Here is a 72,089-nt window from a genome sequence, read left to right as displayed (position 1 = left end):
AGTAATACTAGCACGGAAGAGAGAAATTAAACAAGACGCGTGGGTAGCTTTATCGGATAATGCTATCCTGAAAGATAGTTCCAAATTTTGGGAGATCATTAATTCTCCGTTGCTATCCGGTTCCCAGAACTCAGTACTAGAAGTGAATATCTCTGAAGAAGATTGGTTAGGTCATTTTGAAAGAATACATGGAAGTAATCTCGAGATAGAAGTCTTTGTGACTCCAAATATTAGTTCTCCTTTCCCCCTTATTATTTTTACTATTGAAGAGGTTGAGAAATCTATCGAGGGGACGGCTGGGCGTAAGGCTCCTGGCCCTGATGGGGTGCCCTCGGATATGTACAAGGCTAATCCCAAATACTGGGCTAAAGTTTTGTTAAATGTTTTTAATTCAGTGGCCACAGCAGCCCCACCGAAGACCTGGTCTCAATCAATCATAATCCCTGTGTTTAAGAAGGGCCAAAGGGGTGACCCTAGTTGTTATAGGCCTATATCCCTACTAGACTCCTCGTTTAAAATCTTAGGTAAGGTCATTCTGGCTAGGATAAGGGAAAGGCATAATTTCTAATGCACAGTATGGTTTTAGATCAGGGAGGGGTACAGAGGACCAATGCCTTAATTTACATTTAATTATTGCTAAGTATACCAAAGCCTCAGGGGGTTCGATTTTTTTAGGTTTTATGGACCTGTCCACGGCTTTTGACCTGGTAAACAGGTCTAAGCTCTGGTCAAAACTCCTGGAACTTGGCATGGATAGGCCTCTTGTGTACTTTTTGGCTGAACTACATAAAGACTTGAAAGCCTCAATAAGGATGTCGCAGGAGGGGAAATGTACTGCCAGTTTTAAATCTGGTAGAGGGGTACGTCAGGGCTGTATTCTTGCCCCTATGTTATTTACGTTGTATTTAAATTCCCTAGAAGATAGCCTGCTAGTTGCATCTCCAGACATTCCCCGGATAGATGGTATTCCCATACCCGTACTTCTTTATGCAGATGATACCGTTTTGTTGGCCCGGACGCCTCTGGGGCTCCAAAGATTATTGAATGCCTTTGGGATCTTTATGAAATCCTTGGACCTTGTGGTCAACAACAGTAAATCGCATGTTATGGCATTGGGGAAGGGAAAAAACCATTTTAAAACTTGTTATTGCAACGGAGCTGTTATCTCCAGAGTGAATGTTTTCACCTATTTGGGAGTCGTTTTTGACGATAAGGGCACCTGGGTACCCCAGGTATCCTCTAAGGCGAAAGCGGTACGTAGCTCCTCGGCTGCCATATTGGGTTTTGCAAAAAGATTGGGAGGGAAACCCTGTGAGGCTATTTTAAAAATATATCAAGCTAAAACTGTATCAATAGCTAGGTATGGGGCTGCTATTAACCCTGGGCGTAGTTCGCGTAGTCGCGCTTCGCGAAGCTTCGCGAAGCTTCGCGAAGATGTCATTGCACTACGCGACCTTCGCGAAGCTTCGCGAGCTTGCGTAGTTGCTTGTGGCAACCTGTTCGCGATGGCTTTTTCTTGTTCGCGAGCGCGGTAAGCATGTTCGGGGAGCTGTTTGCATGCTCGGGGGATATATCTCGCGATGTTACCCATGCGATCGCCAATGGGCGCGGCCATCTTGTTTTTCTATAGTCCCGCCCGCTCGCGATGCCTTATTTCCTGTTCCGGGTCGCGGATAGCGTGTTCGCGATGTGCATTGACGTGTTCGGGAGCGCATTTTACTTGTTCGCGATAAATAGTACATGTTCGCGAGAAATATCGCGCAAACTTACCCAGGCGGTCACGAATGGGCGCAGCCATCTTGTTTTTCACTCTATGCCATGTTTCTGGGCCTACTTTTGTATCCTCCCTTTATCTTAGCAATCCTTTGTCTTTAAAGCCTTTTTCGTGACTTTTTTTAGTTATTATCTATCTCTCTGTTTGCCTCAGTTTATATTTTGCATTTTATTTCTACTTTTACTGTGTTTTTGTTACTTTTATAAAGTTCTTTCTATCTTCTTCCCCCTAACTTTTTTTCCCCTTCCGACTTTTCTTTTCCGCCTCCCACCCACCCCAGAACCATGGCCAAGGGCACACCAAGTCCCAAGGGCAAGGGACCTGCAGGCGCAGAGAGGCGCCGCCTGCCTTGCGGCTGAATGCGTCCTGCAGGGGTGCAGGCCCGGCAACTGTTTGGGGAGGAGGAGGTGGCGGCTCTCGTTTTCTTCATCCAGCGCCTCCTCCCCTTGACCTTGGCAGCAGGCGGCAGGCCCGGCTCCGGGTACGCTACCCAGGAGCGGCACCGTCGGTGGGCGAAGGTGCGCCGGGCCGTGTTCCGGTGCACTGGGATCCGGCGCACCCACAACCAGCTAGCCCACCGGTGATCCGACATCCTGGACCGGGAGCAGGACCTGTTGGACCTGCTAGGTGTCGAGGTTGTCGGGCTTGGTGAGTAACTGATTGTGTATATTAAATTAGATGAACAACAAGATTACTGCTGCGTGCCAAGCGTTGCTGGTAAATTACGTTCCAAAAAGCAAAATGTTCTTTGATTTAAGGACCCAGGTGCACGGTGGTACTCTTACTTGTTTGCAACTTAGTTTGCGCTAGCTTGTGCTGATGCTGATTATGTAAGAGTTTACTTTACAGAAATGAAGTTAGGTAATGCGATTTGCTAGAGAGACTCTAGTCCTTCCATTGTCCTACTGTGAAATAGTGGTGGATGGATATTGGATACTAGGTTTAGTTTGTTAGTAGTAGTTACTAATTGTTTTATGCGGTCTGCGTGACGCATCCTCTGTCACTGAGTGCTGCTTACCCCAGTCCTCCGTCGAACCTTTTGTACTTTGTTTAGTGAGTGGTAGGCTTAGCATGGTCAGTCAGTAGCAGAACTAGATCAGAATTATGCAACCAACCCATAATTTGTTGTATGTATGCACTAATGTATGCAACTATGCATGTGTCCTCCATCTCATCTATGCATTTGATGGCTGAAAAAAATTGAAGTGCAGACTTAGTGAACAATTGGCCCGTCTGGAATAGGTGGTGTAGGTCAGGTGGTACTTACTAGGCTTTGTTAGTATTTGGAATCAGAATGATCATGGAACACTCGAGTGTTCATAAATAAGTAGACGATCCGTAAATGCACTAGGAAGCAGCCAGTAGTCGATCCATCTGATTAGATAGGTCAATTTTATTGCACTTGTTGTTTCCTAAAATGTTCTTTGACTTATTGTTTTTCCAAATGATTTATTATTTTTCTCACAGCACTCCTTAATGTTGGTCTCTTTCTTTATTATATTTTACATGATCATCAGCACCACCCAGGGGCAAGAAGATGGGGTCGGAGTCGGCGGGGGATCCCCAGGACCTCTCCTCTACTGAGGCTCCTGCAGCTGGCCCCAGTAAGTCCTCCATTGGTTAGATTGACATTTATATTTCCCTAAATGTTATGTTACTGCATCTTTTTTTCCCAAACTCTAAATTATGGTTCTACTTTCTGAATCTCTTTTTTACAAAAGCTTACTTCTTTGACCTTGACTATCTGTTTACTAATTCTGTTTATCCCTGTCTCGAAGTTGCTTCTAACTCCCTCTGATATGACTCTCTGTACTACTAATACTACTACTACTATTACTATTATTACTCCGTGTGTAGCGAAGCTTGCACAGTTGCCCACTCTTTAATAGAAGGTTTTCTTTGCAACAATAAAACTCTGATTGACCAATAGCTCTAGCCACTGGGTCCTGTCCTTTGGGTTGTCCTCTTCAAGTCTTCTCAATGTTGAGGCTTTGACAATTACCACAAACAAAATGCCCAATCAGATATTTGACTAGTATTTTTGATCGGATAGTACATGATACTACTATTGTCTAGGATTCTGCAGAGCCACATACAGAACTATGCACAACAAAATAGGATGTTGCTGATGGGAGGTTGGATCTTACTGATCACACCTCAGTCCGAAGAACCCAGGATCCCCTAACCGACTAGCTATAGTGTCTCACATTAGGGTCCCACTCCCGACCCCCCCCACGAAGACGATACACAATGTTGATGATGACTGAGACAGAGACAACACAGAACATAATAACAAACCCCATTTTGCTCACACACTTGTGTAAGTCCACTCCACCACACCAAATACCACAGAGTCTATGTGTAAGTTCAAAAGGTTTATTTGAAACAAGTATCAAACTCTGTACATCGTTAATATGAAATTTAATTTACGACAGCCATAGTCAATAAGCCAGCAAAAAGCCTAACATTAAAACAGTAAACATTTACAAGTGCATGATTGACAACAAGAACAAGAGCCAAGATCTTTTGAATTCTGGAAGACCCCTCACCGTAGAACGTAGAAATACTGGTTACATCATCTTGCATCCAATATGCTCTGTAAATCTCTGGTTTGTAGAAGGGAATCTTCCGCCTATGATATATGAGAAAAACGCTGCGAGTTAGCCGTTAGATAGTATACTGGTGAATGCTAGCATTTTGCAGTCATGCCAAAAAGTGTAACATGTATGTGTGATGGCTAAGCAATATAAACTAAACAAAGTCAATAAGTTGTGTTTTTTTCGACCTCTTCACTTGTACGCAACAGTCAAGCGGCCTTAAAGGCATCTACTGCACATGTCAATAAGCTGGCAGGTATAATATGCACCAAAAGAGTAGTAGTCGACATGATGAATCTAAAAGGGTTACTCATGGCTCAGGCTAACTTTCAAAAGAGTAGAGTAGGACTAGATGACCCTAGGAAGTGGAACCATATCCTACTAGTGTCTGTCTACTGATTGTACTTACTGTCTAGTGCTGATGTATGTTGCATCGCATTAACTTTTTTTTCAATGTTCCAAGTGAACACTTAAAATAGGGGGAGGGTTACAGGCATCTAAAAAATTTGTGATGTTTTTTTCTAGGCACACTACCATCCACCAGTGCCGTCGGGGCCAGCGATGGGGCCATTCCGGAGGGGGCAGGCGAACTGGCGGCACCTGCAGGAGACACAGGGCCCAGGGGGGATCCAGCAGCAGTGGCCGGCGGCGGTAAGTTATATTCATTACTTCTTGACATTACAGCTAGATGGAACTGTGTTCACTATTTCACTGTTCTGTGCGACTTATTATACAACGGTTGAAGAAGACACCCTTTACGTAGCATTACCAGCGTGAGTAGAGTAACCAATGGCCTCTTCTATTTGACTCCAAAATCAGCTGTGAATGTTTTAAGGAGAAGACAAACTCAGATCAGATGACCTTCATGGATGTGTTGAACATAGAGGGAAAGCACTAAGGGTGGAAGGACGGGCGAGATAAACAATATGACTGACCGGCAGAGAAGGATATGTTGTTGGAAGCATGCATAGGTGGCTGATAGTAATAAGATCAGATGCATGGGTTGTTGAAGGATGGGTGGAAGGTGAAAGAATGCCTGCCTGGGTGGGCGACACAGTATGGGTGGATAGTACTAGATAGCAAGAATCAGCGGTGTTTTTGGTTCAAACTCAAAGCCAAGGCAAGGAAGGAAGGAGCAGAAGCATGGGTGTTTGTTGGTGAAACCAACTAAGGTTTGTTAAGCGATATATACAAAAGGATAGACGTTTACTTTAATGGATGTATGCCTGGATGTACTATCACCAAGAGACAGTATAGGTGGAAAGTGTCACTGGAGATTCTTACTTTGAAGAAAATGTAAAAGAAACTGCGCGACAGTAGCAAAGCCTAGGGGAATCAAGGTAGTATTATGAGCATACAGTACACTTGCAGTAGTTTGCAAGCACATCATATATTATCAAGCGGAACCCCCTTCCTCCCACTCTGGGGACCACTCCCTACCTATTATTATTTATGTATTTTCGATTGGGGCAGCCAGCCTGCAAAGGGTGGCCTATCTGTTGTTTAATGTTTATGTATATTGGTTACACAATCAATGAAAGCAAAGTACCCTCTGCAGTAGCGGTTGGTGGTGGGATTGTTGGCAGGCGGTGACATGGGGAGGGGACGGGTGGGTGGCACTGGCGAGTAAACTGTGTATTACTGTTACGGCCAAATACAGGTAATCAACATAAAAATAAATAAAACTATTTTCAAGGTGCGCACTGCACCGCCGAATGCGATGCAGTGTGTGCTACTGTGTGCAGCAATGTTTTTTTTTTAATGTATTCTTTAATTACCTGTGAATGTCCTTAATCCATCGTTTACTATCCCCACCCTGCACCTTCCCACATCACCGACCGGCAGCACTCCCACCACCGACCGCTACCGACCTGATGTCGTATATCGTATTAGCACTAGCAGCATCTATAATATGAATATAAGCAATGATCGTTGGATCCGATAAATAATCAGCCTTTTTGTAGTACCCATGGCAGGGTGTAAGTGAAATTGTGCATGCCATTTGCCCTCATGTAACAGAGTATGACCAGTGCCAACGGCCGTAAGGCGTCAGACAAAAAGATGAGCTACCCCACCTGCAGACAGTAGTAGTAAATAAAACTAACGTGAGTCTGCATCATGTGGCTCATATCTGTTTCTCTTGGGTGCAAGCTTAGCTGATGGACCTGGCATGCCGCCTACAACAAGGTTATGTAATTGGGCTAAACTACAGATAAGAACAGCACGACTGGTGTACCGGAGTACATACATAGTACGATTATATTTATAAATAATGTCTGAAACTGTCACAAATGTTAGAGTCCAAGGAAGTAGGATTAGAGATACTTACCCCACCACCAAATCCCAAATGTTATGAACTGTGCTTGCTAGTGATACTGTGACACTATGTGTTGAATGATTTTAGTGTTCCTGTTTTGCTAAGAGTATTGGCTCCAACATGTTCTTTTTCTTTCTTGAAATAGATGATACTCCTTCCACTAAACCATCAAGGAAGGAGTTGGCCGCTAGGGCCCGGCGCTGGAAACTGGAGGCCATCTGCGAGCATTATCGCCGGCTGGTGGCTCAGGAGGAGGAGGAGGAGGAGGCGGCTGCAGCTGCAGCCTCCTCCAATGCCCCGGGCCCCAGTCAGGCCCGGCCTCCACTTTCACGGCGCCGTGGTCCGGCATCCGCCTGCCGCCGCGCCTCTATTTCCAGCACTGCTGCCCCCCACCCTGGATGTAACTGTAGGGCATTTCGCCGCCTGCTGCTCCGCCGGATGGCCCGCTTGGAGGAGAACATGGAGGAGCGGGTAAAGATCCTGGTGGACAAACACCTTAAGGCCTGCCGACAATAGAGGACCTCGTTGTTTGCCCCTTTTTTAATTCCTTTTGTTGGTGGGTGGGTTTGTGGGCGTTGGGGATTTCTACTGACATTGGGACTTTGGACTTTCGTTTCGTTTCATTGGGGTTAGGGAGGGGGGTGGGTTAGGTCAGAGCGGGATAGTTTATTTTTGTTAGGAAACATTAAAAATATACTTACTATTTATTTATACGATGTTAATGTTTTGTGGTGGGTTACAGTTTTCCGAATTCAATGTAAGTTACATGGTTGTTTACTTTGTTTCCATGCTGCTGCATGCCCACAGCCAGTGTTTGATTTAAAAGATCTGCCGATTTTGTAACACACAAACCGATAGATGCAGTACCCCTCACTGAGTTATTTTTAATTGTCATAATAGTACTGTCAGTCTCTCCTCCTAGTCCATACCTCCCACCAAACTTATCTTACCTGTGATTGATGATGAAGTTCGGCACACTGATGGCTGCATGGTTGGTTTCCCAAATTGACGGAGTAGATGCCATTATTGTGGTGGTAGTAGTAGACACTGGCAATAGCGTTTGAAAAAAGAAAGAGAAAGTCACTTGACTGAGACTCTGGGAGGAGTAGTGGAACAGAACACAAAGTAAACTACAGCATGGGTGGTCAAGCAGAAGAAGATCCTTGCCCTGCCTTAGTTGAAATTCAATTAGTGTTGCTTTCACCACATCTGCCCCAGCAAGCGTGTGATCAATTGGTGTACATAGTCATCACATCACACCTCAATATAAATCACACAGCCCGGGGGAAGAGGGTTAGGGATTGATGATTGGATGGGAAGTGGGGTTTTGGGAAAGGTTTGAGAAAGAAAAACAGACAATATGCATGGACACAACAAAAGTAAAACACAATCTTGTAAGACGACCATGATCCATTATCAAAGAAATCGAAGTATGAAGTGAGAGAAAGCAAATGCATGCATGCTGAGGAGGATAACTTGATGGTTAATGATAATGAGTTGTACTATAACTACTATGACCCAATGAAACAGTACAGTCAGGGACAAAATTGAAATTTGCCTTGCCTGTCTGACGCCCTCAGAGCTCAGACCGAACCCAATTACATGCTGTACCGGGCTTACTTTTATTTTTCAAGCTAGCTAAGGAAATTAAAAAAAAGTTGGATCAATTAACAAACAAACCACAACACACAGTCGTAATGATTAAAGAGAAAAAAGCAAGCAAATAAATGTAAAGACGAATGATGATACTAAAGTTACTGTATTATCCTGGTCCAAATGTGGAGTTTCATCATTCTCGTCATTCCTCTTGGTCCTCCCTTCCATGGACACTCCGCACATCAATCTTGGGTACCACTGCCTGCCTGATGCGGATTGGTAAGGTACGTGTGAGTCGTTTCTCCCACTGTAGCACAGGGTAAAGGCCGCCCTGTAAGTGTAGATGGAAAAACAAACGGGGTATTGAAAAATTACAGCATTTACAACAATAAACTCAATTACAGTGGAGTGCAAGACAACACTCTGGAGAGAACACTTTCAGACTGAGGCAGCTTGGATAGGCTACATAGTGTCTACTCTACAGCATTAAGGTACAACAACAACGGGACAGGATTCAGGAGCCAGCACAGCCACAGAACAGGAGAACCGCGGCACAGGCCAGGCACCCTACCCCTTACTTATATTTTGACCGAGCCTGAGAAATGTCATATGCACTGCAGCAACCTAGAATTTTCCCAATGAAGTGACTAAATCAATGCGCCACTGTCCGTCATACCACTACACTCTACTCCAGTCCACACCACTACACGGACATCTAGCCTAGGTCTGCTGTGGTTCTTGTTCAAACTTTTTACCTTTTAAGTCAGCCCATGAAACGCAGTTATTCCATCAATTTTCTCCAATCCAACTGACTGTGTGCAAAGATAGTATGCTCAGCATCCTCAATGATGGTGACCGTGTGGTACGTATTCTCCAACACCAGCTCAGTCTGTAGTGACTGATTAAGTTTATAATATATTCCATATTACCAAATTGCAACGGATATTGGCCGGCACCTGCAGTGGTAGGAGTACAATGTGGTCATTATTAAACAACAAGGAAACATTAACTGTCACCACACCTGAGTCACTTTTACTTTGTCGATAAACTAGTATAGTTCTACTTCATGGCATGCACAATTCTTCGTAGTCAGCCAGCATCCAATGCAATGCATGCCACCATCATTCACAATAATCACTCATTACCTGTCTTGGTGTTCTCTTTGGCTGTCTGATCTGATGCCTGCCTAGCCTTCTGCCAGTCAGTGATGAGTTTCTTTCGGATTGGAAACAAAATGGAATATAGGTGGAGTCACGTTTCACTTCTTATGGAGGGACTGTTAGAGGCAACCTGTATTGTACTATTCTCCATCTCCATCCAATGTCTGACTTGCTTGAAATGTACTTAGGGAGAGTAAGGAACATGGAGCAGGACCCTGAGGAGTGGAGTGGACAGTTATGCACAGACGTGCAACTCCAATAGGGAAATAAAAAGAGGAGACTGTTGATGGCTTTGTTGTGAATGTAGATTTCGAACCAGAAAAACAGATACACACAGTCACACACAAATAAAGGAAGGGAGAACAATTTGAAAGCCTAGTTGTCAGGGAAGAGGAGCTCGTCCTCAAACTCTGGTGGTTCGGACAGCAGTACGTCTAACAATCCACTACTTATGTCATCAAAGTCGCTCTCCTCTTCCTCCTGTGATTCACGTATTTTGTACTCTGGTGGTATAAAGTGTTGATTCATTTTGATCATGGTTAACCTCTCAACACTTTTGGGCGAGAGACTGGTCCTTTTGACAGTAACAATGGCACCAGCAGCACTGAAAACACGCTCTGAAGAGACACTTGCAACGGGGCAAGCCACATACTTTATCGCCAGCCTGCTGAGCACTGGCCATTGGCTTATTTTCCCATACCAATACACCAATGGGCTTTGCTCCATGTAGACCTCTGTTGTGTCATCTAGATAGGCCTGAACCATCCGCTCAATGTTCAGGGGTGCTCCGATTTCCTGTGCCTCTTTTGCCTTTGCATCAGTCATGGATGTGCAATACCCTTTCCGTAGAAACCAATCACCTGCCGTTTTTGTAAATGTGCCTGATGATCCTGTTGGTGCTGTTGATGTTATTGCTGCTGGCAGTGTTGACTGCTGGGAGGCAAACGCACTGCTCTTGGCTTCTGAAGTAGAACTTCGTTCTGGGTGCCCTGCAGTACTTTTTCTGCCCTGGAGGGGCGGGCCTTTAATGAAGATCCTTTCGTTTTCAAACTCAGTGGCTTCCTCAGCTATCAAAGTTTTGTACTGGGCAACATTCACTTCTGAAAAAGGAATGACTTCATTACTGCGCAGCAATAATTTGTAACGTGGATCCAAAATTGAGGCAGTAATGTAATGTGGATCTGACAGAATGTTATTTTGAATCCTTGTATTGTGAGCTAAGCGAGCGGATAAGGTGTCTGCCAAATAATGTGCGTCTACTTTGTCATCCACACCTGCGTACATTTCTGCCACCTCCTTCAGCTCTTGCTCTAGCATGCACAACAATGGGATAGCTTGGCCCATAGTACAGTCCTCCCGGCTCACTTCACGGGTGAAGACCTCAAAAGGAAGTAGCATCTCTGTCAGGCTTTTGACAAGGTCCCATTGGGCCATCTCAACTCTCTTGCCTTTCACTGTAGGATCCCCTGACCTTTTCATGACATAAGCATTAAGTGGTATGTACTGCTCAAACAGACGCTCAAGCATGTAATACGTTGAGTTCCAACGTGTTTGCACCTCTTGGATGAGTGCTTTGACTGGCATTTTATGCTCACGTTGAATCACCCTCAGCTCCTTCCAGGCTTTAAAAGAATGGTTGAAATGTGTGCATATTCTTCTGCAGGTGGTCAGTAAGCTGCTGACTTTGCTTTAATTTTTCAGAAAGTCTTGCACAACAATGTTAATGCGGTGTGCCAAACATGGCACCCTGAAATAGCCACCATCTTTCATGGCCCGAACTACATTACTGCCATTGTCCGTGGCAACAAAACCAATGGTAAGACCTCTTGGTCGCAGCCACTCAAACACCTTGCTGTTCAACTCATCCAAAATGTTAGCAGCAGTATGAGATTTCTCCATTGCAAACATGGCTACAGTTACATGTTTGCGAGTGTCTTTAAAAATCTCAGCGGTGTCAACAACGCCGTCAGATATCTTATCTTTAACACCCGAAAAAGAGACCCAGTGTGCAGTGATGCACATGTAATCAGTGGCTTGGCAACTGGTCCACATGTCTGTTGTCAGGTGTATACTCTGAACAGCACTCTGTTTTAAGGCTTTTCCAAGCAATTCCAGCACGTCGTGATGTAGTACTGGAACAGCAACTCTTGCAAAATAGTAGCGGCTGGGAACTTTCCATTTTGGGCAGATGGTGGTCACAAACTCAAGAAAACCCACCCCTTCAAAAAGGAAAAAGGGAGAAGGTCCAGTGCTAACATTTTTGCCAGCTTAGCATTGTACAAACGTGCTATTGGGTGGTTGCGTTCGTACTGCCCCTCCGGCCTACTAAACATGCTAAGAATGGTAGGCTGCATGGTATTCCTTCCTGTGGTCGACGTCACACTTTTTGGGCCAGCAGTACTCCTTGGTGTCTCAGGCTGGCTCTTACTCTTGTGCCAATGAGATGTGGCTGATGATGTGGGCGTTACCACTGCAGTGCTGGGGACAGGGCTACTTTGTGTACCACTAGCACAGAGAATGTCTCCCTCTTCTTCCTGTTCCACCGTGAGCGGACTTTCTACTCGTTTAAGCCCAACAGCAATGGTTCCAGTTTTGATGAGCCTAAGGTGCTCCTCCCACTGGATTGCGTGGTGTTTTTTCAGATGGGTCATTTGGCCTCCGGTACCATAGTTTGTACCAAGCTTTCCACGGCTAACAGAGGTATGACAAACGGAGCATACAGCAATGTTCTCCTCCTTTCCGCTAACCGTAAAGAAGTCCCACAATGGGGAGCTTAACTTTTGTCTCCTGCTGGAGGTGCCACTCCCACTTCCAATGCCGGATGAACTGAAGGGTGTGTGTTGAATTTGACTCTGTGCAGGACCACTACCTACTTCTGCTGAGGTGGTGCTTGTTGTGCTGGATGTAGGACGCTGCCGGCCCTTTGCTAATGTAAATATGGAAGCTGGAGGTCGTGTTGGTGTTACCTGTGTTGGAGGTATGCGTGCTACACCGCCCTCCTGGCTGTAACAGAGGAGACTAGGTCCATTCTGGACGCAGGAGGATCAGTGGCAGTGATTCTCCTAGACCTGAGCGCCGCCTTTGACACGGTGGACCATACCATCCTCCTCCACCGCCTCCTTAAAACGGGCATTCTAGAAACTGCCCTGGCATGGCTAAAATCGTTCCTAGAACACAGGTCCTTCCAAGTGGCCGACAGCCTCGGCCGCTCTAAACCCCTCCCCTTGAACTGTGGAGTCCCTCAGGGCTCCTCCCTGAGTCCCACGCTTTTTAATGTCTACATGGCCCCTTTGGACGACATCGCTTCTCCATCTGGCATAAAGGTGGTCATGTATGCCGACGACACACAGCTAGTCGTCTCCATCAATCAGGCTGATCAATCAATGGAGAAATTAGTCTCCTGCCTGCACGACATATCCATATGGATGAGAGACTCCAAGCTCAAGCTCAACGGAGAGAAATCCGAAATCATGCTTCTAGGCGACCCAAACAAGCTCCCCAAAACCCTGGCATGGCCATCTAGCATGGGCACCCCCCCCACACCAAAACAAGAAATTAAAAGCCTAGGTTTCTGGCTAGACCAGGACCTCAGCTTCAGAGCCCAAGCGAGGAAGACAGCTGGCACCTGCTTCGGACTCATGCGAGCAGCCCGCAAGATCCTTCCGCTCATTCCCCCTCAGTCTAGGAAAATTTTGATCCAGGGCCTCATCTTATCTAGATTGGACTACGGAAATGCCCTATATCTAGGCGCACCTGTAGCTGTCATAAAAAAACTCCAGCACACCCAGAACGCTGCAGCAAGACTACTGATGGGAACAAAATCTAGATGCTCGGCCAAACCCTCCCTTAAGGCGCTTCACTGGCTCCCCATCCAAGAACGCATCTCCTTTAAAGCCATGTGTATCTCCCACAAAATCTTACAAGGCAAAGGCCCACCATTACTGAGATCTCTCATCAAGCCTCACAAATCAACTCGACAGCTCAGGTCAGACACCCTGTTTTTGGCGAACGTCCCCAGAATAAGAAAAGCTCGTACTGGCGGCCGCCGCTTTTCCTTTAATGCCCCTAAGTTATGGAACAGCCTCCCCCTCAATATACGCAAAGAAAACAATCTTTTATCTTTCCGCAGATTGCTGAAAACGTGGTTGTTCCCCCTATAATCCATCCCTAGGAGTACTGTCAGGCTATTTCACTAGCGCTGGGACGCCCGAGGGTAGCTATGCGCTCTAGAAATCCCTAATCAAATCAAATCACATCCCTCGCATCCATTTTGGATAATGTAAAAATGTTGCTCTCCATCTCCTCAGGCCCGGGAGTGATGTTTGTGATGACTGGCTCATCATCATCATCATCATCATCAACCTGCTCTTCTACATCAACATCCATAAGTGTAAGGCTTTCTGGAACCTTCCTTTTCCCATGCCTGCTCTTGTGATGTGTTTCCCTCTCAGACTCAGTTTGTGGCTTCCAAGTGACATCTAGATCATCAGAAGGGGGGCTTGGTGAAGAACTTGATGTACTAACCCTCCTTTTCCTTGCTGGGGATTTAAAAGCCAATGCAACTTGTAAAGGAGTGGCTTCCTCTTCTTCCTCTGCATGAGGCTCAATTTCCTGAACTGCCTCTACTTCGGGAGGAACAACAGCTACTATTGCGGGCGGTGGCTGCGGCTGTTGACCACTTATCTGCTGTGTTGATGATGTTCCCTCCTGCGTTGATTGTGTACTACTTTGAGATAGCGATAAGTTTAGTTCAGGCTCAGCATCACTGCTTTCCACCATAAGGCTGGCTACCTCTTCCACACTCATCTGCTTGGGCATGGGTTGGTGGGTTGGGCCCACTGATGTGGAGGTGCTGCCCCCAGCTTGCCGCCCCGACACCGCTGCTGCAGGCGTCATTTTTGGTGAACCAAAAAAGGTTTTGGGAGGCACACCAGACTTAAGTGACACTTCCTTCTTCTTCTGTTCCTTCTTCTCCATGGCAACTTTCTTGGTACCGGAGGACCTGCTACCTGCTTTCTTTGGGGGCATCTTCAACAGATGTCAAAACAGCACTCAGTTGCACAAGTTGCAGAGATGCCTGGTCAGGTCACTGACACGTCACGTTGTGTACACTACAGCAGCAGGACGTCGGTCTGGCACCACAACAGTGGATGATGATGACACACCTCTATCTTTTGTGCACCTAAAAGCAAAAAAGCCAGAAGAACATCAGCCAAAAGATCCATAATATAATATATAACTTATTAGTGTCTCGTGGGTGGTCATCACAATTATTAATTTTCATGAAGTGAGTGAACAACATCAACAGTATAGCCAGCCATTAAGAGACTGACAAGGCCAGGGATCCTGTTGTATTTGTACTGTGTACACTTAGGAAGAAGAATAGCAAGGAACAAAAACCCGCCGTGATGATTGCTGAGTTGTACCCCTGGGCCTACTGTACGACTAGGCCACAAGTTTGGACGCCTATGGCAAAGGCACAATGCATGCCTTCCTAAAATGGCCACCACACACATGCTCAGCCCACCCACCACAATAACAAACAAAAAGTGATTGCAAAGGACAGGAACAGGAAGTTGTAGTGTCTGTGGAACTTAATCCCTCTCAAAAAAATGTTTTCCAGACAAATAACAGCTTCTCCCTGCTCCAAACCTACAGCTCAATGACAGCCTGAGGAGTTTTTTGTGCAGAAATGCACAAAAAAGCGTTTTCGAGAAGGGTCTATGTTGCTCGCGAGATATTGTTTGCCAGATTGCAAAAGCTGCGTGTTCGGGATCGCGAACTGTACAAAAAGGCTTTCTCGCGTGCGCGAACACGCATATTGTGAGCGCAAAAATGACGAAAACTGTAAGTCCGCGTTGTCGCGCTGTGCAGAGTTACCGAAAGTTCACGAGCTGAATCCCTTGCCTTACATGCTGGCCAAAAAAGCCCAATTTGTGTAGCACACACCCCAAAAATGCTATTCCACCCCAAACACACCTTTTGCAATAAAATCCAAAGCCATCCATGGAGTAAAGGAAAATCACCAGACAACACCAACTGTACATTTAAGTCACGCACCACAGATTGGAGGCTGACTACCTCTGGGCCTACTGGAAGACTACTAGGCCACAAGCTTGGAACCGGATGGCAAAAGCAAGCACACTGCTTGGATGGCTCCACAAAATGGCCGCCACACACCCACAACAACCACAAGAAATGGGAGACAGTCAATGTACGCCTATGGCAAAGGCACAATGCATGCCTTCCTAAAATGGCCGCCACACACATGCTCAGCCCACCCACCACAATAACAAACAAAAAGTGATTGCAAAGGACAGGAACAGGAAGTTGTAGTGTCTGTGGAACTTAATCCCTCTCAAAAAAATGTTTTCCAGACAAATAACAGCTTCTCCCTGCTCCAAACCTACATCTCAATGACAGCCTGAGGAGTTTTTTGTGCAGAAATGCACAAAAAAGCGTTTTCGAGAAGGGTCTATGTTGCTCGCGAGATATTGTTTGCCAGATTGCAAAAGCTGCGTGTTCGGGATCGCGAACTGTACAAAAAGGCTTTCTCGCGTGCGCGAACACGCATATTGCGAGCGCAAAAATGACGAAAACTGTAAGTCCGCGTTGTCGCGCTGTGCAGAGTTACCGAAAGTTCGCGAGCTGAATCCCTTGCCTTACATGCTGGCCAAAAAAGCCCAATTTGTGTAGCACACACCCCAAAAATGCTATTCCACCCCAAACACACCTTTTGCAATAAAATCCAAAGCCATCCATGGAGTAAAGGAAAATCACCAGACAACACCAACTGTACATTTAAGTCACGCACCACAGATTGGAGGCTGACTACCTCTGGGCCTACTGGAAGACTACTAGGCCACAAGCACACACATCCAACAAAGGTAAATCACAGACACACACCAACAGTGAAATACACCACAGCCACGTTTAGCATTTCAATCCTATGCCATCCATGCCCTACATGATGTAGAAATTCTACAGACACCACAAAACATGGACCCATGGGTACCCTACTGGCTGAAATTGCAGAGAAAAACAACTAGGCCCCTATTGAAAGTAGTACAGGCCACCCACCACAACAATAATTTTTAAAAACAATAAAAATCCCAGAAAAATGTAGGTACAAACAAGCCCCAATGAAACAAACACACCAATTCTCCAACTTACTTGTAGTAAATTAAATCTCAAATCAAAAATTCCTCAAATAAATCCAATCCAATGGTATGATGCAGCAGACAGACACAAAAAGTGATCCTGCCAGCTCCAAATCCAAATGAAAGTGAACAACACATGCACAAAGCACGTGGGAGGAGCCTGCTGGACAGGAACAGGAAGTTGTAGACTCAGGGGCACTTCCTTCCTCTTGAAAAAAAAGAGTTAAAAAAATTAAAGGACTCTTTCTTACACAAAAGACTACAGCAAGATCACAATCTGAGGAGTTTTCTGAGCAAAATGATCATTTTAGAGAAGGTTTTATGAAGCTCGTGAGATATTCTTTGCCAGATTGCAGTTTTTCCATGTTCGGGATCGCGATCTTACCAAAACAGCCGCCGGAAGTCAGCTCGCGCGCACCAATGACGCGTTCGGGGTAGCACACTCTCGCGGGCTTGGGCAGCCATAGTACAAATCTCGTGGCGCTCGCGAACAGACAGAAAAGCAAGTTGGCGATCGCAGAATCAAGGTAAGACGTTACCGCGCGCGCGAGAATGAATATTGAGCGCGCGAGGAAGCAAAACTACTACGCTACGCGCTAGATTGCGTAGCAATCTGCAACTTCGCGCTCTACGCGAATCGCGAAGTTACCTAAACTTCGCAAGCTCCGCGAACGGAGCGTAGTTCAACGCCCAGGCTTAGCTGCTATATGGGGGTATATTAACCCAGATCCCATTCAAATAGAAGAGAATACATTTTTTCGTGCCCTTCTTGGCCTTCCTCAATCTACAGCGACATATTCGGTCCACCTTGAACTGGGATCTGGATATATTACAGATATTATAAGAATAGCACCACTTCTATTATGGATTAGAACCTGGTTAAACCCGGATCTTACACTGAACCATAATATCTTGAAAGATTGTTGTAAGCTAGATAACTGGAAAGGTATTCAGTGGCTGTCATACATTAAATTAATCTCTAAGGAGTTAGGACGCCCTGAGCTTTTCACAAACCCCGAAGGTCTAGGTAAAGCAGATATAATGTGGGTCAAGACATATTTCATTAAGCACTGCGAGGTTGAGCGCGAATCATACGAGTATGGTAAATCCACTGTAAGGGCTCACCTCTTGCTTAATTTATCTATGGCTATGCATCCATATTTATCAACTGTTTCAAACTTTTATCATAAATGGCTTTTGACAAAATTTCGTTTCAATCAGATCCACCATGTATTAAGTGTCCCCGAGGGCTGGTGTAGGCCGGAAGATGGGGTCCCCTGCAGATGCGATGATTTTTCTGTCCAAGATACGATGCACTTTATGTTTTTTTGTCCACTGTACCTTGATGCTAGGAAAAAGTTTATCTTGCCTATTATGAAAAAGAATGCTTTCGTCCAAGTTAAACCTGCTTTAATGTTTTTACAACTAATGGAACTACCCTCAACCATGTTTTATGTAGCTAGTTTTTTAGTAGCCTTGATTAGGCTAAGGAGGGATAGATTGGCTGCTTTGGAGTGAATTGATTGGTTTTATAAACCGTACCACCGGGATAATTTAATTATTTTACATCTTTTACTATGTATAAAATGAAATGTTTTAAAATTGTTGTGGAATGTATTGTACACTTTTATGATTTTAATTAATCGAATAAAGTGGTTTTGATTGATGATTCTACCCCCTACACTACACAAACACCACTGCACTACCCTAAACCCTAAAACACTAACGCCAGTACGACCCCCTACACTACACAAACACCACTGCACTACCCGAAACACTAAAACACTACCCTCAGCGCAACCCTCTACATTACACAAACACCACTGCACTACCCTAAACGCTAAAACACTACCCCCAGCATGACCCGCTACACTAACCGAACACCACTGCACTACCCTAAAACATAAATCTACCCCCTGCACAAACCCCTACACTACTCAAACACCACTGCACTACAATAAACCCTGAACCCCTACCCGTAGCATGACCTCCTACACTACACAAACAACAATGCACTGCCATAAACCCCAAAACACTACCCCCAGCAGGACCACCTACACTACTCAAACACCACTGCACTGCACTGCCCTAAACCTGTAAACACTACCCCCAGCACGACCCACTACACTACTCAAACACCACTGCACTACCATAAACCCTAAAACACTACCCCCTGCATGACACCCTACACTACACAAACACCACTGCACTACCCTAAATCCTAAAACACTACCCCCAGCATGACCCCATACACTACCCAAACACCACTACACTACCCTACACCCTAAAACACTACCCAAGCACGATCCCCTACACTACACAAACACCACTGCACTACCCTAAACCCTAAAACACTACCCCCAGCATGACCCCCTACACTACCCAAACACCACTGCACTACTCTCAACCCTAAAACACTACCCCCAACATGACCCCCTTCACAACCGATACACAACTGCACTACCCTAAACCCCAAACCACTAACCCCAGCATGACCCCCTACACTACCCAATCACCACTGCACTACCCTAAACCCTAAAACACTACCCCCAGAATGACCCCCTACACTACACAAACACCACGGCACTACCCTAAACCCTAAAACACTAACCCAGCATGACCCCCTAAACTACCCAAACAACACTGCACTACCGTCTACCCTAAAATATGACCCCCTACACTACCCAAACATCACTACACTACCCTAAACCCTGAAACACTACAGACCCCCTACGCTACACAAACAACACTGCACTACCCTAAACCATAAAACACTACCCCAGCACTAACCCCTGCTCTACTCAAACACCACTGCACTACCCTAAACCCTAAAACACAACCCCCAGCACGACCCCCTACACCACACAAATACCACTGCACTACCCTAAACCCTCAAACACTACCCCCAGCCTGACACCCTACACTACCCAAACACCACTGCACTACCCTAAACCCTAAAACACTACCCCCAGCATGACCCGTACACTACACAAACACCACTGCACTACCCTAAACCCTAAAACACTACCCCCAGCATGACCCGTACACTACACAAACACCATTGCACTACCCTAAACCCTAAAACACTACCCCCTTCACTACACAATCACCACTGCACTACCCTCAACCCTAAAACACTACCCCCAGCACTACACCCTACAGTACCCAAACACCAATGCACTACAATAAACCCTAAAACAGTATACCCATCACTACTCCCTAAAGTACACAAAAACCACTGCACTACCCTAAACCCTAAAACACTACCCCCAGCAGTACCCCCTACACTACAGAAACACCACTGCCCTACCATACAGCACTACCATGAAACCTAAAACACTACACCCAGCATGACCCCCTACACTAACCAAACATGACTGCACTTCACTAAACCCTAAAACACTACCCCCAGCATGACCCCCTGCACTACCCAAACACCACTGCACTACCCTAACCCCTAAAACACTACCCCCAGCATGACCCGCTACACTAACTGAACACCACTGCACTACCCTAAACCATAAATCTACCCCCAGCACAAACCCCTACACTACTCAAACACCACTGCACTACAATAAACCCTGAAACACTACCCGCAGCATGACCTCCTACACTACACAAACACCATTGCACTGTCATAAACCCTATAACACTACCCCCAGCACGACACCCTATTCTACCCATACACCACTGTACTGCACTGCCCTAAACCCAAAAACACTAACCCCAGCAGGACCCCCTACACTACTCAAACACCACTGCACTGCCATAAACCCGTAAACACTACCCCCAGCACGACCCTCTACACTACTCAAACACCACTGCACTACCCTAAACCCTTAAAAACCACCCCCAGCAAGACTCTCTACACTACACAAACACCACTGCACTACCCTAAATCCTAAAACACTACCCCAGCACGACCCCCTACACTACCCAAACACCACTATACTACCATGCACCCTAATACACTACCCCAGCACGATCCCCTACAATACACAAACACCACTGCACTACCCTAAACCCTAAAACACTAACCCCAGCACAACCCCTACACTACCCAAACACCACTGCACTACTCTAAACCCTAAACCACTACCCCAGCACGAACCCCTTCACAACCTAAACACAACTGCACTACCTTAAACCCTAAAACACTACCCCCAGCATGACCCCCAACACTACCCAAACACCACTACACTACCCTAAACCCTAAACACGACCCCATACACTATACAAACACCACTGCACTACCCTAAACCCTAAAACACTACCCCCAGCATGACCCCTAAACTACAAAAACACCACTGTACTACCCTAAACCATAAAACACTACCCCTACTCTACACAAACACCACTACACTATCCTAAACCCTAAAACACGACCCCCTACACTACCCAAACATCACTGCACTACCCTAAACCCTAAAACACTACCCCCAGCACAACGCCCTACACTACCCAAACACCACTGCACTACCCTAAACCCTAAATCTACCCCAGCACAATCCCCTGCACTACACAAACACAACTGTTCCACCCTAAACCCTAAAACACTACCCCAGCATATCCCCCTTCACTACACAAACACCACTGTACTGCACTGCCCTAAACCCGAAACACTACCCCCAGCACGACCCCCTACACTACACAAACACCACTGCACTAACCTAAACCCTAAAACACTACCCCCAGCACAACCCCCTACACTACACAAACACCACTGCACTGCCTTGAACCCTAAAACACTACCCCCAGCATAACCCCCTACACTACACAAACACCAGTGCACTACCCTTGTTGGACTTGGCCCTTCTGGCAAGTTCACCCCTAGAACTTTTTGCATTTATCCTAGCCTTTTTCCTATGTTGTACTAGTGGTTTTAGGCCTCTAGGCACTTTTACACTGTGTCCCAGTGGAAAGTGCGTGTGCTCTGTGTATGTTTTAGTGAGAATGACCTGCCCTCCCATAGGAATGCATGGGGGATCTGAGTGACCATGTTAATTCCTGATGTGAGAGGAGTGCAGGGTTGAGTTTGGTATGTGCAAACTCGTGAGATTGAATGCTGTGCAATGATGTGTGTGGCGTTACTGTGTCTAGTATAGAAGTCCCACTTCTAGAGGCTGGCTTGTCTGTGTAATAAATGTGAAGTGACTGTCTGGCTTGTGATTGGCTGGTGTGCCTGGCTCCAGAAGTCAGGATGGGTCTGCCCCGGTGGTGAATGGAGAGATCTGCATGTTGATGGCAGGGAGGAGTACACCTAGGACCTGAATAGGGCTGGGCTTTCCCTTCACAATGCTGGCTCCACCCCCTGTGGTGCGTCTGATGTCCCTAGCCTGTCCTGTGAATAGGGAGAGGGGCTGAGCAAAACAAAGTGCTCAGGAACCAGTTGCATCTTGTTCGCCCCTTCCCTGCACCTTTGGAGACAAAGGATTTTGTGTATAAAAGAGGGGCTGTGACCCTGTGAAAATGTTCTTGTTCTTGGACTCGAATCTGCCAGGGGCGTGCTGCTGCTGGGGTCCAGGGGAAGGCTTGCCTCCCTGGGCCCTGCCCAGCCCGCTGGATACTTGGAAGACTTCTGGGACCTTTTTGGATTCATTTTCTTTGCCCCAGGACTTTTGCATTCTTCTAGCGCCTGGGAGCACTGGATTTCAAATTGCCAGCTGGAGTTTTGCAGCGCTGTGCTGCGATGTGGGACTGCCCCGCATTTGGTGGTTGCTCGCGGGTGGCCACCCCGCTTGGTATTGTGCCTCAGAGGGAGCCTACCCCTCATTGTCTGCTTATTCTTAGCTTTTAGCGCGCAGTTGCACACCCTGCGTCTTCGTTTTTACTTAATAAATTAATGCGGGTGCCCCCCGCTTCTGGGATCCCTAGCGGGTGCCCACCCCGCATGTCAACTTTATTTCCACACCGAGGGAGCCTACCCCTCTCACCGCCGAAAAGAAATCACCGCTGCGGCCCGTTCGGCCAAACCGGAAGTCAGGCACTCCTGCCCGTGACGGGGGCGGAGCCTGCAGCCGGCCGGATGCGGCGCCAGAGTGGTGAATTTGCAGGGGGCTCCCGTGAGTGGTTGGGAGCCCCGGCGACGTAGGGAAGGAAGTGCGGCATCCGACGACCCAAGCGGGAGCCCACCCTGCAATGGGACGCGCTGCGGGGGAAGCCTGGAGCCTTGCCGGCTCGATATCCAATTCCCGGGTCCCAGGAGGGGGCCCGGGTGAAGGGAGGCAGGCGACCGAGGCTGACAATGGCAGCGCGGGGCTCCCAGGAGTGCTGAGGAAGCCCCGCGCCACGAGAGGAGTGCTGCTGCTCCCGCCTGCTGTGTCCGGAGAAGTCCCGGTCCAAGAAGAGGGAACGGGTGTGAAGAAGAGAGCCAGTAAGTGGGGGCTCCGTGTTGTTGGTGCCCCTCGAGGCACAGTGTCCTTTCCATAGTCTCTGAGTGGCCCCGTCTTGCAGCGGGCCGCTCCAACGTAAGCCAGTGCGCTCCAACGCTGAGGATCCAGTTATTTTTAGTGCGTGACTGCATTGGGGGCATAGTTTAGTTAAAACGCCAGTGCGCTCCATAGTGCTTTGGGGCAAGTTCTTTTTCTGTATTGGCGCATATCGATTTCAGGAGATCGTGCGCTCCATGGGGACATGTTTGTTTCTGAGCCAGGTGGCTCCAACGTGGGGGACATTGGTTTCAAGGGCCATTGAGAGTCCATGCCTCATTTTTATCTTCCACAGCTGCGCAGCACTTAGTGCCAGCTGCAGCGTTTAGGCCCTGTTCTTGTCCCCAGCTGCCCAGCAAGTAATGGGCAGCTGCTACGTTTATGTTCTGGTGCAACCTGGACCCTAATGTGATCTATGTGCTTAGAATATTATGGTGTTAGGAAATGTACCGTGTGTAGTATGTTTTGCGCACCCTGTGTTTTATACCTCTAGATATGATTTCTGCATAGGAGGTTGTTTTACCTGTTTAGGTTTATGTTAGGGAGACTATACTTCCCTGTGTGATGTACGCCCCTAGTGTAATTATACTTAGGAGGTAGGGTATAATCCGTTAGACTTGTGAGAGATTGCATAATGTGTTTATTCCCCTGTGATGTACACAGGATAGGTTTTATACCTGATCCTATTGTGATAATGCTGAGGTCATTATTGCGCCAGTAGTTACTGGTTGTGCTCTACAATTATAATTTGTGTTACAGTTGGTATATGTGCTACATTTACAACTGGTGATTTGTGCTAATTCTGACAGTGGTCCATGTGGCCCTGTCTTGTGTAAATAGTCCCCTGTAAAATTCTGCCCAGTGCCAGTTGGCACAGTGTGAATTATGTGATTATCATCTAATGTGTTTATTATAATACAAAGGCTATTTTTTTATATATAACCTTGTGTGGAGTTTCTTTTGTGGTGGGCCTAGGGTGTTGTTGCTCTGTGCGCGCGCAAATGCTTTACACATTGCCTCCGGGATAAGCCTGACTGCTCGTGCCAAGCTACTAAGGGGGTGAGCAGGGGTTATCTTTGGCGTGTAAATCCCCAACCCTGACTTAGAGTGGTGGTCTCTGTCTGGCTTTGGCGCAAGCCTTAGCCAACCAGAAATCCCATTTCTAACAACCCTGAACACTAAATCTACCCCCACCGTGACGCCCTACGCTACACAAACACCACTGCACTACCCAAAACCCTAAAACACTACCCCAAGCACGACCCCCTACACTACACATACATCACTGTACTACCCTAAACCCTAAAAGCCTATCCCCAGCATGAATCCCTTCACTACCTAAACACAACTGCACTACCATAAACCCAAAAACACCACCCCCTGCACTCCCCCTACACTACCTGAACACAACTGAACTACCTTAAACCCTAAAACACGACCCCCTACACTTCACAAACACCACGGCACTACCTAAAACCCTAAAACACTATCCCCTGCATGTCCCCATACACTACACAAACACTACTCTACCCTAAACACTAAAACACTAGACCCTACAATACACAAACACCACTGCACTACCCTCAACCGTAAAACACTACCGCCAGCATTACACCCTACACTACCCAAACACCACTGCACTACCCTAAACCCTAAAACACTATACCCATCACTAACCCTACACTACACAAAAACCACTGCACTAACCTAAACCCTAAGATACTTCCCCCAGCATGACCCATTACACTACACAAACCCCACTGCACTACCGTAAACCCTACATCTACCCCCAGCACAAACACCTTCACTACACAACCACTACTGCACTGCACTGCCCTAATCCCTCAAACACTACCCCCAGCACTAACCCCTACACTACCCAAACACGACTGCACTACCCTAAACCCTGAAACACTAAACGCAGCATGGCCTCCTACACAGCACAAACACCAATGCACTGCCATAAACCTGAAAACACTACCCCCAGCAAGACCCCCTACACTACCCAAACACCACTGCACTGCCCTAAACCCGAAAACACTACCTCCAGCAGTAGCCCCTACACTACTCAAACACCACTGCACTGCACTGCCATAAACCCGAAAACACTACCCCAGCACTACTCCCTACACTACTCAAACACCACTGCACAACACTAAACCCTAAAACACTACCCCAGCATAAACCCCTACCCTACACAAACACCACTGCACTACCCTAAACCCTAAAACACTACCCCAGCATGACCCCCTATACTACCAAAACACCACTGCACTACTCTACACCCTAAAACACTACCCCAGCATAAACCCCTACCCTACACAAACACCACTGCACTACCCTAAACCCTAAAACACTACCACAGCACGACCCCCTACACTACACAAACACCACTGCACTAACCTAAACCCTAAAACACGACCCCCTACACTACCCAAACATCAATGCGTTACCCTAAACCCTAAAACACTACCCCCAGCACTACGCCCTACAATACCCAAACACCCAAACACCACTGCACTACACTAAACCCTAAATCTACCCCAGCACAATCCCCTGCACTACACAAACACCACTGTTCTACCCTAAACCCTAAAACACTACCCCCAGCACATCCCCCTTCACTACACAAACACCACTGCACTGCACTGCCCTAAACCCGAAAACACTACCCCCAGCACGACCCCCTACACTACACAAACACCACTGCACTACCCTAAACCCTAAAACACTACCCCCAGCACGACACCTTACACTACACAAACACCACTGCACTGCCTTGAACCCTAAGATACTACCCCCATCATGACCCCCTACACTACACAAACACCAGTGCACTACCCTAAACATTAAATCTACCCCTACCATGACGACCTACTATACACAAACACCACTGCACTACTCTAAACCCTAAAACACTACCCCAAGCAAGACCCCCTACACTACACAAACATCACTGTACTTCCCTAAACCCTAAAACACTACCCCCAGCATGACCCCATTCACTACCCAAACACATCTGCACTACCATAAACCCCAAAACACTGCCCCCTGCACTCCCCCTACACTACCCGAACACCACTGAACTACCTTAAACCCTAAAACATGACCCCTACACTTCACAAACACCACAGCATGACCCAAAACCCTAAAACACTACCCCCAGCACGACCCCCTACACTACACAAACACCACTGCACTACCCTAAACCCTAAAACACTACCCAAGCACAAACCCCTATACTACCCAAACACCACTGCATTACCATAAACCCAAAAACACTACCCCAGCACGAGCCCCTATACCACACAAACACTACTGCACTACCCTAAACCCTCAAACACTACAACCAGTCAGACCCACACACTACCCAAACACCACTGCACTACCCTAAACCCTAAAACACTACCCCAGCATGACCCGTACACTACACAAACACCACTGCACTACCCTAAGCACTAAAACCCTACACCCTACACTACACAAACACCACTGTACTACCCTCAACCCTAAAACACTACCCCCAACATTACACCCTACACTACCCAAACACCACTGCACTACCCTAAACCCTAAAACACAACCCCCAGCAGTACCTCCTACACTACCCAAACACCACTGCACTACCCTAAACCATAAGACAATACCCCCAGCATGATACCCTACACTAAACAAACACCACTGCACTACCCTAAACCTTAAAACACTACCCACAGAATGACCCCCTACATTACCCAAACACCACTGCACTACCCTAAACCCTAAGATACTTTCCCCAGCATGACCCATTACACTACACAAACGCCACTTCACTACCCTAAACCCTAAATCTACCCCAGCACAAACCCCTTCACTACACAAACACTACTGTACTGCACTGCCCTAAACCCTCAAACACTATGCCCATCCCGACCCCCCACACTACCCAAACACCACTGCACTACCCTAAATCATAAAACACTACCCCCAGCACAACCCCCTTCACTACACAAACACTACTGCACTGCACTGCCCTAAACCCTAAAACACTACCCCCAGCATGACCCCTACACTACTCAAACACCACTGCAATACCCTAAACCATAAAACACTACCCCAGCACGACCCCTACACTACACAAACACCACTGCACTACCCTAAACCCTAAAACTCTTCCCCCAGCACAACCCCCTACAATACCCAAACACCACTGCATTACCCTAAACCACTAACACCAGCATGACCCACTACACTACACAAACACCACTGTACTACCCTAAACCCTAAAACACTACCCCCAGCATGACCCTCTTCACAACCCAAACACAACTACACTACCCTAAACCCCAAAACACTACCCCCAGCACGACCCGCTACGCTTCCCAAACACCACTGCACTACCCTAAACCCTAAAACACTACCTCCAGCATGACCCCTGCACTACAAAAACACCACTGCACTAACCTAAACACTAAAACAGTACCCCCTACATTACACAAACACCACTGCACTAACCTAAACCCTAAAACACTACCCCTACCACGACCTCGTATACTACCCAAAGATCACTGAACTACCCTAAACCCTATACCCGAAAACACTACCCTCATCATGACCCCCTACACCACACAAACACCACTGCACTACCCTAAACCCTCAAACACTACCCCAGCCCGATCCCCAACACTACCCAAACACCACTGCACTATCCTAAACCCTAAAACACTACCCCTACCACGACACCGTATACTACCCAAAGATCACTGAACTACCCTAAACCCTATACCCAAAACCCTACCCTCATCATGACCCCCTACACCACACAAACACCACTGCACTACCCTAAACCCTCAAACACTACCCCCAGTCCGATCCCCAACACTACCCAAACACCACTGCACTAACCTAAACTCTAAAACACTACCCCAGCACAACCCCCTTCACTACACAAACACTACTGCACTGCACTGCCCTAAACCCGAAAACACAACCCCCAGGACGACCCACTACACTACTCAAACACCACTGCACTACCCTAACTTCTAAAACACTACCCCAGCACAAGCCCCTTCACTACACAAACACTACTGCACTGCACTACCCTAAAACCTCAAACAATACCCCCAGCACGACTATCTACTATACCCAAACACCACTGCACTACCCTACACCCAAAAACACTACCCCAGTATGACACATTACACTACACAAACTCCACTGTACTACCCTAAACCCTAAAACACTACCCCCAGCATGACCCCCTACACTACCCAAACACCACTGCACTACCCTAAACCCTAAAACACTACCCCCAACAAGACCCCCTATACTACCCAAACACCACTGCACTGCCATAAACCCCAAAACACTACCTCCAGCACGACCCCCAACACTACTCAAACACCACTGCACTGCCATAAACCCGAAAACACTACCCCCAGCACTACCCCCTACACTACGCAAACACCACTGCACTACCCTAAACCCTAAAACACTACCCCCAGCATGACCCCCGACACTACCAAAACACCACTGCACTACCCTACACCCTAAAACACTACCCCAGCATAAACACCTACCCTACACACACACCACTGCACTACCCTCAACCCTAAAACACTTCCCCAGCACGACCCCCTACACTACACAAACACCACTGCACTACCCTAAACCCTAAAACAATACCCCAGCACTAACCCCTACTCTACCCAAACACCACTGCACCACCCTAAACCCTAAAACACTACCCCAGCATGACCCCGACACTACCAAAACACCACTGCACTACCCTAAACCCTAAAACACAATCTGCAGTACGACCCCCTACACTACACAAACACCACAGCACTACCAGAAACCCTAAAACACTACCTCAGCACTAACCCCTACACCACACAAACACCACTGCACTACCCTAAACCCTCAAACACAACCCCCAGCCTTACCCCCTACACTACCCAAACACCACTGCACTACCCTAAACCCTAAAACACTACCCCCAGCATGCCCCGCACACTACACAAACACAACTGCACTACCCTAAACCATAAAACACTACCCCCTTCACTGCACAACCACCACTGCACTACCCTCAACCCTAAAACACTACCCCCAGCACTACACCCTACAGTACCCAAACACCACTGCACTACAATAAACCCTAAAACAGTATCCCCATCACTACTCCCTACCCTACACAAAACCCCCTGCAATACCCTAAACCCTAAAACACTACCCCCAGCAGTACCCCCTACACTACCCAAACACCACTGCACTACCCTAAACCCTAAAACACTAACCCTAGCATGACCCCCTACACTACACAAACACCACTTCACTACCATACAGCACTACCCTGAACCCTAAAACACTACACCCAGCATGACCCTCTACACTAACCAAATACGACTGCACTTCCCTAAACCCTAAAACACTATCCCCAGCACGACTCCCCTGCACTACTCAAACACCACTGCACTACCCGAAACCCTAAAACACTACCCTCAGTGCGCCCCCTACATTACACAAACACCACTGCGCTACCCTAAACTCTTAAACTATCCCCAGCATGACCCCCTACACTACGCAAACACAACTACACTACCCTAAACCCCAAAACACTACTCCCAACACGACCCCCTACGCAACCCAAACACCACTGCACTACCCTAAACCCTAAAACACGACCCCTACACTACACAAACACCACTGCACTATCGTAAACCCTAAAACACTACCCCCAGCATGACCCCCTGCACTATAAAAACACCACTGCACTAACCTAAACCCTTAAACAGTACCCCCTACACTACACAAACACCACTGCACTACACTAAACCCTAAAACACTACCCCTACCATGACCCCGTACACTACCCAAAGATCACTGCACTACCCTAAACCCTAAACCCTAAAACACTACCCTGACCATGACCCCCTACACTACACAAACACCACTGCACTACCCTAAACCCTCAAACACTACCCCCAGCCCGACCCTCCACACTACGCAAACACCACTGCACTACCATAAACCCTAAAACACTACCCCAAGCACAACCCCCTTCAGTACACAAACATTACTGCACTGCACTGCCTTAAACCCGAAAACACTACCCCCAGAACGACCCACTTCACTACACAAACACCATTGCACTACCCTAAACCCTAAAACGCTACCCCCAGCACGACCCCCTACACTACCCAAACACCACTGCACAACCCTACACCGTAAAACACTACCCCAGCACAAACCCCTACCCTATACAAACGCCACTGCACTGCACTGCCCTAAACCCAAAAACACTACCCCCAGCACGACCTCCTACACTACACAAACACCACTGCACTACCCTAAACCCTAAAACACTACCCCCGGCACGACCCCCTACACTACCCAAACACCACTGCACTACCCTAAAACACTACCCCAGCACAAACCCCTACCCTTCACAAACACCACTGCAAAACCCTAAACCCTAAAACACTACCCCAGAACGACCCCCTACACTACACAAACACCACTGCACTACCCTACTGCACAACCCTAAACCCTAAAACTCTACCCCCAGCATGACCCCCTACACTACCCAAACAACACTGCACTACCCTAAACCCTAAAACACTACCCCCAGCATGACCCCCTACACCACACAAACACCACTGCACTAACCTAAACCCTCAAACACTACCCCCAGCCTGTCCCCCTATACTAACCAAACACCACGGCACTACCCTAAATCCTAAAATACTACCCCCAGCATGACCCGTACACTACACAAACACCACTGCACTACCCTAAACCCTAAAACACTAACCCCAGCATGACCCCCTACACTACACAAACAAAACTGCACTACCATACAGCACTACCCTGAACCCTAAAACACTACACCCAGCATGACCCCCTACACTAACCAAATACGACTGCACTTCCCTAAACCCTAAAACACTATCCCCAGCACGACTCCCCTGCACTACTCAAACACCACTGCACTACCCGAAACCCTAAAACACTACCCTCAGCGCACCCCCTACATTACACAAACACCACTGCGCTACCCTAAACCCTTAAACTATCCCCAGCATGACCCCCTACACTACGCAAACACAACTACACTACCCTAAACCCCAAAACACTACTCCCAACACGACCCCCTACACTACGCAAACACCACTTCTCGTCCCTAAACCCTAAAACACGACCCCCAGCATGACCCCCTGCACTATAAAAACACCACTGCACTAACCTAAACACTTAAACAGTATCCCCTACACTACACAAACATCACTGCACTACACTAAACCCTAAAACACTCCCCCTACCATGACCCCGTACACTACCCAAAGATCACTGCACTACCCTAAACCCTGAACCCTAAAACACTACCCTCACCATGACCCCCTACACTACACAAACACCACTGCACTACCCTAAACCCTCAAACACTACCCCCAGCCTGACCCCCCACACTACGCAAACACCACTGCACTACCATAAACCCTAAAACACTACCCCCAGCACAACCCCCTTCACTACACAAACATTACTGCACTGCACTGCCTTACACCCGAAAACACTACCCCCAGAACGACCCACTACACTACACAAACACCACTGCACTACCCTAAACCCTAAAACACTACCCCCGGCACGACCCCCTACACTACCCATACACCACTGCACTACCCTAAACCCTAAAACACTAACCCCAGCATGACCCCCTACACTACACAAACACCACTGCACTACCATACAGCACTACCCTGAACCCTAAAACACTACACCCAGCATGACCCCCTACACTAACCAAATACGACTGCACTTCCCTAAACCCTAAAACACTATCCCCAGCACGACTCCCCTGCACTACTCAAACACCACTGCACTACCCGAAACCCTAAAACACTACCCTCAGCGCGCCCCCTACATTACACAAACACCACTGCGCTACCCTAAACTCTTAAACTATCCCCAGCATGACCCCCTACACTACGCAAACACAACTACACTACCCTAAACCCCAAAACACTACTCCCAACACGACCCCCAACGCTACCCAAACACCACTGCACTACCTTAAACCCTAAAACACGACCCCTACACTACACAAACACCACTGCACTATCGTAAACCCTAAAACACTACCCCCAGCATGACCCCCTGCACTATAAAAACACCGCTGCACTAAACTAAACCATTAAACAGTACCCCTACACTACACAAACACCACTGCACTACACTAAACCCTAAAACACTACCCCTACCATGACCCCGTACACTACCCAAAGATCACTGCACTACCCTAAACCCTGAACCCTAAAACACTACCCTCACCATGACCCCCTACACTACACAAACACCACTGCACTACCCTAAACCCTAAGACACTAAACCCAGAACATCCCCTACACTACCCAAACACCACTGCACTACTCTAAACCCTAAACCACGACCCCCAGCACGAACCCCTTCACAACCCAAACACAACTGCACTACCCTAAACCCTAAAACACGACCCCCTACACTACACAAACACAACTGCACTACCCTTAACCCCAAAACACTACCCCCAGCATGATGCTACACTACAAAAACACCAGTGTACTACCCTAAACCCTAAAACACTACCCCCTACACTACACAAACACCACTACACTACCCTAAACCCTAAAACACGATCCCCTACACTACCCAAACCTCACTGCACTACCCTAAACCCTAAAACACTACCCCAGCACTACGCCCTACACTACACAAACACCACTGCACTACCCTAAATCTACCCCCAGCACAATCCCCTGCACTACACAAACACCACTGCTCTACCATAACCCCTAAACCACTACCCCCAGCATGACCCGCTACACTAACCGAACACCACTGCACTACCCTAAACCATAAATCTACCCCCAGCACAAACCCCTACACTACTCAAACACCACTGCACTACAATAAACCCTGAAACACTACCCGCAGCATGACCTCTTACACTACACAAACACCAATGCACTGTCATAAACCCTATAACACTATCCCAGCACAACGCCCTTTTATACCCAAACACCACTGCACTGCACTAAACCCAAAAACACTACCCCTAACAGGACCCCCTACACCACTCAAACACCAGTGCACTACCCTAAACCCTAAAAAACTACCCCAGCACGACCCCCTACACTACACACACACCAATGCACTACCCTAAATCCTAAAACACTACCCCCAGCACGACCCCCTACACCACCCAAACACCACTGCACTACCCTACACCCTAAAACTCTAACCCCAGCATGACCCCTACACTACCCAAACTCCACTGAACTATTCTAAACCCTAAATCACTACCCCCAGCACGAACCCCTTCACAACCCAAACACAACTGCACTACCCTAAACCCTAAAACACTCCCCCCAGCATGACCCCCTACACTACTCAAACACCACTACACTCCCCTAAACCATAAAACACGACCCCCTACACTACCCAAACACCACTGCACTACCCTAAACCCTAAAACGCTACACCCAGCATGACCCCTACACTACAAAAACACCAGTTCACTACCCTAAACCCTAAAACACTACCCCCTACACTACACAAACACCACTACACTATCCCAAACCCTAAAACACGACCCCCTACACTACCAAAACATCACTGCACTACCCTAAACCCTAAAACACTACCCCCAGCACTACGCCCTACACTACCCAAACACCACTGCACTACCCTAAACCCTAAATCTACCCCAGCAAAATCCCCTGCACTACACAAACACCACTGCTCTACCCTAAACCCTAAAATACTACACCCAGCACATCCCCCTTCACTACACAAACACCATTGCACTGCACTGCCCTAAACCCGAAAACACTACCCCAAGCACGCCCCCTACACTACACAAACACCACTGCACTAACCTAAACCCTAAAACACTACCCACAGCACAACCCTCTACACTACACAAACACCACTGCACTGCCTTGAACCTTAAAACACTACCCCCAGCATCACCCACTACACTACACAAACACCAGGGCACTACCCTAAACACTAAATCTACCCCCACCGTGATGCCCTACGCTACACAAATACCACTGCACTACCCTAAACCCTAAAACACTACCCCACTCACGATCCCCTACACTACACAAACATAACTGTACTACCCTAAACCCTAAAATCCTACCTCCAGCACTCCCCCTACACTACCCGAACACCACTGAACTACCTTAAACCCTAAAACACGACCCCCTACACTTCACAATCACCACGGCACTACACAAAACCCTAAAACATTACCCCTGCACGTCCCCGTAGACTACACAAACACCACTGCACTATCCTAAACACTAAAACACTACACCCTACACTAACCAAACACCACTGCACTACCCTACACCCTAAAACACTACCCCAGCACGAACTCTTACGCTGCACAAACACCACTGCACTACCGTAAACCCTAAACCACTAACCCCAGCACAACCCCCTACACAACCCAAACCCCACTGCACTACCCTAAACCCTAAAACACTACCCCCGCGTGACCCCCTTCACTACCCAAACACAACTGCACTACCCTAAACCCAAACACTACCCCAGCATGACCCCCTACACTACCCAAACACCAATGCACTACCCTAAACCCTAAAACACTACCCCCAGCATGACCCCCTACACTACATATACACCACTGCACTACAATACAGCACTATCCTAAACCCTAAAACACTATACCCAGAATGACCCTCTACACTAAACAAACACGACTGCTCTACCCTAAACCCTAAATCACTACCCCAGAACGACCCCCTGCACTACGCAAACACCACTGCACTACCCGAAACCCTAAAACACTACCCCCAGGACGACCCCCTACATTACACAAACACCACTGCGCTACCCTAAACTCTAAAACTATCCCCAGCATGACCCCTACACTACGCAAACACCACTGCGCTACCCTAAACCCTAAAACACTACCCCCAGTATGACCATTTACACTACCAGAACTCCACTGCGCTTCCCTAAACCCTAAGATACATCCCACAGCATGACCCATTACACTACTCAAACACCACTGCACTACCCTAAACCCTGAAATACTACCCGCAGCATGACCTCCTACACTACACAAACACCAATGCACTGCCATAAATCCTAAAACACTACCCCCAGAACGACGCCCTACTCTACCGAAACACCACTGCACTGCCCTAAACGAAAAACACTACCCCCAGCAGAACCCCCTACACTACTCAAACTCCACTGCACTGCACTGCCCTAAACCCGTAAACATTACCCCAGTACGACCCCGTAGACTACTCAAACACCACTGCACTACCCTAAACCCTAAAACACTACCCCCAGCTCGACCCCCTACACTGCACAAACACCACTGTACTACCCTAAATCCTAAAACACTACGCCAGCAGGACCCCCTACACTACTCAAACACCACTGCACTGCCATAAACCCGTAAACACTACCCCCAGCACGACCCCCTACACTACTCAAACACTACTGCACTACCCTAAACCCTAAAAAACTACCCCCAGCACGACCCCCTACACTACCCAAACACCACTGCACTACCCTACACCCTAATACACTAACCCAGCACGATCCCCTACAATACACAAACACCACTGCACTACCCTAAACCCTAAGACAATAACCCCAGCACATCCCCTACACTACCCAAACACCACTGCACTACTGCCCTAAACCCAAAAACACTACCCCTAGCAGGTCCCCCTACACCACTCAAACACCAGTGCACTACCCTAAACCCTAAAAAAACCCTAAAAAACTACCCCAGCACGACCCCCTACACTACACACACACCACTGCACTACCCTAAATCCTAAAACACTACCCCCAGCACGACCCCCTACACCACCCAAACACCACTGTACTACCCTACACCCTAAAACTCTAACCCCAGCACGACCCCTACACTACCCAAACACCACTGTACTATTCTAAACCCTAAATCACTACCCCAGCACGAACCCCTTCACAACCCAAACACAACTGCACTACCCTAAACCCTAAAACACTCCCCCAGCATGACCCCCTACACTACTCAAACACCACTACACTCCCCTAAACCCTAAAACACGACCCCCTACACTACCCAAACAGCACTGCACTACCCTACACCCTAAAACACTACACCCAGCATGACCCCTACACTACAAAAACACCAGTGCACTACCCTAAACCCTAAAACACTACCCCCTACACTACACAAACACCACTACACTATCCCAAACCCTAAAACACGACCTCCTACACTACCGAAACATCACTGCACTACCCTAAACCCTAAAACACTACCCCCAGCACTACGCCCTACACTACCCAAACACCACTGCACTACCCTAAACCCTAAATCTACCCCAGCAAAATCCCCTGCACTACACAAACACCACTGCTCTACCCTAAACCCTAAAATACTACACCCAGCACATCCCCCTTCACTACACAAACACCACTGCACTGCACTGCCCTAAACCCGAAAACACTACCCCAGAACGACCCCCTACACTACACAAACACCACTGCACTAACCTAAACCCTAAAACACTACCACCAGCACAACCCCCTACACTACACAAACACCACTGCACTGCCTTGAACCCTAAAACACTACCCCCAGCATCACCCCCTACACTACACAAACACCAGGGCACCATCCTAAACACTAAATCTACCCCCACTGTGATGCCCTACGCTACACAAACACCACTGCACTACCCTAAACCCTAAAACACTACCCCAATCACGACCCCCTACACTACACAAACATAACTGTACTACCCTAAACCCTAAAAGCCTACCTCCAGCATGACCCCCTTCACTACCCAAACACAACTGCACTACCATAAACCCAAAAACACTACCCCCTGCACTCCCCCTACACTACCCGAACACCACTGAACTACCTTAAACCCTAAAACACGACCCCCTACACTTAACAAACACCACGGCTCTACCCAAAACCCTAAAACATTACCCCCTGCACGTCCCCGTAGACTACACAAACACCACTGCACTATCCTAAACACTAAAACACTACACCCTACACTACACAAACACCACTGCACTACCCTAAACCCTAAAACACTGCCCCAGCACAACCCCCTTCACTACAAAAACACCACTGCACTGCACTGCCCTAAACCCGAAAACAATACCCCCAGTACGACCCACTACACTACTCAAACTCCACTGCACTAACCTAAACCCTAAAACACTACTCCCAGCCAGACCCCCTTCAGTACACAAACACTACTGCACTACCCTAAAATCTAAAACACTACCCCCAGCATGACTCCCTACACTAACCAAACACCACTGCACTACCCTGCACCCTAAAACACTACCCCAGCACGAACTCTTACGCTGCACAAACAGCACTGCACTACCGTAAACCCTAAACCACTAACCCCAGAAGAACCCCTACACTACACAAACACCACTGCACTACCCTAAACCCTAAAACACTGCCCCCCGTGTGACCCCCTTCACTACCCAAACACAACTGCACTACCCTAAACCCAAAAACACTACCCCAGCATGACCCCCTACACCACACAAACACCACTGCACAACCCTAAATCCTAAAACACTAACCCCTACACTACACAAACCCCACTGCACTACCCTAAACCCTAAAACACTACCCCTGCGTGACCCCCTTCGCTACCCAAATACAACTGCACTACCCTAAACCCAAAACACTACCCCAGCATGACCCCCTACGCTACCCAAACACCAATGCACTACCCTAAACCCTAAAACACTACCCCCAGCATGACCCCCTACACTACATATACACCACTGTACTACAATACAGCACTATCCTAAACCCTAAAACACTATACCCTGAATGACCCTCTGCACTAAACAAACAATTTTTTTTAATTCTTTTTATTGAGAGTTCATAAAAACAGAATAAATGATATAAAACACAATTGTATAGAATTAATACAGTACTAGGCACGTAGGTACAAAAACATTTTCCAATTTCATCAATTCGGAGCTTGATTATAAAGTGCAACGTGTAAAAACACAAAAACAAGTTACCACAATTCAGATCTTAATTGTAAAGTGCAATGTGCAATTGTAAAGTGCAAAATGCATAATGGGAACCAGTCTAGCAGACTATTAGTTAAGATAATATAGTTAAAATTGAATGCTGTCAGAAAATACAATAGAAAAGACTAAGTTTCAAACACACTCCAAAACTTCTCATATTTCTTAAGTGCCCCTGATCTCAATGCGTATTTTCTTTTGCTGCCCTGGATTCGCAGTAATTTTGCCTTCCAAGCCTGAAAAGTTGGTATTTGATCGGTTTTCCAGGACTGCAGAATAAGGGATTTGGCTATTAAAGAGGCTATGAAAAGGGACTCGTCATATGGAGTATGGTTCACAGAGCGGCCTAGTACAGGAATTAAGTCATCAAATATTATAATGGCTTTGAGCTCAAAAGAGAGGTATTTTTCAATTTCCTTCCAAAATGGCTGGATATTAGGGCATTCCCAGACAATATGTTTCCAGTTCCCTTTCTCCTCACACCGGAAACATTTATCAGCAACTAGGGGGAAGATGCTATGGAGATAGGAGGGAGTTCTATAAATCAACCATTTATTGTAAAATTGCATGCGTCTAAAATTCGCGCCACGAAAAATTGTTTTATTAACTTTATTTATCTTATCCCATACAAGCTTGTTGATTTCAATATTTTCCCTCTTTTTCCACCTCTCAATGATCCTACTGGAGAATATCTGCCCTTTGTCCTCTTTTAATAATTTAATCCAGATACTCATCTTTTTTTGAATTTTATTATTCAAAGCTGTCGAGATACTTTCTTTATGGTATAGATTTCCTATATCCAACTCTCTAAGCCTTGAATTAAACATACAGAAAGACCAATTCAAGGTGGAATAAGAATGATGTACCTGCCTGGAGATTTCATCCCATGACTTCCGCCTATTTCCGGTGAGGAAGTCTTTAATCTTCACAAAGCCATTTTCTTTCCAGAGATTTAATATTTTACTATCCATACCTCCCTCTTCTCCAAAGTTAAAGTTGTTCAAATCCGTTGTATTACTTATTCTAGGAATAGAGTAAAATTTTAAAAACTGAGTTTTCTGTTTGAAAATACACTGAAGGAACTTGTAACGAACTTTCTTTGGGTCTTTTGTGATCCTAATCGGATCAATTATATTTACTTCTGACAGCATCTTCTTCATAAAAAAATTGTCTGCCACGTTAGTGTCTGAAAAAAAAAACCTAAAACTGTGGTGTGCAAAGGATGCAAAATAATATTCTCTAATATTTGGAAGGGACAACCCTCCTTGTGCAGAAGGAAGGTATAAAGTGTCGCGTGCAAGCCTAGGAGATTTTTTAGCCCAGAGAAAGGAGGAGATCAGGGCGTCAACTTTATTAAAAAAGGAGACCTGGATTGCGCAAGGTGCGGCGTCGAACAAAAAATTAAATAGAGGTTAAACCGACATTCGTAATAATGCTGCTCGTCCCATTAAGGTCAGGGGTAATAAATTCCAGCGATCTAAAAGAGACCCAACCTTTTTTAACAGAGGTGAAAAGTTCAATAAAAACAGATCTTCCAAATTATCCGATATAAATATTCCCAAATATCTCTTTGGGGTTGGGTTGTATATTTGCCTGAATTCTGGTATTAAAGTGTCTACAGTGCAGTTTACTAAAATAATTTCCGTCTTGTTAACATTAATTTTATAAACCCCCTAGTTTTTGGAAATCCGAGAATATTTTTAAAATTTTCAATTGACTAGAGGGTTGAGAGTCTAAAAAAAGGGCAATGTCATCGGCGTATAGTTTTATATTAGTCATGCCAACTACTGGGACTGTGTCGGTCCGTATTTTCCTAATCGCAATCGCCAAAGGTTCGATAAATAACACAAATAAAATTGGCGACAGGGGGCAACCTTGTCGCGTGCCTCTGGTGACCAGACATGTCCCAATATGAAAATTTTTGATGATAATCTGTGCCCTAGAATCCATATATAGGAGTTAAAAGAATGAGAAAAGCCTCCGGGAAATTAAAGCTGAGCAAAATAGCAAAAAGGAAGTCCCATGACACTAGATCGAAGGCCTTCTCTGCATCTAAAAGCCAGATTTGAGCCTTCACTTTATTAGTTTAAAAAAAATCTAGTGCCTCCAATACAAACTTCGTGTTTGAATGGAGATGCCTGCCTGCAATAAAACCACATTGATCGTTAGCTACCAAACATCCCACTATTTTATTCAATCGGTTTGCTAAAAGTTTTGTAAACATTTTATAATCTGTATTTAGGAGGCTAATGGGTCTATATGAATTTATATTCTCCTTGTCCTTTCCTTTTTTTAAAATGCTAACCACCACAGCTGAATGGAAAGAGTCTGGCAGGAAGCCTCCTTGGAGTAGGTCATTTAGTAAAAGTAAAAATTAGTTATGTAGGGTTCCTCCAAATTTTTTTTAAAATTCAATCGGAAGACCGTCATCACCATTAGCCTTACCGTTGGGGAGGGAACTAATCACCTCGTCTAATTCTAACAGAGAGAAGTCCTCTGTGAGGCATTTCTTGCCCCATCATCTAATTTCGGTATTATCAATTGCTCTAAGAACTCCCCAATGGAAACAGATGAGGCCCCTTCGGTCGCTTGATATATTCCCTCATAGTGTTTTAAAAACAACTCGCCAATAGAAGCTGTGGTCTTAGCATTCAGTTTAGTGATAGGGTTAATTAAATGATCTATTCTGTTACGAGCCTGTTTTTCTTTGGCTTGCCAGGCCAAGAGCTTTCCTGTGTATTCGCTCTCCTCATAGATCTTCTGGGCATAAAGATTACTGTTAGTTTCACCTAGAACATAATAAAAATCCCTCATGCTGCTCTTAGCCTTGTGGAGTTTTTGCCCAGAGTACATTGATCTGACCCTGTAGTGTTCTTGGGTTGCCTCCGTGAGATCAGTTTGAAGTTTTATTTTCTCCTCCTTTCTTGCCTTCTGCTTTGGTATTTCTTTAGATGTTATTAATAAGTGTAGCCTTGAATGCGTCCCAAATCGTGTTTAATGGGGCAGTATCTCTATTCTGTGTAAAAAACTGCTCGATAAATTCTTCAATATCTGTACACCATTTAGGATCGAGGAGGTTGAGATTATTAAAAAAACATCTTCTAGTAGGGCTTATGTCTTGTAATCCCAACTTTACCTCCATGCAGACTGCCGCATGATCGGAGAAAGCATTAAACAGATGTACATAATTATATAGGTCTAAACCATGAGAGATTCAAAAAAAATCTAATCTGGATGTAGAGTTATATTTTGCTGAATGGCATGAATATTCTCGTTTAGAAGGATTGGAGAATCGTCAATGATCCATGATATCAAGGTCTAATTTACAAGTTTGGATAGCCAAAGCAGTTTGGGGTTTATTTTGCCGGCTGTCTTTTTTTAAGGATTCTGGAGAAAATTAAAGTCTCCCCCTCATATGATTAACGTAGGGAGCCCTGTTATGGCGTTCTTCAACTGTAAAAATGGTAAGGAGTTATCTAAAATTGGTGCATACATTGTAGCAAGAATTATATCTCTATTGTTTAGTTTACCGTGTGCAATTGCCCATCTACCTTTGTGGTCTATAACTGTACCAGCCAGAGTAAAACCTACGTGTTTTCCTATTAATATACATACTCCTCTCTGAGCCAGTCCAGCTGATGAGGATATCCTTTGGCTGGCCCAGTTCTTCAGAATTTTATCTGAGTCAACACTAAACAAACACGACTGCTCTACCCTAAACCCTAAAACACTACCCCAGAACGACCACCTGCACTACCCAAACACCACTGCACTACCCGAAACCCTAAAACACTACCCCCAGGATGACCCCCTACATTACACAAATACCACTGCGCTACCCTAAACTCTAAAACTATCCCCAGCTTGACCCCCTACACTACACAAACACCACTGCGCTACCCTAAACCCTAAAACACTACCCCCAGTATGACCATTTACACTACCCGAACTCCACTGCGCTTCCCTAAACCCTAAGATACTTCCCACAGCATGACCCATTACACTACACAAACACCACTGCACTACCCTAAACCCTAAAACACTAACCCCAGCATGACCCCCTACACTACCCAAACACCACTGCACTACCCTAAACCCTAAAACACTAACCCCAGCATGACCCCCTACACTACCCAAACACCACTGCACTTCCCGAAACTCTAAAACACTACCCTCAGCGCACACCCCTACATTACACAAACACCACTGCGCTACCCTAAACTCTTAAACTATCCCCAGCATGACACCCTACACTACGCAAACACAACTAAACTACCCTAAACCCCAAAACCCTACCCCAACACGACCCCCTATGCTACCCAAACACCACTGCACTACCCTAAACCCTAAAACACGATCCGCTACACTACACAAACACCACTGCACTATCGTAAACCCTAAAACACTACCCCCAGCATGACCCCCTGCACTACAAAAACACGACTGCACTAACCTAAACCCTTAAACAGTACCCCCTACACTACACAAACACCACTGCACTACACTAAACCCTAAAACACTACCCCTACCACGACCCTGTACACTACCCAAAGATCAATGCAATACCCTAAACCCTAAAACACTACCCTCACCATGACCCCCTACACCACACAAACACCACTGCACTACCCTAAACCCTCAAACACTACCCCCAGCCCGAACCCCCACACTACCCTAACACCACTGCACTACCCTAAACCCTTAAACACTACCCCCAGCACAACCCTTTCACTACACAAACACTACTGCACTGCACTGCCTTAAACCCGAAAACACTACCCCCAGCACGACCCACTACACTACTCAAACACCACTGCACTACCCTAAACCCTATAACACTACACCCAGCCAGACCCCCTACAGTACACAAACACCAATGCACTACCGTAAAACCTAAAACACTACCCCCAGCACGACTCCCTACACTACCCAAACACCACTGCACTACCCTACACCCTAAAACACTACCCCAGCAGGACCCATTACACTACACAAACATCACTGCATTACCCTAAACCCTAAAACACTACCCCCAGCATGACCCCCTACACTACCCAAACACCACTGCACTACCCTAAACCCTTAATCTATCCCAGCACAAACCCCTACACTACCCAAACACCACTGCACTACATTAAACACTGAAACACTACACGCAGTATGGCCTCCTACACAACACAATCACCAATGTACTGCCATAAACCTTAAAACACTACCCCCAGCACGACCCCCTACACTACCCAAACACCACTGCGCTACCCTAAACTTTTAAACTATCCCCAGCATGACACCCTACACTACGCAAACACAACTACACTACCCTAAACCCCAAAACACTACCCCAACACGACCCCCTATGCTACCCAAACACCACTGCACTACCCTAAACCCTAAAACACGACCCGCTGCACTACACAAACACCACTGCACTATCGTAAACCCTAAAACACTACCCCCAGCATGACACCCTGCACTACAAAAACACCACTGCACTAACCTAAACCCTTAAACAGTACCCCCTACACTACACAAACACCACTGCACTACACTAAACACTAAAACACTACCCCTACCACAACCCTGTACACTACCCAAAGATCACTGCACTACCCTAAACCCTAAAACACTACCCTCACCATGACCCCTACACCACACAAACACCACTGCACTACCCTAAACCCTCAAACACTACCACCAGCCCGAACCCCCACACTACCCAAACACCACTGCACTACCCTAAACCCTAAAACACTACCCCCTTCACTACACAAACACTAATGCACTGCACTGCCTTAAACCCGAAAACACTACCCCCAGCACGACCCACTACACTACTCAAACACCACTGCACTACCCTACTCCCTAAAACACTACCCCAGCCAGACCCCCTACAGTACATAAACACCAATGCACTACCCTAAAACCTAAAACACTACCCCCAGCACGACTCCCTACACTACCCAAACACCACTGCACTACCCTACACCCTAAAACACTACCCCAGCAGGACCCATTACACTACACAAACATCACTGCATTACCCTAAACCCTAAAGCACTACCCCCAGCATGACCCCCTACACTACCCAAACACCACTGCACTACCCTAAACCCTAAAACACGATCCGCTACACTACACAAACACCACTGCACTACACTAAACCCTAAAACACTACCCCTACAACAACCCTGTACACTACCCAAAGATCAATGCACTACCCTAAACCCTAAAACACTACCCTCACCATGACCCCCTCTACCACACAAACACCACTGCACTACCCTAAACCCTCAAACACTACCCCCAGCCCGACCCCCACACTACCCAAACACCACTGCACTACCCTAAACCCTTAAACACTACCCCCAGCACAACCCCCTTCACTACACAAACACTACTGCACTGCACTGCCTTAAACCCGAAAACACTACCCCCAGCACGACCCACTACACTACTCAAACACCACTGCACTACCCTAAACCCTATAACACTACTCCCAGCCAGACCCCCTACAGTACACAAACACCAATGCACTACCCTAAAACCTAAAACACTACCCCCAGCACGACTCCCTACACTACCCAAACACCACTGCACTACCCTACACCCTAAAACACTATCCCAGCAGGACCCATTACACTACACAAACATCACTGCATTACCCTAAACCCTAAAACACTACCCCCAGCACGACCCCCTACACTATCCACACCACTGCATCACAATGACCTAAACCCGAAACACTACCTCCAGCATGACCCCCCACACTACTCAAACACCACTGCACTGCCCTAAACCCGAAAACACTACCCCCAGCACGATCCCTACACTACTCAAACACTCCTGCACTACCCTAAACCGTAAAACACTACCCCCAGCACGACCCCCTACACTACACAAACACCACGGCACTACCCTAAACCCTAAAAAACTTACCCCTACATTACACAAACACCACTGCACTACCCTAAAACGTAAAACACTACCCCCAGCTCGACCCCCTCCACTACACAAACACCACTGCACTACCCTAATTCCTAAAACACTACCTCCAGTACACTAGACAAACACCACTGCACTACCATAAACTCTTTACCCTACCCCCAGCACGACCCCCTACACTGCCCAAACATCACTGCACCACCCTAAACCCTAAATACCTACCCACAGCACTACCCCTACACTACCCAAACATCACTGTGCTACCCTAAACCCTAAAACACTACCCCAAGCATGAACCCCTACACTACGTAAACATCACTGTACTACCCTAAACCCTAAAACACTACCCCAGCAACACCCCCTTCACTACCCAAACAAAACTGCACTACCGTAAAACCAAAGACACCACCCCAGCTCCACCCCCTACACTACCCAATCACAACTGCACTACCCTAAACCCTGAAACACGACCCCCTACGCTACACAAACACCACAGCACTAGCCAAAACCCTAAAACACTACCCCCAGCACGACCCCCTGCACTGCACAAACACCACTGCACTACCCTAAACCCTAAATCACCACCCGTTACACAACACAATTACCACTGCACTACCCTAAACCCTAAACCCTAAAATACTACACCCAGTACGACACCCTACACTACACAAACACCACTGCAATACCCTAAACCTAAAACACTACCTCCAGTACAACCCCCTACACTAGACAAACACCACTGCACTACCATAAACTCTTTACCCTACCCCCAGCATGACCCCCTACACTGCCCAAACATCACTGCACCACCCTAAACCCTAAATACCTACCCCCAGCACTACCCCTACACTACCCAAACATCACTGCACTACCCTAAACGCTAGAACACAATGCCCAGCACTGCACCCTACACTACCCAAACACCTTTGCACTACCCTAAACCCTAAAACACTACCCTAAGCACGACCACCTACACCACACAAACACCACTGCACTACCCTAAACCCTCAAACACTACACCCAGCCTGATCCCCTACACTACCCAAACACCACTGCACTACCCTAAACCATAAAACACTACCAACCAGCATGACCTCCTACACTACACAAGCACTACTGCACTACCCTAAACCCTAGAACACTATCCCAGCACAACACTCCACACCACCCAAACATAACTGCACTACCCTAAACCATAAAACACTACCCCCATCACAACCCCATTCATTACACAAACAATACTGCACTACCCTAAACACATAATCTACCACCAGCACGACCCCCTACACTACACAAACACCACTGCACTACCCTAAACCCTAAAACACTACCCCAGCACTACCCTCTACACTACTCAAACACCATTGCACTACCCTAAACCCTTAAACACTACCCCAAGCAGGACCCCCTACACCACACAAACACCACTGCACTAACTTAAACCCTCAATCACTACCCCCAGCCCTACCCCCTACACTACCCAAACACCACTGCACTACCCTAAACCCCAAAACACTACCACAACACGACCCCCTACGCTACACAAACACCACTGCACTACCCTAAACCCTAAAACACTACCCTAAGCATGACCCCCTACACCACACAAACACCACTGCACTACCCTAAACCCTCAAACACTACACCCAGCCTGATCCCCTACACTACCCAAACACCACTGCACTAGCCTAAACCATAAAACACTACCAACCAGCATGACCTCCTACACTACACAAGCACTACTGCACTACCTTAAACCATAGAACACTACCCCCAGCACGACACCCTACACTACCCAAACATAACTGCACTACCCTAAACCATAAAACACTACCCCATCACAACCCCATTCATTACACAAACAATACTGCACTACCCTAAACACATAATCTACCACCAGCATGACCCCCTACACTACACAAACACCACTGTACTACCCTAAACCCTAAAACACTACCCCAAGCACAACACCCTAAACTACACAAGCCGCACTGTACTACCCTAAACCCTAAAACAGTAACCCCAGCACGACCCCCTACACTACACAAACACCACTGCACTACCCTAAACCCTAAAACACTACCCCAGCACTACCCCCTACACTACTCAAACACCACTGCACTACCCTAAACCCTTAAACTATACCCCCAGCAGGACCCCCTACACCACACAAACACTACTGCACTAACTTAAACCCTCAATCACTACCCCCAGCCCTACCCCCTACACTACCCAAACACCACTGCCCTACCCTCAACCCTAAAACACTACCCCCAGCACTACACTGTACAGTACCCAAACACCTCTGCACTACAATAAACCCTAAAACAGTATCCCAATCTCTACTCCCTACACTACACAAAAACCACTGCACTACCCTAAACTCTAAAACACTACCCCCAGCAGTACCCCCTACACTACCCAAACACCACTGCACTACCCTAAACCCTAAAACACTAACCCCAGCATGACCCCCTACACTACCCAAACACCACTGCACTACCCGAAACTCTAAAACACTACCCTCAGCGCACACCCCTATATTACACAAACACCACTGCACTACCCTAAACTCTTAAACTATCCCCAGCATGACACCCTACACTACGCAAACACAACTACACTACCCTAAACCCCAAAACCCTACCCCAACACGACCCCCTATGCTACCCAAACACCACTGCACTACCCTAAACCCTAAAACACGATCCGCTACACTACACAAACACCACTGCCCTATCGTAAACCCTAAAACACTACCCCCAACATGACCACCTGCACTACAAAAACACGACTGCACTAACCTAAACCCTTAAACAGTACCCCCTACACTACACAAACACCACTGCACTACACTAAACCCTAAAACACTACCCCTACCACGACCCTGTACACTACCCAAAGATCAATGCAATACCCTAAACCCTAAACCCTAAAACACTACCCTCACCATGACCCCCTACACCACACAAACACCACTGCACTACCCTAAACCCTCAAACACTACCCCCAGCCCGAACCCCCACACTACCCAAACACCACTGCACTACCCTAAACCCTTAAACACTACCCCCAGCACAACCCTTTCACTACACAAACACTACTGCACTGCACTGCCTTAAACCCGAAAACACTACCCCAGCACGACCCACTACACTACTCAAACACCACTGCACTACCCTAAACCCTATAACACTACACCCAGCCAGACCCCCTACAGTACACAAACACCAATGCACTACCCTAAAACCTAAAACACTACCCCCAGCACGACTCCTACACTACCCAAACACCACTGCACTACCCTACACCCTAAAACACTACCCCAGCAGGACCTATTACACTACACAAACATCACTGCATTACCCTAAACCCTAAAACACTACCCCCAGCATGACCCCCTACACTACCCAAACACCACTGCACTACCCTAAACCCTAAATCTATCCCAGCACAAACCCCTACACTACCCAAACACCACTGCACTACATTAAACCCTGAAACACTACACGCAGTATGGCCTCCTACACAACACAATCACCAATGCACTGCCATAAACCTTAAAACACTACCCCCAGCACGACCCCCTACACTACCCAAACACCACTGCGCTACCCTAAACTTTTAAACTATCCCCAGCATGACACCCTACACTACGCAAACACAACTACACTACCCTAAACCCCAAAACACTACCCCAACACGACCCCCTATGCTACCCAAACACCACTGCACTACCCTAAACCCTAAAACACGACCCGCTGCACTACACAAACACCACTGCACTATCGTAAACCCTAAAACACTACCCCCAGCATGACACCCTGCACTACAAAAATACCACTGCACTAACCTAAACCCTTAAACAGTACCCCCTACACTACACAAAAACCACTGCACTACACTAAACCCTAAAACACTACCCCTACCACAACCCTGTACACTACCCAAAGATCACTGCACTACCCTAAACCCTAAACCCTAAAACACTACCCTCACCATGACCCCTACACCACACAAACACCACTGCACTACCCTAAACCCTCAAACACTACCCCCAGCCCGAACCCCCACCGTACCCAAACACCACTGCACTACCCTAAACCCTAAAACACTACCCCCAGCACAACCCCCTTCACTACACAAACACTACTGCACTGCACTGCCTTAAACCTGAAAACACTACCCCTAGCACGACCCACTACACTACTCAAACACCACTGCACTACCCTACTCCCTAAAACACTACCCCAGCCAGACCCCCTACAGTACATAAACACCAATGCACTATCCTAAAACCTAAAACACAACCACCAGCACGACTCCCTACACTACCCAAACACCACTGCACTACCCTACACCCTAAAACACTACCCCAGCAGGACCCATTACACTACACAAACATCACTGCATTACCCTAAACCCTAAAACACTACCCCCAGCATGACCCCCTACACTACCCAAACACCACTGCACTACCCTAAACCCTAAAACATGATCCGCTACACTACACAAACACCACTGCACTACACTAAACCCTAAAACACTACCCCTACCACGACCCTGTACACTACCCAAAGATCAATGCACTACCCTAAACCCTAAACCCTAAAACACTACCCTCACCATGACCCCCTATACCACACAAACACCACTGCACTACCCTAAACCCTCAAACACTACCCCCAGCCCGAACCCCCACACTACCCAAACACCACTGCTCTACCCTAAACCCTTAAACACTACCCCCAGCACAACCCCCTTCACTACACAAACACTACTGCACTGCACTGCCTTAAACCCGAAAACATTACCCCCAGCACGACCCACTACACTACTCAAACACCACTGCACTACCCTAAACCCTATAACACTACACCCAGCCAGACCCCCTACAGTACACAAACACCAATGCACTACCCTAAAACCTAAAACACTACCCCCAGCACGACTCCCTACACTACCCAAACACCACTGCACTACCCTACACCCTAAAACACTACCCCAGCAGGACCCATTACACTACACAAACATCACTGCATTACCCTAAACCCTAAAACACTACCCCAAGCACGACCCCCTACACTACCCAAACACCACTGCATCACAATGACCTAAACCCGAAACACTACCTCCAGCATGACACCCCACACTACTCAAACACCACTGCACTGCCCTAAACCCGAAAACACTACCCCCAGCATGACCCCTACAGTACTCAAACACTCCTGCACTACCCTAAACCGTGAAACACTACCCCCAGCACGACCCCCTACACTACACAAACACCACTGCACTACCCTAAACCCTAAAAAACAAACCCCTACATTACACAAACACCACTGCACTACCCTAAAACCTAAAACACTACCCCCATCTCGACCCCCTCCACTACACAAACACCACTGCACTACCCTAATTCCTAAAACACTACCTCCAGTACACTAGACAAACACCACTGCACTACCATAAACTCTTTACCCTACCCCCAGCATGACCCCCTACACTGCCCAAACATCACTGCACCACCCTAAACCCTAAAACCCTACCCCAAGCATGACCCCCTACACTACATAAACATCACTGTACTACCCTAAACCCTAAAACACTACCCCAGCACAACCCCCTTCACTACCCAAACAAAACTGCAATACCGTAAACCCAAAGACACCACCCCAGCTCCACCCCCTACACTACCCAATCACAACTGCACTACCCTAAACCCTGAAACACGACCCCCTACGCTACACAAACACCACAGCACTAGCCAAAACCCTAAAACACTACCCCCAGCACGACCCCCTGCACTGCACAAACACCACTGCACTACCCTAAACCCTAAATCACCACCCGCTACACAACACAATTACCACTGCACTACCCTAAACCCTAAACCCTAAAATACTACACCCAGCACGACCCCCTACACTACACAAACACCACTGCACTACCCTAAACCCTAAAACACTACCTCCAGTACAACCCCCTACACTAGACAAACACCACTGCACTACCATAAACTCTTTACCCGACCCCCAGCATGACCCCCTACACTGCCCAAACATCACTGCACCACCCTAAACCCTAAATACCTACCCCCAGCACTACCCCTACACTACCCAAACATCACTGCACTACCCTAAACGCTAGAACACAATGCCCAGCACTGCACCCTACACTACCCAAACACCTTTGCACTACCCTAAACACTAAATCTACCCCCAGCACGACCCCCTACACTAAACAAACACCACTGCACTACCCTAAACCCTAAAACACTACGCTAAGCACGATCCCCTACACCACACAAACACCACTGCACTACCCTAAACCCTCAAACACTACACCCAGCCTGATCCCCTACACTACCCAGCACGACCCCCTGCACTGCACAAACACCACTGCACTACCCTAAACCCTAAATCACTACCCCTACACAACACAATTACCACTGCACTACCCTAAACCCTAAACCCTAAAACACTACACCCAGCACGACCCCCTACACTACACAAACACCACTGCACTACCCTAAACCCTAAAACACTACCTCCAGTACAACCCCCTACACTAGACAGCACCACTGCACTACCATAAACTCTCTACCCTACCCCCAGCACGACCCCCTACACTGCCCAAACATCACTGTACCACCCTAAACCCTAAATACCTAACCCCTGCACTACCCCTACACTACCCAAACATCACTGCACTACCCGAAACCCTAGAACACAATGCCCAGCACTGCACCCTACACTACCCAAACACCTTTGCACTACCCTAAACAGTAAATCTACCCCCAGCACGACCCCCTACACTACACAAACACCACTGCACTACCCTAAACCATAAAACACTACCAACCAGCATGACCTCCTACACTACACAAGCACTACTGCACTACCCTAAACCCTAGAACACTACCCCAGCACGACACTCTACACCACCCAAACATAACTGCACTACCCTAAACCATAAAACACTACCCCATCACAACCCCATTCATTACACAAACAATACTGCACTACCCTAAACACATAATCTACCACCAGCACGACCCCCTACACTACACAAACACCACTGCACTACCCTAAACCCTAAAACACTACCCCAGCACTACCCCCTACACTACTCAAACACCACTGCACTACCCTAAACCCTTAAACACTACCCCCAGCAGGTCCCCCTACACCACACAAACATCACTGCACTAACTTAAACCCTCAATCACTACCCACAGCCCTACCCCCTACACTACCCAAACACCACTGCACTACCCTAAACCCCAAAACACTACCCCAACACGACCCCCTATGCTACACAAACACCACTGCACTACCCTAAAGCCTAAAACACTACCCGCAGCACGACCCCCTTCACCACACAAACACCCCTGCTCTACCCTAAACCCTCGAACACAACCCCCAGCCTGACCCCCTACACTACCCAAACACCACTGCACTATTGTAAACCCTAAAACACTACCCCCAGCATGACCCTCTGCACTACAAAAACACGACTGCACTAACCTAAACCCTTAAACAGTACCCCCTACACTACACAAACACCACTGCACTACACTAAACCCTAAAACACTACCCCTACCACGACCCTGTACACTACCCAAAGATCAATGCAATACCCTAAACCCTAAACCCTAAAACACTACCCTCACCATGACCCCCTACACCACACAAACACCACTGCACTACCCTAAACCCTCAAACACTACCCCCAGCCCGAACCCCCACACTACCCAAACACCACTGCACTACCCTAAACCCTTAAACACTACCCCCAGCACAACCCTTTCACTACACAAACACTACTGCACTGCACTGCCTTAAACCCGAAAACACTACCCCAGCACGACCCACTACACTACTCAAACACCACTGCACTACCCTAAACCCTATAACACTACACCCAGCCAGACCCCCTATAGTACACAAACACCAATGCACTACCCTAAAACCTAAAACACTACCCCCAGCACGACTCCTACACTACCCAAACACCACTGCACTACCCTACACCCTAAAACACTACCCCAGCAGGACACATTACACTACACAAACATCACTGCATTACCCTAAACCCTAAAACACTACCCCCAGCATGACCCCCTACACTACCCAAACACCACTGCACTACCCTAAACCCTAAATCTATCCCAGCACAAACCCCTACACTACGCAAATACCACTGCACTACATTAAACCCTGAAACACTACACGCAGTATGGCCTCCTACACAACACAATCACCAATGCACTGCCATAAACCTTAAAACACTACCCCCAGCACGACCCCCTACACTACCCAAACACCACTGGGCTACCCTAAACTTTTAAACTATCCCCAGCATGACACCCTACACTACGCAAACACAACTACACTACCCTAAACCCCAAAACACTACCCCAACACGACCCCCTATGCTACCCAAACACCACTGCACTACCCTAAACCCTAAAACACGACCCGCTGCACTACACAAACACCACTGCACTATCGTAAACCCTAAAACACTACCCCCAGCATGACACCATGCACTACAAAAACACCACTGCACTAACCTAAACCCTTAAACAGTACCCCCTACACTACACAAACACCACTGCACTACACTAAACCCTAAAACACTACCCCTACCACAACCCTGTACACTACCCAAAGATCACTGCACTACCCTAAACCCTAAACCCTAAAACACTACCCTCACCATGACTCCTACACCACACAAACACCACTGCACTACCCTAAACCCTCAAACACTACCCCCAGCCCGAACCCCCACCGTACCCAAACACCACTGCACTACCCTAAACCCTAAAACACTACCCCCAGCACAACCCCCTTCACTACACAAACACTACTGCACTGCACTGCCTTAAACCCTAAAACACTACCCCCAGCACGACCCACTACACTACTCAAACACCACTGCACTACCCTACTCCCTAAAACACTACCCCAGCCAGACCCCCTACAGTACATAAACACCAATGCACTACCCTAAAACCTAAAACACAACCACCAGCACGACTCCCTACACTACCCAAACACCACTGCACTACCCTACACCCTAAAACACTACCCCAGCAGGACCCATTACACTACACAAACATCACTGCATTACCCTAAACCCTAAAACACTACCTCCAGCATGACCCCCTACACTACCCAAACACCACTGCACTACCCTAAACCCTAAAACACGATCCGCTACACTACACAAACACCACTGCACTACACTAAACCCTAAAACACTACCCCTACCACGACCCTGTACACTACCCAAAGATCAATGCACTACCCTAAACCCTAAACCCTAAAACACTACCCTCACCATGACCCCCTATACCACACAAACACCACTGCACTACCCTAAACCCTCAAACACTACCCCCAGCCCGAACCCCCACACTACCCAAACACCACTGCTCTACCCTAAACCCTTAAACACTACCCCCAGCACAACCCCCTTCACTACACAAACACTACTGCACTGCACTGCCTTAAACCCGAAAACACTACCCCCAGCACGACCCACTACACTACTCAAACACTACTGCACTACCCTAAACCCTATAACACTACACCCAGCCAGACCCCCTACAGCACACAAACACCAATCCACTACCCTAAAACCTAAAACACTACCCCCAGCACGACTCCCTACACTACCCAAATACCACTGCACTACCCTACACCCTAAAACACTACCCCTGCAGGACCCATTACACTACACAAACATCACTGCATTACCCTAAACCCTAAAACACTACCCCCAGCACGACCCCCTACACTACCCAAACACCACTGCATCACAATGACCTAAACCTGAAACACTACCTCCAGCATGACCCCCCACACTACTCAAACACCACTGCACTGCCCTAAACCCGAAAACACCACCCCCAGCACGACCCCTACACTACTCAAACACTCCTGCACTACCCTAAACCGTAAAACACTACCCCCAGCAAGACCCCCTACACTACACAAACACCACTGCACTACCCTAAACCCTAAAAAACGAACCCCTACATTACACAAACACCACTGCACTACCCTAAAACCTAAAACACTACCCCCATCTCGACCCCCTCCACTACACAAACACCACTGCACTACCCTAATTCCTAAAACACTACCTCCAGTACACTAGACAAACACCACTGCACTACCACAAACCCTTTACCCTACCCCCAGCACGACCCCCTACACTGCCCAAACATCACTGCACCACCCTAAACCCTAAATACCTACCCACAGCACTACCCCTACACTACCCAAACATCACTGTGCTACCCTAAACCCTAAAACACTACCCCAAGCATGACCCCCTACACTACATAAACATCACTGTACTACCCTAAACCCTAAAACACTACCCCAGCACAACCCACTTCACTACCCAAACAAAACTGCACTACCTTAAACCCAAAGACACCACCCCAGCTCCACCCCCTACACTACCCAATCACAACTGCACTACCCTAAACCCTGAAACACGACCCCCTACGCTACACAAACACCACAGCACTAGCCAAAACCCTAAAACACTACCCCCAGCACGACCCCCTGCACTGCACAAACACCACTGCACTACCCTAAACCCTAAATCACCACCCGCTACACAACACAATTACCACTGCACTATCCTAAACCCTAAATCCTAAAATACTACACCCAGCACGACCCCCTACACTACACAAACACCACTGCCCTACCCTAAACCCTAAAACACTACCTCCAGTACAACCCCCTACACTAGACAAACACCACTGCACTACCATAAACTCTTTACCCTACCCCCCGCATGACCCCCTACACTGCCCAAACATCACTGCACCACCCTAAACCCTAAATACCTACCCCCAGCACTACCCCTACACTACCCAAACATCACTGCACTACCCTAAACGCTAGAACACAATGCCCAGCACTGCACCCTACACTACCCAAACACCTTTGCACTACCCTAAACACTAAATCTACCCCCAGCACGACCCCCTACACTAAACAAACACCACTGCACTACCCTAAACCCTAAAACACTACCCTAAGCACGACTCCCTACACCACACAAACACCACTGCACTACCCTAAACCCTCAAACACTACACCCAGCCTGATCCCCTACACTACCCAAACACCACTGCACTACCCTAAACCATAAAACACTACCAACCAGCATGACCTCCTACACTACACAAGCACTACTGCACTACCCTAAACCCTAGAACACTACCCCAGCACGACACTCTACACCACCCAAACATAACTGCACTACCCTAAACCATAAAACACTACCCCCCTCACAACCCCATTCATTACACAAACAATACTGCACTACCCTAAACACATAATCTACCACCAGCACGACCCCCTACACTACACAAACACAACTGCACTACCCTAAACCCTAAAACACTACCCCAGCACTACCCCCTACACTACTCAAACACCACTGCACTACCCTAAAACCTTAAACACTACCCCCAGCAGGTCCCCCTACACCACACAAACACCACTGCACTAACTTAAACCCTCAATCACTACCCCCAGCCCTACCCCCTACACTACCCAAACACCACTGCACTACCCTAAACCCCAAAACACTACCCCAACACGACCCCCTATGCTACACAAACACCACTGCACTACCCTAAAGCCTAAAACACTACCCGCAGCACGACCCCCTTCACCACACAAACACCCCTGCACTACCCTAAACCCTCGAACACAACCCCCAGCCTGACCCCCTACACTACCCAAACACCACTGCACTACCCTAAAACCTAAAACACCACCCCCAGTATGACCCCCCACACTACTCAAACACCACTGCACTGCCCTAAACCCGAAAACACTACCCCCAGCATGACCCCTACACTACTCAAACACTCCTGCACTACCCTAAACCATAAAACACTACCCCCAGCACGACCCCCTACACTACACAAATGCCACTGCACTACCCTAAACCCTAAAACACTACCCCCAGCATGACCCCCTACACTACCCAAACACCACTGCACTACCCTAAACCCTAAAAAACGAACCCCTACATTACACAAACACCACTGCACTACCCTAAAACCTAAAACACTACCCCCAGCTCGACCCCCTCCACTACACAAACACCACTGCACTGCCCTAAATCCTAAAACACTACCTCCAGTACAACACCCTACACTAGACAAACACCACTGCACTACCATAAACTCTTTACCCTACCCCCAGCACGACCCCCTACACTGCCCAAACATCACTGCACCACCCTAAACCCTAAATACCTACCCCCAGCACTACCCCTACACTACCCAAACATCACTGCGCTACCCTAAACCCTAAAACACTACCCCAAGCATGACCCCCTACACTACACAAACATCACTGTACTACCCTAAACCCTAAAACACTACCCCAGCACAACCACCTTCACTACCCAAACAAAACTGCACTACCGTAAACGCAAAGACACCACCCCAGCTCCACCCCCTACACTACCCAATCACAACTGCACTACCCTAAACCCTGAAACACGACCCCCTACACTACACAAACACCACAGCACTAGCCAAAACCCTAAAACACTACCCCCAGCACGACCCCCTGCACTGCACAAACACCACTGCACTACCCTAAACCCTAAATCACTACCCCTACACAACACAATTACCACTGCACTACCCTAAACCCTAAACCCTAAAACACTATACCCAGCACGACCCCCTACACTACACAAACACCACTGCACTACCCTAAACTCTAAAACACTACCTCCAGTACAACCCCCTACACTAGACAGCACCACTGCACTACCATAAACTCTCTACCCTACCCCCAGCACGACCCCCTACACTGCCCAAACATCACTGTACCACCCTAAACCCTAAATACCTACCCCCGCACTACCCCTACACTACCCAAACATCACTGCACTACCCGAAACCCTAGAACACAATGCCCAGCACTGCACCCTACACTACCCAAACACCTTCGCACTACCCTAAACAGTAAATCTACCCCCAGCACGACCCCCTACACTACACAAACACCACTGCACTACCCTAAACCATAAAACACTACCCCCAGCACGACCCCTTCATTACAAAAATACCACTGCACTGCCTTAAACCCTAAAACATTACCCCCATCACGACCCCTACACTACACAAACACCTCTGCACTTCCCTAAACACATAATCTACCCCCAGCATGACCCCCTACACTACCCAAACACCACTGTACTGCCCTAAACCCTAAAACACTAACCCAAGCACGACCCCCTACACTACCCAAACATCACTGTATTACCCTAAACCCTAAAACAGTACCCCCATCACGACCCCCTACACTACACAAACACCACTAGCACTACCCTAAACCCTAAAACACTACCCCAGCACTAACCCCTACACTACCCAAACACCACTGCACTACCCTAAACCCTAAAACACTACCCCCAGCAAGACCCACAACCTACACAAACACAACTGAACTACCCTCAACCCTAAAACACTACCCCCAGCACTACACCCTACACTACCCAAACGCCACTGCAATACCATAAACCCTAAAACACTATCCCCAGCACTACCACCTACACCACTCAAAAACCACTGTATTACCCTAAACCCTAAAACACTACCCCCAGTACTACCCCCTACTCTACCCAAACACCACTGCACTACCCTAAACCCTAAAACACTACCCCCAGCAGTATCCTCTTCACTACTCAAAAACAACTGCACTAACGTAAACCCTAAAACACTACCCCAGCACGACCTCTACACTACACAAACACCACTGCACTACCCTACTGCACTACCCTAAACCCCGTAAACTCTCCCCCAGCTTGACCCCCTACACTACCCAAACACCACTCCTCAACCTGATACCCTAAAACACTACCCCCAGCACAACCTCGTACACTACACAAACACCACTGCACTACACTTCCCTAAACCCGAAAACACCACCCCCAGCACGACCCCTACACTACTCAAACACTCCTGCACTACCCTAAACCGTAAAACACTACCCCCAGCAAGACCCCCTACACTACACAAACACCACTGCACTACCCTAAACCCTAAAAAACGAACCCCTACATTACACAAACACCACTGCACTACCCTAAAACCTAAAACACTACCCCCATCTCGACCCCCTCCACTACACAAACACCACTGCACTACCCTAATTCCTAAAACACTACCTCCAGTACACTAGACAAACACCACTGCACTACCACAAACTCTTTACCCTACCCCCAGCACGACCCCCTACACTGCCCAAACATCACTGCACCACCCTAAACCCTAAATACCTACCCACAGCACTACCCCTACACTACCCAAACATCACTGTGCTACCCTAAACCCTAAAACACTACCCCAAGCATGACCCCCTACACTACATAAACATCACTGTACTACCCTAAACCCTAAAACACTACCCCAGCACAACCCACTTCACTACCCAAACAAAACTGCACTACCTTAAACCCAAAGACACCACCCCAGCTCCACCCCCTACACTACCCAATCACAACTGCACTACCCTAAACCCTGAAACACGACCCCCTACGCTACACAAACACCACAGCACTAGCCAAAACCCTAAAACACTACCCCCAGCACGACCCCCTGCACTGCACAAACACCACTGCACTACCCTAAACCCTAAATCACCACCCGCTACACAACACAATTACCACTGCACTATCCTAAACCCTAAACCCTAAAATACTACACCCAGCACGACCCCCTACACTACACAAACACCACTGCCCTACCCTAAACCCTAAAACACTACCTCCAGTACAACCCCCTACACTAGACAAACACCACTGCACTACCATAAACTCTTTACCCTACCCCCCGCATGACCCCCTACACTGCCCAAACATCACTGCACCACCCTAAACCCTAAATACCTACCCCCAGCACTACCCCTACACTACCCAAACATCACTGCACTACCCTAAACGCTAGAACACAATGCCCAGCACTGCACCCTACACTACCCAAACACCTTTGCACTACCCTAAACACTAAATCTACCCCCAGCACGACCCCCTACACTAAACAAACACCACTGCACTACCCTAAACCCTAAAACACTACCCTAAGCACGACTCCCTACACCACACAAACACCACTGCACTACCCTAAACCCTCAAACACTACACCCAGCCTGATCCCCTACACTACCCAAACACCACTGCACTACCCTAAACCATAAAACACTACCAACCAGCATGACCTCCTACACTACACAAGCACTACTGCACTACCCTAAACCCTAGAACACTACCCCAGCACGACACTCTACACCACCCAAACATAACTGCACTACCCTAAACCATAAAACACTACCCCCATCACAACCCCATTCATTACACAAACAATACTGCACTACCCTAAACACATAATCTACCACCAGCACGACCCCCTACACTACACAAACACAACTGCACTACCCTAAACCCTAAAACACTACCCCAGCACTACCCCCTACACTACTCAAACACCACTGCACTACCCTAAAACCTTAAACACTACCCCCAGCAGGTCCCCCTACACCACACAAACACCACTGCACTAACTTAAACCCTCAATCACTACCCCCAGCCCTACCCCCTACACTACCCAAACACCACTGCACTACCCTAAACCCCAAAACACTACCCCAACACGACCCCCTATGCTACACAAACACCACTGCACTACCCTAAAGCCTAAAACACTACCCGCAGCACGACCCCCTTCACCACACAAACACCCCTGCACTACCCTAAACCCTCGAACACAACCCCCAGCCTGACCCCCTACACTACCCAAACACCACTGCACTACCCTAAAACCTAAAACACCACCCCCAGTATGACCCCCCACACTACTCAAACACCACTGCACTGCCCTAAACCCGAAAACACTACCCCCAGCATGACCCCTACACTACTCAAACACTCCTGCACTACCCTAAACCATAAAACACTACCCCCAGCACGACCCCCTACACTACACAAATGCCACTGCACTACCCTAAACCCTAAAACACTACCCCCAGCATGACCCCCTACACTACCCAAACACCACTGCACTACCCTAAACCCTAAAAAACGAACCCCTACATTACACAAACACCACTGCACTACCCTAAAACCTAAAACACTACCCCCAGCTCGACCCCCTCCACTACACAAACACCACTGCACTGCCCTAAATCCTAAAACACTACCTCCAGTACAACACCCTACACTAGACAAACACCACTGCACTACCATAAACTCTTTACCCTACCCCCAGCACGACCCCCTACACTGCCCAAACATCACTGCACCACCCTAAACCCTAAATACCTACCCCCAGCACTACCCCTACACTACCCAAACATCACTGCGCTACCCTAAACCCTAAAACACTACCCCAAGCATGACCCCCTACACTACACAAACATCACTGTACTACCCTAAACCCTAAAACACTACCCCAGCACAACCACCTTCACTACCCAAACAAAACTGCACTACCGTAAACGCAAAGACACCACCCCAGCTCCACCCCCTACACTACCCAATCACAACTGCACTACCCTAAACCCTGAAACACGACCCCCTACACTACACAAACACCACAGCACTAGCCAAAACCCTAAAACACTACCCCCAGCACGACCCCCTGCACTGCACAAACACCACTGCACTACCCTAAACCCTAAATCACTACCCCTACACAACACAATTACCACTGCACTACCCTAAACCCTAAACCCTAAAACACTATACCCAGCACGACCCCCTACACTACACAAACACCACTGCACTACCCTAAACTCTAAAACACTACCTCCAGTACAACCCCCTACACTAGACAGCACCACTGCACTACCATAAACTCTCTACCCTACCCCCAGCACGACCCCCTACACTGCCCAAACATCACTGTACCACCCTAAACCCTAAATACCTACCCCCGCACTACCCCTACACTACCCAAACATCACTGCACTACCCGAAACCCTAGAACACAATGCCCAGCACTGCACCCTACACTACCCAAACACCTTCGCACTACCCTAAACAGTAAATCTACCCCCAGCACGACCCCCTACACTACACAAACACCACTGCACTACCCTAAACCATAAAACACTACCCCCAGCACGACCCCTTCATTACAAAAATACCACTGCACTGCCTTAAACCCTAAAACATTACCCCCATCACGACCCCTACACTACACAAACACCTCTGCACTTCCCTAAACACATAATCTACCCCCAGCATGACCCCCTACACTACCCAAACACCACTGTACTGCCCTAAACCCTAAAACACTAACCCAAGCACGACCCCCTACACTACCCAAACATCACTGTATTACCCTAAACCCTAAAACAGTACCCCCATCACGACCCCCTACACTACACAAACACCACTAGCACTACCCAAAACCCTAAAACACTACCCCAGCACTAACCCCTACACTACCCAAACACCACTGCACTACCCTAAACCCTAAAACACTACCCCCAGCAAGACCCACAACCTACACAAACACAACTGAACTACCCTCAACCCTAAAACACTACCCCCAGCACTACACCCTACACTACCCAAACGCCACTGCAATACCATAAACCCTAAAACACTATCCCCAGCACTACCACCTACACCACTCAAAAACCACTGTATTACCCTAAACCCTAAAACACTACCCCCAGTACTACCCCCTACTCTACCCAAACACCACTGCACTACCCTAAACCCTAAAACACTACCCCCAGCAGTATCCTCTTCACTACTCAAAAACAACTGCACTAACGTAAACCCTAAAACACTACCCCAGCACGACCCCTACACTACACAAACACCACTGCACTACCCTACTGCACTACCCTAAACCCCGTAAACTCTCCCCCAGCTTGACCCCCTACACTACCCAAACACCACTCCTCAACCTGATACCCTAAAACACTACCCCCAGCACAACCTCGTACACTACACAAACACCACTGCACTACACTTCCCTAAACCCTAAAACACTACCCCAGCATGACCCCCTTCACTACCCAAACACAACTGCACTATCCTAATCCCAAAAACACTACCCCCAGCATGACCCCCTACACTAACCAAACACCACTGCACAACGCTAAACCCTACAACACGACCCCCTACACTACCCAAACACCACTGCACTACCCTAAAACACTACCCCAAGCACGACCCCTTACACAACTCAAACAGCACTGCACTACCATAAACCATAAAACACTACCCCAGTACGACCCCCCTACACTACACAAACACCACTTCACTACCCTAAACCCTAAAACACTACCACAAGCATGACCCCCTACACTACACAAACATCACTGTACTACCCTAAACCCTAAAACACTACCCCAGCACAACCCCCTTCACTACCCAAACAAAACTGCACTACCCTAAACCCAAAGACACCACCCCAGCTCCACCCCTACACTACCCAATCACAACTGAACTACCCTAAACCCTGAAACACGACCCCCTACACTACACAAACACCACGGCACTAGCCAAAACCCTAAAACACTACCCCCAGCACAACCCCCTGCACTGCACAAACACCACTGCACTACCCTAAACCCTAAATCACTACCCCTACACAACACAATTACCACTGCACTACCCTAAACCCTAAAACACTACACCCAGCACGACCCTTACACTAGACAAACACCACTGCACTACCATAAACTCTTTACCCTACCCCCAGCACGACCCCTACACTGCCCACACATCACTGCACCACCCTAAACCCTAAATACCTACCCCCAGCACTACCCATACACTACCCAAACATCTCTGCACTACCCTAAACCCTAGAACAGTATGCCCAGCACTGCACCCTACACTACCCAAACACCTTTGCACTACCCTAACCACTAAATCTACCCCCAGCACGACTCCCTACACTACACAAACACCACTGCACTACCCTAAACCATAAAACACTACCCCAGCACGACCCCTTCATTACAAAAATACCATTGCACTGCCTTAAACCCTAAAACATTACCCCCATCACGACCCCTACACTACACAAACACCTCTGCACTTCCCTAATCACATAATCTACCCCCAGCATGACCCCCTACACTACACAAATGCCACTGCACTACCCTAAACCCTAAAACACTACCCCCAGCACGACCCCTACACTACCCAAACACCACTGCACTACACTAAACCCTAAAACACGAACCCCTACATTACACAAACACCACTGCACTACCCTAAAACCTAACACACTACCCCCAGCTCGACCCCCTCCACTACACAAACACCACTGCACTACCCTAAACTCTAAAACATTACCCCTACACTACATAAACACCACTGCACTACCCTAAATCCTAAAACACTACCTCCAGTACAACCCCCTACACTAGACAAACAGCACTGCACAACCATAAACTCTTTACCCTACCCCCAGCACGACCCCCTACACTGTCAAACATCACTGCACCACCCTAAACCCTAAATACCTACCCCCAGCACTACCCCTACACTACCCAAACATCACTGCACTACCCTAAAAACCCTAAAACACTATGCCCAGCACTGCACCCTACACTACCCTAACACCTTTGCACTACCCAAAACATTAAATCTACCCCCAGCACGACCCCCTACACTACACAAACACCACTGCACTACCCTAAACCATAAAACACTACCCCCAGCACGACCCCTTCATTACAAAAATACCACTGCACTGCCTTAAACCCTAAAACATTACCCCCATCACGACCCCTACACTACACAAACACCTCTGCACTTCCCTAAACACATAATCTACCCCCAGCATGACCCCCTACACTACCCAAACACCACTGCACTACCCTAAACCCTAAAACACTACCCCAAGCACGACCCCCTACACTACACAAACACCACTGCACTACCCTAAACACTAAATTTACCCCCAGCATCACCCACTACACTACACAAACACCATTACACTACCCTAAACCACTACCACCAGTACGACTCCTTACACTACTCAAACACTACTGCACTACCCTACTGCACTACCCTAAACCATAAAACACTACCCCCAGAATGACCCCCTACACAACCCAAACACCACTGCAGTACCCTAAACACTAAAACACTACCCCCAGCAGTACCCTCTTCACTACCCAAACACAACTGCACTAACGTAAACCCTAAAACACTACCCCCAAAACGATCCCTACACTACACAAACACCACTGCACTACCCTACTGCTCTACCCTAAACCCTAAAACTCTACCCCCAGAATTACCCCCTACACTTCCCAAACACCACTGCACTACCCTAAACCCTAAAACACTACCTCCAGCACTACCCCCTGCACTACCCAAACACCACTGCACTACCCGAAACCCTAAATCACTACCCTCAGCACGACCCTGTACACTACACAAACACAAGTGCACCGCACTGCCCTAAACCCGAAAACACTACCCCCAGCACGACCCCTTACACTACATGAAAACCACTGCGCTTCCCTAAACCCTAAGATACTTCCCCTAGCATGACCCAATTCACTACACAAACACCACTGCACTACCCTAAACCCTAAACAAGCATTTACAATGCAATGGTCTCGGCAATATTATAGGTAGAGCTATTGATATTGCTCATTATTTTTTTATTTTTTTTGTATCCCTAAATAAATGGCATTGTCATTTCTATTGGCATTAGCTTTTTTTTTGCATATGTGATACCTATTGCATTAGCAAAGAGAGAGTGAGGTAGTGAGATAGAGAGAGAGAGTGAGGTATTTAAATAGAGAGTGAGGTAGTGAGAGAGAGTGAGGTAGATAGAGAGTGAGGTAGTGAGATAGAGAGTGAGGTAGATAGAGAGTGAGGTAGTGAGAGAGTGAGATAGTGAGAGAGTGAGGTAGTGAGGGAGAGGGATGTTGTGAGGTAGTGATATATAAGCATAGAGTGATGTGATGTAGTGAGATAGAGAGAGGTAGTGAAAGAGAGAGTGAAAGTGAGTTAGTGAGATAGAAAGAGTGAGGTAGTGAGATAGAGAGTGGTTGAGGTAGTGAGTGAGAGAGAGTGAAGTTGTGAGTTTGTGAGCTAGAGAGTGAGGTAGTGATGTTTTGAGAGAGAGAAGTTGTGAGGTAGTGAGATAGAGTGGAGTAGTGAGGTAGAGAGAGTTATGTAGTGAGAAAGAGTGAGGTAGTGAAACAGTGATGTAGTGAGGGAGAGGGATGTTGTGAGGTAGTGAGATGTAAGCAGAGTGGTGTTGTGATGTAGTGAGATAGAGAGAGGTAGTGAAAGAGACAGTGAAAGTGAGTTAGTGAGATGTTGCAGAGTTCTGATCCCGTGATGAGGAGCACACACGCTGCTGAACTTGGCTCCGGTGGGAGTATAACTTTTGCTTGTTTTCGTGTGCAGTGTTTGTGCAAGGTAAGTTTGCACATTCACGCTGGAGCAGTTTAAGGCAGCAGGCATGAACCTTGGATACTTTGTGTTTCTGACACTTTAAGCTTCACATTTCGAGCCAGGTGGAGAGGATTGTTCAAATTTAGAAGGACACCTAAAAATTCTAAAATGTACAGACCTGCAAGAGCTGGTATCCATTTGCAAGAGAGGAGAAAAGTCGAGCAATGGCCTACGATTGGATTTTCGCTAAAAACTGAAGTATCATAAACGAAAATAATAAAAAGTAAAAGAAATGTGGTCAGCAGAGAGGAGCTGGAATGGCATACGTCAGTATGATAGCTGAGCTCTTGAATACCATTGATTTAGGTTTTAGAGCAATATGAATCGAAAATACAAGCCTGATAAATGACACAACGATTCTGAAAGTTTAAATGTCCGCACTCCATTTAAACTGAAGGGCAATCTTGGAAAAGAAGATATCGGTGTAAGTTATTTTTAAAACTACATTGATTTACTCGCTCTAAACTGACAAGCTGCCAACATAACGTGGATGGCACACTGGGTTAAGTTCGCTGCTAAAACACGAGTTTCTTTGGGTCACAAGTTCCAGCCACATCAAGGACCACCCATCCGTCTTAGTTTGGTAAATGGGAGAACAAATGCATTGGGTAATAGCACTCCATTATTTACAGCGCTCAAACGGTAATAAAGCAGTATGGAGCGCTATATGAAAAACAAGTTAACATTAGATATAGCTTAAGATAGGTTGCCATAAAAAAGGGAGTGCCTTGTTTATATAAATAATGTATTTTTTGTTTGGTTTGTTTATCAGACACTGCATGTGGACTAAGGGGGGGGGGGGGGCGGCATGTACACCGGAGTCCTGTCAAGCGCGTGCTGTCAAGGCACCCCCGAAAGTTTGACAGCTCGGATTTCAAGCTCTTTAAAGCTAACAGTCTTCTCTTTAAAATGAACATTTACGGCCTTTCACGGATTGCGCTTGAGGGATGCAACAACAACGTTTTATTATGCAAATATGTAGCATTCTATCCACGATTTTATTCAAAACTGTCTTTACTGACATGCTGGCCTTAAGTGAAAAGGAAACACAAGAGCTTGTTCTTAGATTTAAATGGCTCTTATTAATCAGCACATCATAGTTTCTTTGAGCAGGATACCGCCACCAGCACGCTTGGCGCAGTTTGTGAGGGGCGAGCCCCGATATTGGTGCTGCTGTGTGGGGAGCTCTGCGCCAAAGGTAGTCGCCTCTCCAAGCTTGCTCTCTCCCCCACAGAAGCAGTCTGGACCCGCCGCGCTGCCCGGCAGACGTGTAATTTAAAGGCTGGTGGAAGAGCTGCCTGGGTATTCAGCCCTGTAATCTGCAGTCGAGCGCGCTGTCTGTGCACGCGTTTACCAAAGGGCATCGCGGAGAGGTGATCTCAGACCAGGGCGTGCGGGACGTCCTGGGATACTAGGCACCCCGGGGGACAGATGGGGCAGCAGCAAGCACAACACCCCGGGGGAGAGAGGGGGCAGCAACAATCACGGTAGCGTAACCACTGTGTCAGGTCCCCATTGACAGGAAAGAAATGTCCCCTCTAGCTGCTGTATGATTTATCAAATAAGGGCTCAGTGGGCCCTGGTACCACTGCACCCATGGAAGCCATGCCCCTTCCAAATTCAGCCCACAAAAGATACATCAACCGAGCATGAAATTCGCTTTCAATAAGTGGTCTTAAAAGTACACAGCGACCAGACTTTGCGGTATAGCCACAGGGCTCCCCCTCTAAAGCAATTGTGGCCGGGCCTCTTTAATTCTGAGAACGATCTTGACTACAGACGTCCGGTCGACCGTGGTAAAGCCCCGAAGCTTAACATAGACAGTTGGAGCACTACCTGAACCGGAGACACCACGCAGGAGCCAGCGTGGGAGTCTGTAACCAACACCATCTCTGGCGGGATCACTGCGAGTCCGGGGAAATGCCAGCACCGGAGGCACAAGGGGGAAGGGCGTCCAAAGCACGGTGCGGATCCCTGCTCGTCGAACTGGAGCCTGCCCCGGCAGCGCCGCACCAGCACAACAACACGGCGCCGGACGGATGGATCCTCACGGCCAGACGACAGCAAAAAAATGGCGGATGGAAGCTTCGAAATTTTTTCGGATTCGGGGGCGTGTTCCTGCTGTTCGAAAAAGGGCGTGGCTAAAAAGTGGAAAGAACAGCATGGAACACGCCCCCGAATCTGAAAAGGACGGAGCCTATTTGGAGGGACGGCTCTCTCCTCCAATGGCTGGCCTCCGTTTAGGAAGCCAGCCAATGGAGGAGAGCCAAAAAGAGAGGCGGGCTAAAGAGCCACTCTCAGAAACATAAGATCTCCGGACTTCCGGTTCTGCCTTCGGCAGACCGGATGGTCCCTTGACCTAAAAACTACCCCCACCATGATCCCCTACACTACCCAAACACCACTGCACTACCCTACACCCTAAAACACTACCCCAGCACGAACCCCTACCCTACACAAACAGCACTGCACTACCCTAAACCCTAAAACACTACACCCAGCACGACCTTCTACACTACACAAACACCACTTCACTACCCTAAACCCTAAAACTTTACCCCCAGCACAACCCCCTACACTACACAAACACAACTGCACTATCCTAAACCCCAAAACACAACCCCAGCACGACCCCCTACACTACCCAAACACAACTGTACTACCCTAAACCCTAAAACACAACCCCCTACACTACACGAACACCACTGCACTACCCTAAACCCTAAAACACTACACCCAGTACGACCTTCTACACTACACAAACACCACTGCACTGTCTTAAACCCTAAAACACTACCCCCAGCACGACCCCTACACTACACAAACACCACTGCACTACCCTTAACACAAAATTTACCCCCAGCATGACCCACTACACTACACAAACACCACTACATTACCCTAAACCCTAAACCACTACCACCGGCACGACTCCCTATACTACTCAAACACCACTGCACTACCCCAAACCGAAAAACACTACCCCCAGCACGACCCCCTACACTACACAAATACCACAGAGCTACCCTAAACCCTAAAACACTACCCCCAGCACGACCCCCTACACTACCCAAACACCACTGCACTACCCTACACCCTCAAACACTACCCTAGCACAAACCCCTACCCTACACAAACACCACTGCACTACCCTAAACCCTGAAACACTACCCATAGCATGACCCCCTACACTACACAAACACCACTGTACTACCCTAAACCCTAAAACACTACCCCCAGCATGACTCCCTTCACAACCCAAACATAACTACACTACCCTAAACCCCAAAACACTACTCCCAGCACGACCCCTACGCTACCCAAACACCACTGCACTACCCTAAACCCTAAAACACGACCCCCTACACTACACAAACACTACTGCACTATCCTAAACCCTAAAACACAACCCCCAGCATGACCCCCTGCACTACAAAAACACCACTGCACTAACCTAAACCCTAAAACAGTACCCCCTACACTACATAAACACCAGTGCACTACCCTAAACCCTAAAACACTACCCCTACCACCATCCCCTACACTACCCAAAGATCACTGCACTACCTTAAACCCTGAAACACTATCCTCAGCATGACCCCCTACACCACACAAACACCACTGCACTACCCTAAACCCTAAAACACTACCCTAAGCACGACCCCCTACACCACACAAACACCACTGCACTACCCTAAACCCTCAAACACTACACCCAGCCTGATCCCCTACACTACCCAAACACCACTGCACTACCCTAAACCATAAAACACTACCAACCAGCATGACCTCCTACACTACACAAGCACTACTGCACTACCCTAAACCCTAGAACACTACCCCAGCACGACACTCTACACCACCCAAACATAACTGCACTACCCTAAACCATAAAACACTACCCCCATCACAACCCCATTCATTACACAAACAATACTGCACTACCCTAAACACATAATCTACCACCAGCACGACCCCCTACACTACACAAACACCACTGCACTACCCTAAACCCTAAAACACTACCCCAGCACTACCCCCTACACTACTCAAACACCACTGCACTACCCTAAACCCTTAAACACTACCCCCAGCAGGTCCCCCTACACCACACAAACACCACTACACTAACTTAAACCCTCAATCACTACCCCCAGCCCTACCCCCTACACTACCCAAACACCACTGCACTACCCTAAACCCCAAAACACTACCCCAACACGACCCCCTATGCTACACAAACACCACTGCACTACCCTAAAGCCTAAAACACTACCCGCAGCACGACCCCCTTCACCACACAAACACCCGTGCACTACCCTAAACCCTCGAACACAACCCCCAGCCTGACCCCCTACACTACCCAAACACCACTGCACTACCCTAAAACCTAAAACACCACCCCCAGTATGACCCCCCACACTACTCAAACACCACTGCACTGCCCTAAACCCGAAAACACTACCCCCAGCATGACCCCTACACTACTCAAACACTCCAGCACTACCCTAAACCATAAAACACTACCCCCAGCACGACCCCCTACACTACACAAATGCCACTGCACTACCCTAAACCCTAAAACACTACCCCCAGCATGACCCCCTACACTACCCAAACACCACTGCACTACCCTAAACCCTAAAAAACGAACCCCTACATTACACAAACACCACTGCACTACCCTAAAACCTAAAACACTACCCCCAGCTCGACCCCCTCCACTACACAAACACCACTGCACTGCCCTAAATCCTAAAACACTACCTCCAGTACAACACCCTACACTAGACAAACACCACTGCACTACCATAAACTCTTTACCCTACCCCCAGCACGACCCCCTACACTGCCCAAACATCACTGCACCACCCTAAACCCTAAATACCTACCCCCAGCACTACCCCTACACTACCAAAACATCACTGCGCTACCCTAAACCCTAAAACACTACCCCAAGCATGACCCCCTACACTACACAAACATCACTGTACTACCCTAAACCCTAAAACACTACCCCAGCACAACCCCCTTCACTACCCAAACAAAACTGCACTACCGTAAACGCAAAGACACCACCCCAGCTCCACCCCCTATACTACCCAATCACAACTGCACTACCCTAAACCCTGAAACACGACCCCCTACACTACACAAACACCACCGCACTAGCCAAAACCCTAAAACACTACCCCCAGCACGACCCCCTGCACTGCACAAACACCACTGCACTACCCTAAACCCTAAATCACTACCCCTACACAACACAATTACCATGGCACTACCCTAAACCCTAAAACACTACACCCAGCACGACCCCCTACACTACACAAACACCACTGCACTACCCTAAACCCTAAAACACTACCTCCAGTACAACCCCCTACACTAGACAGCACCACTGCACTACCATAAACTCTCTACCCTACCCCCAGCACGACCCCCTACACTGCCCAAACATCACTGTACCACCCTAAACCCTAAATACCTACCCCCTGCACTACCCCTACACTAC

The sequence above is a fragment of the Triturus cristatus genome, chromosome 1_1 (assembly GCF_964204655.1).
Source record: "Triturus cristatus chromosome 1_1, aTriCri1.1, whole genome shotgun sequence".
Lineage (NCBI taxonomy): Eukaryota > Metazoa > Chordata > Amphibia > Caudata > Salamandridae > Triturus > Triturus cristatus.
This window is presented reverse-complemented; position numbering follows the sequence as displayed.